This window comes from Centroberyx affinis, unplaced genomic scaffold (genome assembly GCF_046629955.1).
Source record: "Centroberyx affinis isolate AG114_WGS23_722 - 3 ecotype Tasmania unplaced genomic scaffold, CSIRO-AGI_Caff_v1 ptg000144l_1, whole genome shotgun sequence".
NCBI lineage: Eukaryota > Metazoa > Chordata > Actinopteri > Beryciformes > Berycidae > Centroberyx > Centroberyx affinis.
In genome coordinates, this window is record NW_027278842.1 from 99801 (window position 1) to 171889 (window position 72089).

Below are 72089 nucleotides of genomic sequence, written 5' to 3' on the forward strand. Positions count from 1 at the left end.
ACAAGTGATTTGAGAGTCACCTGGTTTCAATTCCCCCACCAATTCCCCTTTCCCTGACAAAACAGAGCATAAAGAATGTAATTAGGTCCCACCGAGCGGAGGATTAGAGGAAGGAGTGGATGATTACAGAGGATGTGTTGAATTACGGAGGCAGTTGCCCTTCTGAATTACAGGAAACCTGAGGTTAATGAGATTATGTAATCACATCAGCTAAGTTAGGAAGCTGCTCAGCTGAGATCGTGGCCATACATGTCAACCAACATGACTGACAGGCTCACTGACAGCTCTAATACGATTACACTGAGTATCACTGAAGAACACAGACCCACAGCCACCTACACATACTAATGGACTAAAATATGAACTCTTAATTATAGAGGGGATTCAGTTAGGGAGGCTGGATTGCGTTAAAATGATTTGATTGGTCTTGCTAGAATCCATGTTTTTTCTTCAATTATTGTGACACTAGGAGACGTTAAGTGGATGTTTATGAAGGGGAACACACCTACAAATTTAAGAATACATATTTATTATTCTTTCAATCAATACTTAAGTAACTGTCTTTACCAGAGATAATTCACTGAGAAAGATGGTTAAGATGACTGGTGGTGTTTCCCTAAAGATATAAGACATCTCATATTTTCAAAAGATGCGTGTGCGATTGCCCCGGTCTCCATGTCAATTACTGAAATGGGTCTCATATCGCTTGTACACAAACATCCTCCACACCTACCCTGCCATGACCCATAATGCACTTCTGCTATTTCCTGCCATGTCTCACTAGACATCACTCCCATTCAAAGGCTCAGAGGAGGTTGAGGGATAACTGCAGTAAGGATTCCTCACTGAGGTGTTTGTTATTTTAAGGGACAGAAGTTTAGTCACTAAAATGATAAAGTGCATCATTTTGTTTTGCTTCAAAGTGTGAACACGCTCCCAGTACTGATTTGACGATCAGTGTTTTTGGTGAAAAGGTCTGTTCTCCATTGTTATCCACACTGAGTAGGTGAGTGTCTTGGTGAGGGTCCAATATACAGTATCAGTATCATTCAGTATCATTCTTTTACAAATACATATTGTATCAGCATTTGCTATTGTATCAGTACTGATAAGATCAACACAAAATGTGAGATTTTGGCACACTGATTTAGGATTTACCGTACACTACACTTTTAAGAAGAAAAAACAATCCAACACATAATCAAAGAAAATGTTTGTCTTTTAGAAATCTGGTCAAAATTTGGAAGAAAGCGTTCCAATGACCATTTATTTTGAGTAACAACAACACTATGAAAATATATTATCTATACTGGATATTATTAATTTTCTATAGGGATATTGCCAATAACCCTGTATCATTTGGACCCAACAGCCAGTGTGAACCAGGTTTTGCAGAGCCACACACTTTCTACAGTGTGACTGCAGGCTCCATCTGGAGGATCAGGCCTCTGGACAGAAACAGGTGAGGAATCTGAAACACGGTCACCCGCCAATTCCTGCAGGTCAAATAGCCGCTGAAGCATCTGTGAGCTACTGAAGACCGCTGCTACTGAAGTTAGTGAAGTGACATGTGATTCCTTCACCTCCAAACATGACACACACACACACACAGGAGGAATGCACCAGCAACATTCAGCTGATCAAGCTGAATGAGTAAATTGACTTGATACATGATACAAGAATCATAACTATACAGAAACGTGACAGTAAAAAGTCTATACTGCATTTTAATCTCTCTCTCTCTCTCTCTCTCTCTCTCTCTCTTTCTCTCTCTCTCTCTCACACACACACACACACACACACACACAGTCAATAGTTCAATATGAAAAGCTCTTGGTTAAGCTTACTTTGCACTGTATTTCAAGAATTTCAATTTGAAACAATATCTAAAATGTATTTCATTCTCTGGTCTAAAATACACACAAAACAGATACAAACAAGCTTGCTTGCAAACAGAAACATGCATGCTCTCTCTCTCTCTCTCTCTCTCTCTCTCACACACACACACACACACACACACACATACACACAGAGCTCAGAGCTTCTGTTTTGTTTTGGATGGCCTCTCCCTCTGCTCTGTCCCTGTGACAGCAGCCATCTATTTATCCATTGCATTGTCCTCACGTCTCATTTTATGCAAGGACATTCTTGGCAAGCAAAAAGTGCAGCAGTGGAGAAAAGAGAAAGCGCTGATCTGATACTGGACTGGACTGGACTGGACTGGACTGTTTATCTGCTGGTTCAAGCACAGCATGACTGCAGATACACATGGAGAGGCGGGGCTAAAGTGGGCGAAAGACAGGAAACAAACACATGGGATACATACTTGTCCTCAGTTCACATATTCCCTTCCAAATCTTGTATTTTTAGCTCATCGGTGAACCACTTTAGCCTGTCATAATGTTAACCATGCTGTCTTTTACATATTTGGTTGCCTCAACTGTCGGTAAACAAGACTATTATCAAGTTAGTTGTACCCCCAAGTACCTAGATGGCCCAAACATACTGTATCTGCTCAACTGGATATTGCAAACAGGCCTATGAATCAAGGCATCATATGCAGTGGCAGTTTCACTTTTTGTCATCTAGGTATCCTATCACTGAGAAAACATTTGCTCAATAACATAATAGCCTGTATTTGGGCAAACAATATCACAAGTGCAGTAATTAAACAATATAAACTTCAGAACAGATACATTGTCTTTGCAGATAAGTCAATGTAGAGCTCATGTGTTCCACTGTCAGTCACATACTGATATCACTTACAACTTCAAAACAATGATGTCATGCGTATCATCAACATTGTTGGAAGAGACAGCTGACGACCCCAGATCACCTGCAGGGCTTATTGGCTTTATGCTTTCAGCCGCTGCCTGTTCAGCAGTCTGTATAGCCTACCTGCTGTTTATACAGGCAAAATAACAGCTGACCCAGCCTGAGCACCTGTTACTCTTACTGCTGCTGTTATTGTGGAAAAGGGAATATGAAAGGCCTCACTCAGGAAGATGCATTAGCTAAATTGAAGGACAAGTACCATTATCAAACACACACACCTGCATTTGACTGACAATACCATTATTTCTTAAGGGCAACTGCCCCAGTAACAGGTAACAAAGGGAGCAAAAGGTTAAAAATGTATTTTGCTACTTTCTGGCATCATGATATCCGAGCGTGATAAAAGCAACAAGAGGAAACTGATGGGAGGGTTACATTAAAATGTATTCCATCCAGTTACTAGTTACCTCGTCAAACTTGTAATCAGTAATGTTATAGATAAGTTACATAAAGAAAGTATGTCATTTATCTAATACATTAAGTACTCTGATTACTTTCAGATTACTGTGCCATATTTGAGGTATGAAGGGACTGATACAGATAAGAAAAAGTGAAAAATTACAGTTGATTGATTGAAATTGATTTCAGGTTTGCATACAAACACAAATGTTCTTCTGTGTCACATTTTATAAAGCCACAGAACAGCTGCCACTATTTACATGAAGTTTTTCACCTTCACTTCAAAAGTTTCCCCAGTTAGTAATCGTCTAATTTTTCACAAGTACCTGTAATCATAATACATTATTTTTTAGGTAATGTAATGGAATACAGTTATTCTTTTTTTAATTTAGAGTACATAACGGCGGTATAAGTACTCCGTTACCACCCAACCCGGTAGGCAATATTAAAGTTGCTGTGTTTCACTACTAATTCCACAGTGAACCTGCCAAGTGTTGGGGAGCGGTCTCGCCTCGTTTGCCACGTACTCCTGTAACACTATAGCGCTCACAGGTCAAGTGCGCCGACCCCTGACCTGAACCCTCTTTAACTCGATATCTGAGGTTTGAACCTGAGCTGCTTAACAGCACAGGCATGTTCCTTTCACCAGCACATAACCTTCAGAAAGCATCACCCACAACAGTGTGCTGTTTGTGAAAACATGCTGATAAGGGCTAGACAGAAACGCTGGAGCGGCTGGGTTGTTCAAACACACAGAGCTGGAGGCAGACAACAGCTTATGGTGCAGGGCCACAAAGGTCACAGAGGTTAAGAGTGTGAGCAGGCTGGGAGAAAGAAAATGGGAAAAAGAGCAAAGGAGAGGAGAGAGAGTGTGAGCAAAAGTGGCCAAAATGTGACTCCTGGGGATTATTCAGACCACCTCTTCGCTTGTTTTGCATAAGCTTCAAATGAGCTCATAATATCTGGGTCAGGACAGAAACACCATGCTGTTTTCCCGTCAGCGACGCGTCACCGAGGCCAAGCATCAACAATGGCACTGGCTGTTACAAAAAATACAGCAGATCACCAACAGGGGCTGGTGTAAAAGAGCTGATTTTGTACCAAGTGCCTGAAAATAGCTGACAATAACGGACAATGGGACCGATGGACTTGTGGTGAGGACATGCTTACAAATGAACTCAACCTGACTGAGTAAGCAGCAGTGTCAAACATATTAAGTAACTCTATTGGGAGCGTTCAATGAAGCGAGGGAGCTTTTGTCTCCCGAACACTGGGGAAAACATTCTCAGCCTATCCAAGTGCGTAGGATTCCTTCAGATCCCTCTCCAGGATCATTTAAATGCCTCTGCCGTCCGAAAAAACTCTTCCAAAGCGTTACCACATTTCGCCAGGCCAAAATACCTCAGACAGCCGCAGCTCCGACACAGGAGAGCTTTGAAAAAGGGCTCTCTCCTGCGCTGTGCCAGTTTCGCCAGTCTGGCTGGGTCGCCTCTCCTCAAAATGGAGGCTTCTGTCTATGTAAATGTCAGTCAGGCTGGAATAAATCCTTTTTCTCAGCGAAGATGGAGAACGTTGATAAGAGGATCAGTGTAAAAGTATTAACTCAGTCTGGAAATACCAGCCAAATTGGAATACCTGCAGGCTATGGGAGACAAATGGGGAGAGAGGAGTAATGTTTGAATAAATTAAGAAGCTTTGAGTCAGACTGGGACACAAAATCGCCCCGAACATCCAGAAGGCTGGATGGATGCCAGCTCAGAAATTGTATTACACTCAAAATTTCAGTTGAAAAAATCCACATGAAATACATAATGGCATTCAGGCCTTTGCTTTGCTTTGCAAGTTGAGCAATTTTAATCTGTGATGTCCGACTGAGCAAATCTACTGTCTGCTCAATATGTACTGGCTGTTCAATATGCGTTGTCACAGCAACGCTACGTCACACAAAGTTTCACCGCGGCTGGTTTGCCTCAAAGTCAGTGGAAAACTACATTCAAGAAATGAGAATGAGAGTATTCAGCCCACCGATTCCACCATATATCTTTGCATTTTTAATTTTGTTACACTGAAATTCAGCAGTGAGACATCTGTAAGCGAGGGAGGTGGGAGGAGGGAGGAGTAAACTTTGGTGACGTAAACACCAAATGTAAGCAAACACAAAACCACGCTGCAACCTGACAAACAGCAGAAGAAGAAGAAGAACTGATAAAACAACACAAAGGCGTGTTTCCTACAGTTTTAACCACCAGGCTTGTCTGATTCGCTGTCTGTCCTGTGATCCTCTCCAGCAGTCCCATCCCTGACTGAGGGGCAGGGCTACACTCTGCCCTGCCATATCTCTGCTGCTGTTACCGCGGCGATGCAGCAGCCGCTCTGCAGCTCCCGGCGCAGACGCATTCAGCGTGCCGCATGCAGCAGCAGCCTCCCACAAGCATCTCGCTTGCGGTAAGTGCACATGAAACACAGCATCTCAGCAGAATCGCTCCCCTCCCCTGACCCCCGGTCAAGCCCCTGTGGTCACGCCTGACACAAAAAGAGAACAAAAGCTTTTCATTCCTTTTATCCACCAAAACAAGCAGAGAACGAGGGAGGAAAGAGGATTAGAATTCCTCCGTTTAACCCAACAGCTCTGAACCCTTTGAAACTAAACTTTTTTTTTTTTAGCCCACATCCACACGATGAGGTGCACCTCGCCGGCAAGGGATTGTGGGAAAACAAGGCGGTCCTGAAAGCATTGCGATGATAGGAAGCGAGAGATAAGACAAAGCAGGAGGAGAGCAGTACCTTTGAGAGAGGTGATCTCATGCTGGATAGACCTTGCGGTGTCCATGCTCTCTCTCTCTCGCTCCGCTCCCTGAGGCTCCGACTGACGAGTCTGAGCGCTGCAAGGTCAGCTCAGCTCTGAGGCTGCAGGCTGCAGGATGACAGTTTCTCTCTGCTAACGGTAAGCTGCTTCGTTTCCCTTCTCTCTCTCTCTCTCTCTGCTGTGCTGCTGCTGCTACAGGAGTTGGCAGCTTAGCGTTTTTGTACTCTCTCTCTTTCTCTCTCTCTCTCTCTCTCCCTCTCTCTCTCTCTCTCTCGCACACAATCCCTGTCAGCAGAGAAAATTGTGAAAGAAAGAAGCACACCTCCCTCCTCTCTGCCCCTCCACCCTCCACCCTCCACCCCTCCCTGATGTTGTCCCATCTCATCCTCTTGGTGTTTCACAAGGGAGGCGCCTTAACCAATAACAGTCAGTCTCTGCCATCTCATCCAAACAGTGCGTGAGTTGGCTTCAACCAGCCAATGCAGATAGTGTGGAGGGATGACAAAAAAAAAAAATCACTGGCAAAAGAAGTACACATGCAAAGTAGAAATACCCTGATAGAATATTACTCAAGCAGAAGCATTTCATCTTGATGCACAAGCTCAAGTGTATTTTAACAGAGTTGGTCACCTTGCTGGCTCTGATTGCTTCCTCTTAAAGCTCTTGAACACTGAAAATGAATCTTTTATAATTTTACTTATATGTTTTGAGTGTAAAACTGTTTTAATCAAAATAAGAAGTAATTCCAGTGGTCAGTTGAATGTAGATGCGTATAAAGGAGGGCATTTCCTTTGAAATGTGGAAAGTAAATGTGGACGAAAATACACAAGTACAAGTTCCTCAGTAAATTAACTAAATGAATCCACAACCCATGACAAACATGCATGGTGGTTTGCTCTCTCCCCCACCTTGGATGCCAGTATCGTTTCCCCCTCAGTGACTCAGCACTATCTCCTCCTTTAACACTCTACCAGTGGAGAAGAGGAGCCTCTCCATTTTTCATGGAAGTGCTGCAGAGGGCCGAAGACCTTGGAGGGGATTTGGATGACACAGCACTTTTTTAGGAGGCCTTACACTAAACTTTGCAATCTAAACCAAATTAAACTCAAGCAAGGACACCTTCCCTAACATCAAAACATTAATTATAATTAAAGCTGCACTAGGCAAGATTTTTCTGTAAAAATACACCGGCTTATCAGACTAAACCACAAAGTGGGGCTGCAGTACAGAAGAGTGTCCCATCCCCATTAATTAAGACAGTGTAGATTCACTCATTTGTGCTGTGTGCAATTTACTGACACCTCACTAAATTGGAGCCGCCAACATGCAAAGTTGCCTAGAGCAGTAGTATCTAGTAATACTAAGTACCCATGTCACTATATCAGTCTTAATGGTTTGCATTGTTAGTGACTTTCCAGTATCAGACCCAGTTTGGAAGATGACAGTCAAGGTTATGTTGTCTTTGACTCAGCAGTCTCCTCAAGGCTCCACTGATAGGCTGGCACTGCTCTTCAGTGTGATGTGCCTGGTGTCAGCAGTACTGACAACACTGTACCGTCAAGCCTAAGTATGACAGGCAGAGGCCATGTGCATCCACAGTCAGTCTTTTACCAGCAGACACAACACACGACTTGTGTGCAGACAGAATGTGATGCTTCAAAGCTGCACTGGGCAACTTTTCCTGTTGGTGGTTTCCAATGGCAGCGAGTTTGAAAAGTTGTTTGAAAACTGAATATAATGTGTTGTCAGTAAACTGCACATAGCACGCATGTTTACCGACCCGGCCGGTCTGTGATGCTTTATACCAAAGGAAACCAAAGAGACGAGAGAGGAAAAGATCTAACGTTGGTGAGTCCAGATTTGTCTGGACGAGGCGCTGCTCACTGCTGTTTTTTTCTGGATTTCACTCTTAAGTTTCAATTTGTCACTTTCTGTGGACAGAGAAGTGTTCACACCCGACACCAGAATTTCATCTGGGCAAATAATCTGAATCTACGCCGTCTCATTTAGGAGGGATGAGGCATTTGTCTCTGTTGCAGTTGCAGATTTGGGCTGATAAGACAGGTGGATTTTTACATAAGAATCTGCCTATAGTGCATCTTTAAACAAAGAATGTTTGAGTGTCAACATTATAAAACTACTCATTACTCATTATCCTATGCTATTCTGAACAAGGCCAGAGTTAAGCTGCTCTTTTAAAAAATAAGTAGCGGTGACAGAAATAAAGGTGACTAAACAGCATGACTCAAATCTGGAACAATCACCGATTCATCAGCAGATTATACCACCAGATACTCTGCACAATACCAATTGGCATACACACACATCAAGTGAGATGACATTTATCACATTTATTTGGCAACAATATATATGAATGCATGCTTACATTTAGTGAGGACCTAAACATGTGTTCATCAGACCTGGATCAAATAGCATATTATTTGAAAGTCAATTTAATTCCATGTCTAAATTTCAGAGTATCCTGGACAACACAGATCAGCAAATCACAATATACTGACTCAACACACAAGCTGTGTCAGCAACAGGTTTATTTTTCCCAAAATGTCTATGGAGAAGATCATTTGTACCTCGGGCGATGAAACAATGTGGAATGATCATGATGGATTTGTGCCTGACCTGTCTGCTCAATATAGACATGGTGGCTGTGCAGATGTATGTGCTGGTTGGTTTGTGTTTGCCCCGTTTGTGTTTGGTACTGGTGATGTTTCACCAGATAATGATAATGCAATTTCCCAGAGTAGGATTAATAAAGTGCTACTACAACTAGTTAGTTACTTTATCTATATAGCACTTTTCAAAAGAGCCCACTGAGCAATTTTACGTTGATTAGACGTTTAAAACACGTCTAAATGGCCCTAGCCTTATAGGCTAAATTAGGTTTAAATGGGGTTGAAAAGTGAAAGTTTATTAGATGTCTATACATAGACAAAATTATCCTAGGCAATATGAGAGCTACGCATAGACGCAATGTTGAAATAACTTCTTGTGCTCAGATAATTATCTTGTAGGCTAGTCTACAGGACTTCTCTGGTGCATATTTTTGGTATTTACAGATGTTTATTCATTGTAATAATGTATTTACTGTTTGGTCTAAAATAGGTCTATACATAGCCGTAATGATCCTGGGCTATATGAGAGCTAAAGCATAGACGCGACGTTGAAAACACGTCTTTTGCTCAGTGGGAGCAGTCACAAAGTGCTTCACAGTTGAATAGTACACAGAATGGAAACAGCAAGTAAAAATACAATTTATAAACGGAAACAAACACTCAACAATAAAAGCAATATAAACACCAAAACAAAATTAAAAGACAAATAAAACCAGTAGGAATTGCAAAGCAACAAATTTATAAAAACCCCAGCCTATACAAGTGGGTTTTTAAAAGTTTATTAAAATGTGGTACCGACTCAGCTGACCTGACAGTGAGGGGGAGGCAATTCCATAGTGTTGGAGCTAAAACAAACTATAAGTTCAGAAATATAAGAGGGTGCCATGCCATGGAGGGCTTTGAATGTGATCAGGAGGATCTTGAACTGAATTCTGAAGCGTACAGGAAGCCAGTGTAAGTGGGCCAGAATGGGGGTAATATGCTCTCTTTGTTTAACTAGTACTAGTAATACTACGACATGAAAATACATGTTTCAGTATCGTCAATATGGCAATACTTTGCGATTATACATAATTAATTATACCGCCCTATGGGGACAGCTGGTCATGTGGACACATGCACTACGACCTCCAGTTCTCACAGGTTCCAGTTTCCCCCAGTAAATGGGATGGATGGCCAAAGCCACTTTGTGTTCAGGACGCATCATCCTAATTAAGTGTTCGCTGGCCAGACTACTTAAAAGCAAAGCTTTTAAAAAGCATCTGCTATGATTCAATGAATAGGTTTTAACAGTTCTCAGTATTGGAGGTCTGAAATGTTCGGCTGCTCCAAAGTGCATAGCTTTGACAGCTGCTTTCTATTATAACAGCTGAATAACTGAAATATTTCACATTGCCTGCAAACCAACTAAATACTCCAAATTATGATAATAAAATTTAGAAAGTCACTGTGTCCTGAAAAAAAAGAGCAAATCAAGGCTCCCTTGTTTGAGGCAAATCAACACATGAAACACACGTCACACTTCTGGGTCTGACCATCGACTGAGGACAAGTGACTGGGGACAGTTGAGGACATTTGTCTCAAAATCCCTTCAACTACAAACAAGGAGGACAAAGACAATGAGCCCTTAAAGGGAAATTCAAAGGAATAAAATGAATGGCTATGGCTGCACTATATGCAAATTGAAGGGCTGGTGTGGATTTTACAAAAAACAAACACAGCCTAAATGTAATCCTAAAATCCTCTCAGTGGTGACTTTTTTTTTTTTTTAGCACTTTACAAGACCCACCTGGCCAGGAATCGCATTTTCTCCTCTCACAGAGCCTTGCTGAATTCAACAGCGTGTCTCTGACCTTACACTCTTTCACACACTGATCCTTCATCCTGTATTCCTGTCCGAATGAGCCGGCCAATGAGCGGGTCAAGTGTGAGAAAAGGGAAGCAAGGGTATTCGACCAATGTAGAATATTTGTGTAACAAATCACACATCATAACACGCACACATTTTTAGACACAGGTTTGCTACATCCTACAAGATAAACAGTGAGGAAATTATTCAGAAAGACCCTGATGACTCCTTTTTCCGATCAATACACAATCAATGGATGCTTGTCAAGCTGAAGGATTGCACAGATCCTGTTCCAGCCAGCTACAGCAGCAGCAATAGATATAAAAGGGTAAGTGGGGGAGGGAGATGAGGCTTTAATGGGATGCTGAGAGGAGAAAAGTGAGGAACTGACTGTTGGAGGAGAATGGGAGATTAACAATACAAATGGTGACAGCAGGCCATCAGATATTAATGTAACAGTGGGGAGACAGTGGGGCACTTTTGGGGCAACAGACAACAAAATGAGACACAGGGTCAAAAATCTATTCAAGTATTTCCTGGCAACATAATGTTCCTATGTGATGAAAGCTGTAATACTCACTGCCCAAAAAGTTGTCCTCACTGCCTCTAGAGGACCGAAGGAACTATCATACAACTACAAGGCAACAGTAAACATGTTGTGTCCCCCGAACCACCCAACCCCCCTCTATTTCAATCAGTAACAAATATGTCACTTTGTTTTGACTTGTCATTTTAGCGCCTCCCTTGGGCCAATCAGTATAATATCAAAAATGCCAGGATGCAGTGCAGAGATGCATCATTTCCTCCAAGTTTCATCAAAATCGAATCAGGCTGAGATATCGCATGACGGACAGATGAATCAACGAAGGAACAAACAAAAGAATGAACAAACAAACAAACAGTGGTGTCTGACATATTTTGTATGACACAAACTAAGAAACAATGTAGCGCCCCCTTTCAGCCAATTGGTATAGTTTTGAAAAAGCTGTAAACGCAGTAATGAGACAAATCTTTCCCCCAAGTTTTGTCAAAATCCAATCTGGAATGTCTGAAATATCATGTGACGGACAAATGAACAAACAAACAGATGAACAAACGATTGATCAAACAAAAAAATAAATAGACAAAGACCGATCCATAGCCCTCCCACCACCACCACCCCCCTCCATTTTCATCAGGGGCGACAGCAACCTAAAACTATAGCTGAAGTTTACAGTGGGCTGTAGATCTCCAATCCAACATGCCAATTGAGGCACTAAAATACCCAAATTATATTAATATACACCAAATCCAAAGCATAAACTGTAGGCCATCAAGATTCTTTTATTCACTATAAAATATCATAGACAGACAGGAGAATGACTCCAATAAATGACTTTAATTAAATATCCATCAAAAGAAAAGGCCTAAGAGCTAACTGTGTGCACAACCAGGATGCTGGAAATCACAAGTCATGATGCGATTCAACCGCTCCAAAAGACACTTTGGGACTAATACAATTATCAAATAAGACAACTGATGCATACCATATGACTGTGGAACAAGCAAAGCGTTTTGATCTCATGACTCCAGTCCCAAAACCAGACCATTCCTGTAAGCCCAGTGCTTTGTTAGGGGGAAGCAGCGCGCCGAGCCTGAGGACAAACGTCTGGGCGTGCTGCAGAATCAGCGCTGCAGAAGAAGAGCTGTAGTAGAGCGGAGGGCTTCAGCACCGAGGAAACTGAGCCGCTGGTGATGACAGGCGGTCAACATTACACACCAACTGGCAGGACACACCTGAAACATCATCTTAGCCAGGATATCACACAGTGACAGAAGTGAGGGTACAGCACAGGTCTGCTCTAGCGGTCCTTATGGCCTTTGCGTTTAAAGGTCCCTTATTCTACACTTTCCAATGTTTGTGTGGTGTCATGCACCAAAAACACTCTCAATCCATTTTTACACGTTCATTTTCCAGCATCTCTCTGAGCCTCGCCAAGAACATGCTGTTTCTGTGCCTTTAAGGCTCATTAATATTAACGACCCCTCTGTTCTGATTGGCTAACCGTTTCAAGAGTGAAACTTGAGACACCACAGAGCCGGCAGCGACAGGCAGTGACAGGTAGGGAAAACTCTCCGGTAATAAACAATGACAACCGCTCTGAAAAAAACATTTTGTTAAACTATTATTTCTTACAAAAATGATAATGTGCAAACCTTTGTGACGCCACAAGTCCAAACAGCTCGTTTAGAGGCTCGGTTTTCTAATATGGATTGTGTGGATTTATTTGGCGGCAGGGTTCAGGTTCGGGTTAGTTAATTGCTCTAACGTCCACTAGGGGCTGGCTCCAAAAAGACTCCAAACCTGGCCCAACTCCAAGTCAATGGGACCACAACCCAACTTTGTGATCAAAATATAAAGTCAACACATTTTTTCGACAAGAGGTTATGGTCTCACATTTTAGTCGTACTTGTTCCTTTAAAGGTACAGGAGAGAAAGAGAGACTGAGACTGAGGTTCATTCCTGTACCTTGTTTTCTGTGAGTGTATGGAAATGGGTTAATCTTGCAAAACCAAAACTTGGACGACACCTTCCTTTACGAACTTACGGCCACTTGGCCTGGCCAAAACAGGATTTCCATACTGATACCAATATTTGGAAAGAAAATGACTGATACCTGACATATCTGCCATTAATGTTTTTGGTAACACTGTTCCTCACCATAATGCATCATTACATACACACTCCTCACCAAAGTCTGAATTACAAAATGCATAAAAATGCATATTAAATCAGGGATTTTGGTTGGAATTGTTCTTGTTCCCAAATGTCTGGAGTACAGTTAATATGAAAATCACTAAACTAACCATAATTTCATTTTTGTGCCTAAATCTTATCAGTGTAACAAAATACCAAAATACCATTTTTCCGAAAATACCACACAATAAATTACACACAATAAAACTTCATTATGAGATTTTTTTAGGAAGTATTTGCAAAGGCGGAGAAGTTTCAGTTCCCGTACAAAATGTCACTGCATGCAGAGTAAAACACCTGACTCCCAATCCTGATGACGAGTTGATGTTGCTGTTTCCATGCAGCTGTTCAGTAGTACGGTGTCAAAACTCAGTCTGAAACACAGCCAGTTTCTCGTGTCTCTGCCCATCGGAGGTGGAAGATCTGATCCCCCCCCCCCCCCCCCCCCCCCCCCCCCGCCTTCCCCTCCTCCCTCCTGAGATGTGGCTCTTCCCATCCTGGAGTTCAGCCAAGTCCAGACACGACATTACAACATCGGAGCCAGACTGCTCGAGGGGCCTGGGGGAGGGAGGGGGGGAGGTGATAATGTCCCGGGTGCCGTGCCTCGCCTTCTAAACTTATTAAAGTGATATCAAACTCCGAGTGCAGTTGTTGCATCCCATCTACACACACATAAACAAACAGCTGACAAACGACACGGGGAATCTTCAGTCGGCGACTAAAATAAATTGTTTGCTATTGCCTCACCAGAAATGCCTCTTATAAGACCCAAAACACCCAGAGGGTACATGCAAAAGAGTATAATTACAGACTAACGTGCGTTCCCCCTTTCTGAGGCTCTTTGAGACAGAAGACAGAGGATTTAGCACACATCCATCAGCATCGGAGGAATCCTCAGAATGTGTCACGATGAAAAATGTTTTCTGAGGCCGGCTATCCATTATCTGTGCAGCTTTGAAAGAGTGAGGTTCAGGCTGACTTTGTCTTTTGTGCAGCACTAACAAAGCTCCACTAGAGGCTGTTCTCGGGCCGCCAGGAAGGAAATTTTATTGCCAAAAGAACAACAAATCCATTCTGTGTGGGTGGTGCTACTGATAACTGTGACCTTCGAGGGAGAAGAATGGAGCAGACTGTTTTAGATCTATTTGAACTAATAATGATAATAAATCATTTTGAGCTACCCGACTGGGTGGCACTGCTCTTGTAGCTGTTGGGTGAAAATCTTGTTCCTTCAAAATGTCAACTTTTCAGGAGCTACGAAATGCAGCCTAGTTTTTAGCTTGAGGCATTTTTGAGTTTATCCAACTGGTTTTAAAAGGGTTTTATAAACGCTCAGATGGTAGAATTTTCTCAACCTATAGAAGACCATGTAATCCTTCAACTGAAATCATCAAAATTGAAGTAAACTCAATTTCAACACCTATGAGCTCATTCTCTTTCAGTTCGACAATTAGATAAAAAAGGCAAGACAAAATCAATGCAAATGTTGTTAATAAACTCTTGAATCACCTCTGCAGAAAGCGGAGGCATGGATCCACCGCTTGTAGCTAAGTGAGCACTATAGCAGCGAGCGAGAGCAGCAGAGTTGGGTTTGGACAGGAGGATCGGGCCATACCACCCAAACCCAGGACCCCTGCAGCAAAATGCAGCCATGTGCCAGCCAGCTCACTACTGACATTCCTGGCATTAGCCTGGCTTAGCATGCCAGAAACAGGGTGTTAGCACTATTGTTCCACGCCCCACGACCAGCGCTCGGCCAGGATGTCTCCGCTCCCCGACATGCAGGTCAGGCTGGGTGATGAACAAAGAGGCGAAAAGCTACAGTCAAAAACAGGGATGTGGATTCTAGCGCGGGTCAACAGCTGTTCAACCGAAGAGATTTGTTCAAAGAGGGAGATGTTTTGGAAAAGTGACACTCTTACAAAATGATTGGTTGCACAAAATTCAAACAAATGATGGCACTTTTTAAAAGATAGCAGGTAACTTAAGTCCTTGGATGACAAATTGACGATGCTTATTGAATGATTAACTTCAGGTAATGATTTAGGTTCCAGAATGGATACATGGATGGATACAGCATTTTAGAAATGAACTCTACTTTGTTCTACTGTCCGCTATGGACGCAAACTGTTCTTAGAAATGATATTTCAGTCTATTATAGTATCCACTAACAATCTTTTATTGCCCAACTGCACAGAGCACTCAGGAGGGATAAAATGACAGTTTGTATTTGACTGTATCCTGGAGACTGAAATCTCCCAGCAGCCAGACAGATTTCTCTGCCGATGACATCATCCTAGCAGGCAGATTAGAAAGACATCCCTCATGATGTCACTGCCGTCAGTCAATATCTTACCGGATGCACTGTGGACTTCATATGCCACGGGTATCTCCGAACACTGTGGGAATGTAAACACTCAGAAATTACCACAAGTTAATTGTTAATTAAACATATTGATTCCTTTGACAGTTTACACTTTAGAAAAGCAATATCTCTCACACAGGTAGAGCAACAACTAAAGCAGATGTGCATCAAACCTCACCGGCACCAGTATCCATCTGAACGCCTCATTTAAACTAGTTTTAAGTCATAAAATTTAACATTTTTTGACTCAAGTGGGAAAAAACTGCCAATGGAATAATTCTGAGATGATTCCACTTGTAGCAACAAAGCAAGTTTCATGATTTTGTGTGACAAAGTGACAAGTGACAAAATCTTAATTTAAGGAAGATCATTCCATTTGTTTCAAGATATTGTAAGTAAGATATAAGTGAAATTATGTCACGCTATTGGTAGACTTGTGCTTTAAGAAAAAAAAGTAACTTTTCAGACTCCATACAAGATTAAATCACATGGCAGTATGAATATTTCTGCAGTGTAGTTGCATGAGTAACGTCAACTAAAAAGGGAACAATCTGTTATTGACTCCCTGGGTTTGGGAAGACACTAATCCTCTATCCCATCTCAGTTACAGCAGTTTCACTCCTGTCCCACCAGCAGACTTCACTCGGGACCGTTCCACTGCTGCTTACCCACCAAGCCTTGGAATTATGAAACCAGAAACAAAAGGAATGAAACCAATTACATCTTGATATCATTTATCATCAAAGAGGCTTGTGACTCAGTTAAAGAATGTGAATCCATTTATTATTGCCAGATAAAGTGGCATGACCAATCTGTGAGCTGTGTTGGGAAATGGGTGGGAGTTACATGAAGGATTACAACAGACAGGCTCACTACATCTCAAAACCCCATACCTTTTCTGGACTTTCACCTCCTGGATGGCTTTTAAGATTTAGATGGGTGTTCAATATGATGCTTACTGATCTGTCTGGGGAATATGACTGTCTATAACTGCTAGATTGTTGTGAAATTAGTCTTCACACCAAATAACAAATCGCATGTGAAATGACAGGGAGTCTACAACTATATAAAATGTGTAACCGTGCATCAGGCCTGAACAAAAGTATTTTTCCATCCTTTTCTGGATTTTTTTGCACGATTCCCCAATTTTTAAAGCCCTAAAAATAATCAAATTCAATTCCCATACTTTTCCACACACTCTCCAGAAAAAAAACCCCAAAAATATTGTGGTCTTATGGTATGTCATGTCAAATCATTCCAAACACACCATGTGATGAAGCACACGCTGTGTTCAGTTGCACATGTGAACAGACAGAGACACAAAGCAGGTCACCTTACACAACTATGTGAAATAGCAGGAAGGTGAGAAGGGCCTGTAAATCTTCAGCGGCCCCCGGACAGTGAGACAGACCTGGGACACCTACAGGCCAAGGACTGTGGGATACAGTCTGGGTGTGAACATAATGTGGAGATTATATATGAATATGTCTTCTGCCAGTGAAGGTCATCGCTTTATCACCCTGTGGATGAAAAGTGCGATTTCTCTTCTCCAGTGTTTTAGACTAGTAGGATGGGATGAGAAGCAGTTACGATGTGTTCATGTTTACTTTGTATGGCAGCAGGCTGTGGTCTATTTCTTTTCACTTCACTTGATTAAAAATATAGATTGATATTGCAATTCACATAACAATAACACAGCCTTGTTCTCAAAGCATTTTTTCATACAATGGATGGTACAGAAAAGTATTAATGGCAATAGAATTGATCCCAGCTCTGTGTGTGTGTGTGTGTGTGTTTGTGTGTGTGTTCCTAAAGCCACACTTATTATTACATATTGTCCACATAAACGAGTACACAGACCTGATTGCTGTCATTAGAAACCCTCGTAAGTCCACTTTTAGTGATTTTTCATGATTTAACTTCATTCAAAGAATTATGTGGTTCACTCTGGATTGAGTAAATTCTACTTCTGGTCTAATTCCTTAGGCTGATGAAACCCTCTCGAAACCCCAGGAATAACCCCAAAATGCATGGCGGTCAAGCTAAAAACAAGACTGTTTTTCTTTGTTTTCATCTTGAGGTTTTCATCTATCAGCGATGATAAACTGAGTGTCAGAAGACTCTGCGACACCCAGAGGGATCGGACTCTCCCTCTGAAATGAGGCTCTGTTTTCACGCTGCATACAGACCTAATGATATTCCATTACTGAAACTTTCCTCTGAACCCACCAAGCCTGCTTCTGAGGACATGGCAGAGCGGCTAAAGAGCGGACGGATGAAAGAAAAACTGCCTCTCGACGTCACATGTCCCCACTTTCCTCAGCTGGTTCCAACAGTTACAGCCCGACTTATTGGTCTGATAAATTTTAAACTGCCACTCACTGTTGATTATCTGTCGGAAAAAATGTCTGCTTCTCACTGTGCATGTTGATGCTGATCAGATTATGTCCGCAAACGATTGACTGCTCACAACAAGCCCGCCCACAGCACACTGGAGAGGCCTTTTGATTACTATTAAGAAGGAGTCATTTCTCTTTAAGAGACTCTGTAAGGGCTTCAGACCAAACTGTACAGAGAAACAGGAATTCTCACACTAACCAAAACTGCAGAAACAAACCCTCTGATTAATGAGTTATGAGTTATCTGGACAGGTATGGACACACACACTATTGGATACTAGGGACCTGAAGAGTTCACATGCACCATTTTAAATAGAAGTGACACCTACCATTGTAAAATGACTGACAACACAACAGTACAACAATTTATTGTACATTTTACAGAATAGTAGGTAACATAAGCCTTTGGTTGACAAGATAACACTTTTACAGACTGAATCCTCTATATTTCAGATTTATTTAATGATGAACTTCAGGTCATTATTTTCTATATGCATAATCGTTACACAGAACATAAATAGAGCTGAAGAGTTTAATGCCAAAAGATTCTACATCATATATATATACACCACTGTATCATATTACATACCATAGAGAGGTTGTGCTGTCACCTTATGTTCATTTCTCAGTATTCAGCAGATGGTTACATTCTCTAAAATATTACTATTTTGTAGCTACATGGCTCAAGATAGCTAAAATTTTAAATACTGTAATATTAGACAGTCAGTTTAACTTTCTGTGTAGATGTCACTTTTTTTTTTTAAATTATTGCTACCTACAGTATCTCACATTGGGATGAAACTCTTTATACTGTTTTGACAAGTTCAGTGGATCCCAGCGAAGCGTGTTTTCACTATTAGTCACCATCACCACTGTGGTAAGAATATAAATTCTTGTACCATGGGAGAGAGTGAACACAGATTTTAAAAAGCTGTTTCCCTTCCCACAATGAGCCACAGTGTGAACAACAGGTGTACAGTAAGTCAGTGAAGTCTACTATATTACATTAGACATATTTTTCCCTGTGTAGCACCTGTAGTCCGTACAGATTAGAATACTTTGGAGCGTCTGTGTGTGTGTGTGTGTGTGTGTTTGTGGCTGCACACTACACATGCATATCTCAACGATACTATTTTTGAATTCGAGGTCATGTTGCATGAAACTGATCTGAGGCAAGTACTGGAAGTGAAGTGCGGAGGGGGGTTTCTCCACCTCAGCAGCCCCAACGCAGAACTGTGATTCACAAGACAAACTTATCTCAACCCTTTTATAAGTGAACCCTGCTGCCATTTCCACACACACATTCTGCACACTCCAAATGCTGAGGCAGAGTCTGTTATAGCGACTTGTTTTCCAGTGTGTTCGCTTATTTTAGCTGTTTAGAAAGAGGGAGTGGGGGCTGAATACCATTCAAATCCACCTTGCAGGGTGGTTTTAGTAGTGGGCCTCCACTTTACTAAGCAAATACAGAGAACTATGAGATCAGCACAGACTAAAGACCATTGTCTTTGTCTTGTGAAACCTGACACAAGTTCACCTGAAAGCTAAAATTGGAAAATAGAAATTGGAAAATTGAAATAAAGGGCAAAAAACTGTTGTGTGGTCAATTAAAGGCTAATTTATCTTCAGGCAAAGAGAAACCCAAAGTTAAAAGTCCTTTATTTGAAACAGCATTTCTAGGATATTTGGCAGTGAAAGCAGCAAACAACTTCGACAACAAAGTGTCCTCTTTACTTCATACTGGCAGATGGATCAATAAAAAATGGATGGATTTCAAATCCACCTGCTGCAGCCTGAGGAAACTCTACTCAGGAGCATCTGAGCCTGAGCCACAGTCACTGGAGTTAATGGTAGGCAGGCAGGTGTAATTGTGCTGTACTATACTACAGTGGTAACTATTAGATATTAGTTCTAAGTTCCCCCACCCTGCATCATTCCTGCCTTACTACTGCAGGATTTGATTTTCTAAGCATTTCCTCCTTGGGGTGGAGCAACAGCAAACATGTAAGAGTCTTCTATAATGGTGTGTATTGTTCGGAAAGGAGATATCCAATATTTAAAAATTGTGGTGTATGTAATGTACTCTTACAGAATGATTCATAGCATGAAAGGACACAGCATAACTTCAGTCTTTGGTTGACAAAATACTAATGATTTCGCAGATTGGATCCTTTTATATTTAAATGATGAATTTATTAAGTCTTCATTTAAAAAGAAAAATTGATGTCAAGATAATAATGAGTTTAGCTGGAATGTGCAAGGTGGAGGCATGTGGGAGTTGGAGTGAGTCGAAGTGAAGGTCAGTAGCTGCAGTCCCTGGAGCTCAGCTGGCATATTTTACTGAGCTGTACAACACTCTACACATTCACAAATAAGACAAAGAACAGTGAGGGTTAACTCAACTCACAGGTGCCATTTGAAATAAAGACAATAGAAGTTTGATGGTCATTAACATAAACTGGATTGACTAGAATAGAAAGAGGAAGATATTGATGAAAATGGAGAAGTTTATTTTGTGTATTTTGATCTGAATCTGCCCACATAAGACCCAACCTGAACTGGCCAAGCCCTACCTCTCTATTCTTTTATATCAACACAAACCCAGTCTGAACTAAGATAGATTCTTAGCATACTATTCTTCTGCTAAGATGGAAAAAGATGTTGGCACTCTAGAATAAGTGCAGTTTGGGTTCTTCTGTTGAGTTTTAAGAAGTGTTGAGAAGAAAGAAGAGCTGTTTACTATATCAGAATGTGTCCAAATCCTACTAAATATATATGTTGTCAAGTTTCTCTATCCTGACTTTTCTTTTAAATCTTCACTGTCTTCAAGACTAGTAAGATTTGAAAGAGGGCTGACTGCCCACTTTTCATTATAAGAAGTTATTGTAACCTTTCAGAGCAACATGTCATGTCACAATGACCTAAATGTAAGGATGCTTTTTTCAGTTTGCCCTCCGACCAGAATAACATGAAGACTGAGTAAAGTCCGGGGATATATTTGTACTGAGTATTTAAAGCGGAGCTGCATGTTTTACACTAATAGATCTGTGCTGTTACTATTATAACACAGAGCCAGAGCTTATCGTTCCTGTGGGAAACTTTGAATTTCACCTGTTGCAACAGTTTATGTAAATGGGACAGCTGGTACAGAAATAACAACTTGTTAAATCTGACATTATGCTGTGATCATGTCATATCAGATTTATCGTAAATATAAATGGCCGACTGGGAAAAACAGTTCACATCATCCTCCCAGCGGTAATTACAAGAATGACATGAGGGATTTTTTGCGGGATCCGATATCTCCCACTTGGTGTCATGAATTGCGGAAGTGTGTCAGCAAAAGTGGTGAGGGAATCCATCAATGTCAGCAGTCCAAGGTAATAGAAATTTAAAATATTGGTTATGATGACACTAATATAAGTAATTAATCCTACTTAAGAAAAGCGAGAAATGTCTGCTGTTCATTTATGGTGGATTTTTCGGAAATATAAATTATTTTGGATGTGAACGAGTTTGGATTTGAACGAGTTAAACACAAGAACGCTTTGAAGCTGTATAGCAACAAGTTGTCATCCTGTTCCTCAACTTCAACTAAGTCTGGTCCATTGCTACACAGAAGATACACACACACACACACACACACACATAGAAACACACTCAAGCATGGGCTTTGCAGAAGGGGCTGCTATCTCAGGAACTGAGAAGACAAACGACAGACCTGCTTTTAACTCAAAAACTTGATTTCACTCCGGTAAGAATGATTGATAAACACATACTTTTATCCTCTTCGCCTCCTTCTCTCACCCAGATATCCACAGAGACTTTCCATGCATTCTGGACGTACAATTATCTCAGCGACAATAGCATCAAGTCGAACCAGCCACCGACAATGAGAAAGAAGTAACCGGAAGTGCGATCTTGGCAGAGGGACTTGAGGTTGTGACTGGGGCATGGAACAACAGACTGGTGCCAGCGGGGCACAGTGGGAACGCTACCCACAGTGACTTGCACAGTGGGCAACCGCATGGGAAGAAAATTACTAGACGAGTGTGACTGGCTGGACGGATTCTGTTCCCAACATAACCAGGCTCATTTGTCCCTATTGATAGCCTCTTGTAATTGGAATGGAAATCGGCCCGCTGTTATGTTTTGTTTGTTGATTTGTATACTTATTCTTATCCAGGGAGGGTTTGCTGAGCATCCATTCTCATTTTTCAGCAACGTCCTGCTTTACACTGATACAGTTACACACACACACTCACACTCTCTGGGAGCTGCCCAGTACAACCACAGTCTTCTATTGTCAAAATCTGTTTCTGATAAGATGCTTTCCTCCTTGACTCCCCTGATTTTGTCGTCAAAATAAACTTAGTGCGTATCAGAAACCGACTGTTCCATGTGAAAGTGCATCATCTGAGCATCTTCCAGGCAAAAAAAAGGCCAAATTATGAAATAAGAGTGTTACAAGGACCAAACATGCAAATACCAATATACAAGGTAGGGCTGGGCGATAATTCAATATTATCGTTTATCGTCTTTCAGTAGAATCATATCGTGATGATATGAAGATATTTTAATATCGTGACACACATTTCTGCTGTCTAAATTGATGATGACAAGCAAATTTTACTTAAAAACTCTCATAAAATGAGGTATGGTAGGAATATTATTTGAATATTTCTGTTTTGTTTGACATCACTCCTAACATTACCATTCGGTTCAATGAGATGAACATTAACTTGATTATTTAACGTGATTTTGCATACATGAACCATATCGTGATATATATTGATATCGAGAAAAATCGTTATGATTATCGTGATATTGATTTCAACCATATCGTCCAGCCCTAATACAAGGTAATAATGCTGTACCATACAAGGCTATTCATTGGGTTTGTTTGATCAGTCTATCAGTCTTATTTTGAAATTTGGTCTATGCATGCTAAAGGCAGCACTGTCACTCACTGCAGGGTCATGAGGAACGACACTTGTGCAGCAGGACAAATGGTGGACTTGGGCATGAAATGGTTAGTTTCTGATAGACACTAAGTTGATTTTTATTTAACAAATCAGACTTTGGATTGGTCAATTTTACATGTATCTGTTTTGTGTGTACTCAAGGAGGAAGCCAATGTGTATAGGAACCAGTTTTGACCAGCTGCTTCTCACTGCACCGTATTTAGTCAAGATTTCCTCCAAGGATTTGCATTGATCACATTCGGACTTGAGATTCAAGTAAATGCAAATGAGTTGCAGCAACATCTTGAGGCTGTTGGGGCTTCCTGTGCCCATGCATGAACTAAATCCTCTCCTGAGCGCTCTGCTGCAATCCTCTCTCAATAGAAAATAAACACTGTCCAATCTTGCCAACCTCTACCCATCAGGTGTATGTGGCACTGTGTTGCCTTGCTATGTTGCACCATTGGCCCAGTGCCATTCAACCATGGGCCAAATGTCACACCTCTCTGTGCCCAGTGGTTCCCCTGTCTGCAGAGGAACCTGCCAGGTCAGTGCTGAGGAGAAAGCAGACCAGGCAAAACAGGACTCCCTTGTGTTTTATTGATACACAGGTCTTCCATCAGTCAACCTCCATGAAGGCCACAGCTCAGCACTCCTAACCGAGAGGCCTCCTGCATCTCAGACACACATCTTCACTTTAAACTCAAATCATCAGAGAGTAAACCTTTGTTTTGAATTTGAGAATCAGGTGACACCAGTATGCATCACTTTCCAAAGTCTCTCTCTCTCCCTGCTTTTCTTTCACTCTCTCTCTCTAATTCTCAAAGTCTGCCTCATGTACTGCTGACTTCCACTGATCCAAATAACACTGGTCTGATACTGAACTTCATGATGCACAGCACAAAGCACAAAAACATTTCACAGTCACTCCTAAATAAATATTGTACTTCCTGCTTCCCCATCGCACCGAGAGCCCTCCTGAAATAAACCACATCTGTGCCGATCAATATGGAACCAATTAATGCTGGTAAGTCAGCCAGGTTTAAAACACACACACACACACAGAAGCATGCACTCTCTCTCTCTCTCTCTCTCTCTCTCACACACACCTCCCATGCTCTCTCGCATACAGGCATGACTCTCATTTGCATGTCCTCAGCAGTGTGCAGTGAAAGTCACTGAAGGCTGAGAGAGCAGAGGGGCCGCTGTTACCTTTATACTTCTCCCTGACGTTCTCATAGGCTCGCACATAGTCCTGCTCCTCTGGCAGCCGCTGGCCTGGGTCAAACATGGGCATGGACATGGCCTGGCTGAGACTGTGGCAGGGTTAGGGCACCCTCTTCTCTCTGTGAAGCCTCGGGTCCTGTCAACTTTTCCACAGGCGTTCTGCACCCCTCTCTGCCTGCTCTCCCCTCAGTTTGTGATAAAAAACAGTGCTGGCTGTCTGTCTATCTGTCCACCTATCTGTCCCCACCTTCTTCCTCACCCACACTCACTCAGAGTATTCCCACTAAAGCAGTAGATTTCATTCCAGACCACCACCACTCCCCTCCTTTGCTTGAGAAATACCCACACACACACACATATCAGGCCCTCCTCTTAAAGGCACAGAAGCTAACACCCCACATAGATACCAGTTGAAGCAGAGCAGTGCATCACACACGCACACACACACACAGAGAGCACAGGCCAGCTCCGCCCCAGACAGAGAGACACACATGGCTACCTCGACAAAAAACAAATGACCGAGCTGCATGGGGTTATTTGAGTTCCTAGCGCTGGGGAAACTGAGACCCGGCAAGCCAAGTGGATCCCTTCCTATGCACAGCTTTAAAAAAAAAAAAAAAAAACCCAGAACACTTCATGGTTCTCCTCAGCGTCACGTCATATTCCCAAAACTACATGACGGCAGATTGTAAAGTTTGATGCCAGAGAGCCACACCTCTTCAGTGCAGGGAACAACACTGGAACATCACACAGCTCACAGTCGCACTACTACAATGTGATAAAATTATTACCACAGCAACAGGGGTTAAAACTAAAACTTAATGGAATAGATATACAATACTTCTGTTTGTACCAAATGCTACAGGTAGCTTATTCACATTAACTTATCCAAAAAGCAACACTTCGGCCAATGTAAATTGAAACTTCAATTCACACCTTCTCAATATTTTGTAGAGATTGTGAAACTCAATATGGCAAAAGATACAGTTTTTGAATTTTCATGAAAATCTACTTCCTGAATTGATTGAACAGAAAGTTACAGTAATTGACCCAAACCTGCCGTACAAAATATACAGTATCTACACAGTAGATACAGTATGAACAAAAACTTAATGAACTTCAGTGATCCTTCTCAATCTGACAGTATCCATTGAGTTTCACTTCCCTGCTCTGATTTCCCAACTGTGGGAAAGTTGGAGTGCAAAGTGAATCTGATTCACATTTACATTCATTTATATGGGCATTTAGCTGACGCTCTTATCGTAAAGCGACTAAAAATGAGTGTAAGAGTTGAAAAAGCTTCAATTCTTAGACAATCCAGAGTAAGGAGTGCAAAGGTCAGAGTCAGAGTGGTGGGACCACAGTAAATAGATAGAGTATATATTCAAAGAAACCAGTGAGCATCACAGCTGAAGCAGTGAGAGTGGTGAGACAGGATGTCAAGAAATACTGTGACAACACTTGGGTCTTCCTCCGAGGAAGTGGTGGCTGGAAGGAGAATCAGCAGTTATCTCCAACAGGAAAATCAAATTAGATCAGAGGAAATGGTTTAGTAGTGTGAAGAGGAAATGATGGCTTTCATTCCAAAACGCTGTATCCAATGTTAATAATTTTCAGTGACAATTATTTGGACTTGACAAGAGCTTTTTTGTTGTCTGAGGCGGCTGTTCAAAACTATCAAAAAGTGTTAAACTGACGAGTGTAGACTAAACACTGGCATAGTGTTGAAGAGTGTCCATTTTGCTGTGGAAAATTTTGGTCTATTTTAGTTACCTGATGTTCATTGCTCAATATTTCATAAATCACAGATGATTACATCCTTTCACAATCTTTCTGTCAGAGCGGCATCACATTTTTCAAATGGTGGATGTCTCATTTTGGAATGAAACTCAGCTTCACATGGAGGCTGTTAACAAATGGCAGAAGACAGAAGACATTAATCAGACTCAAGAGAGTGTGTGTGTACAGTATAGTGGTGGACATGGGGTGTATGTGTGGATATGTGCATGTATGTTAACATGCCATTGGGGAATGTAAACACATGTATGTAATAAGATCAGTATGCTGACAGGCTTCATTCAGCCTACAACCGGAAGAGGGTTTGTAGTGCATGGCATGAAATGTCCGAACTCTAATTGCTGCTGATCCTGGCTGCAGGACGCTTAGGGCTGACAGATCACTATGTTGCTACACCGGCTCTATGGCAGCTGTCATGGATCACTATGTTGCAACGCTGGCGCCAGGACAATTAGCGCCACGGATCACAATCTTGCTACGTTCTGAGGTTACTGGCTCTATGGGTAACAGTTACACAACGTTGAGTTATTATGGACAGGATGGCCTATATGGGAGATTAAAATGTTTGCTAGCTAGTTAACACTAACCGAGTTTTTATGAATTCAGGTTGTTATTGCTTCTCTAAAATGAATATATTAGGATTATGCTGCTTGAGGCCAGTATTCAGCTAGTAGTCTGTGCATGATATTTGTACATTTCACAAGAGAAGAGATTGCCAACAGAGCGTATCACATTTGTTTGTGTTGTGTTTGTGTGTGTGTGTGTGTGTGTGTCTGTGTGTGTGTGGGTGGGTGGGTGTGTGCATGTGTGTAAACAAAATTGCTACTCACAACCAAATTATCTCAACAACATTGATTACAGACCAAAGTCACATGTTCTTGTGCAGATTTGCACTTGTTTTGGTCTCCTAAGATAATTAAATATTCAAGACCCCACACTAACAATCTCCTCAAACATCTTGCCAGTATACCATATGGCACCATTTATTGTCCTGAAGGAAATTTAGTTTGCAACACCAGCACAGCAGCACATTCACAAGTTAACAGCATTCACAGTTAAATGATCAGTCCAGTCAGTCTAGTTATGCATCAGCACTTCACTATAAAAAGCAGCACAATTTGGCAAATCTCCTCACAACCTCGGCACATGTGTGTGTGTTATCACTTTCTCATGCTGCAGGGACTTTGTGTTTACACAGCTATCAGCAAAATGAGGAGGCATTTACCAGCATGAAACTGCAGACAGGACCTGATTGCAAAATTGCCATTAATAAATCCTTCATGTGTGGAATGTAAAAAGAACATTTCAACATTCTGAGTCACTTGAATAATCAAACACAGCGTTGCAATTTGGAGGCATCGAACCTAAGACAGCGTTTCTCAACCAGTGAGTTACGACCTATAAGTGAGTCGCAGAACCGTTCTGACAGGGATGTTTTCATGTTCCCATGGAAAAAATCCTCATTTTTTACATCAGCACCTACTCCATTTTCCTCAGAAATTCTGAGATCAATATCAATCTCCAATAAGTACATGTTTATATATAAAAGATGAACATATCTCTAAATTGAGAACGCTTTTAATTGAATCTGATCAACAGAAAAGTCACCAAAGCTCTTGGAAGTGACCGTATCCACATTAATCCTCAGATATTTTCATATAAACAGATCTTTTGGGCTTACCGTAACTGTTTGGAGAGTCACAGACGAAAAAAATACAACAAGCATACAGTAATTCTAAAGTGGATCTCTAATATTTCACAGAATAAGAACACAGAGTCACATGTTTTTTGGAGGTTTTTTTGGGGCTTTGACATGAATCCCAAAATCCAAGGAAAGGGACGCCACAGCACTGGACACACTGTTTGATTACCAGGCTTTAACAGGTGAACTTAATGGACATGGTCAAATTTTGATTTCTGAATTTCTCTCTCTCTCTCTCTCCCTCCCTCTCTGGGTGTTAAAACTGCCCACTGTTTTCTCATCGCCGGCCACCGGATGGTGTCTCTCGGACAGGACAAGTCTCACTTTTGTCTCTCTTTGTTTGCACGTCTGGCTTCGGCCCCCATGACTTAGTGCGGTGCCAACCAGCCCTCCCATAATGCATCAGTAACTGCAGGCTCTCCGCCCTGGCTGTGGCACTAATTTGTGCTCTCTTTGAAAATAAAAAAATAAAAAAAAACCATGGAGGGAGGGTCAAACAACACATCTGAGGAAGGATACAGCCTCCCCTTCACTATTCACTGATTGTTCCTGTGTATTCACTCATTTGTGTTTTATGAGACCTTGCTTAGGTTAGCAAGTTGGCAGCCTGAATACTAATTAGATAGGTTAATATATAATTTTCTAAAAGGTTTGCTTTTTTCCCATAGGCTGAACATGGGCTCTGTCCGCTGAATTAGCTTGAAGTGTTAAAAACATGCATATACTGTAAATACAATATAGTTCTGTGTAAATCTGTAAATAGACAGAAATCTGTATTATTTTCCTCAGTATGGAATCACAAGAATAATGCTTCATGGATACAGATACACTGTTAGCAGGTACACTTTGCATTGAGTGTAAGATCAGGAACTTAACCGAAAACAGAGGGATGTAGCAGCTTCTCTGACAGCTGAAGTGAGAAAGGTGCACATGTATCTCTGGATACTGTCCTCTAGTGTCCTGTGTGTATATTGCACAAACCCATCTGTCTTGGTTTGTGAGCACAACAGAAACACCTTTCCAACACAGACCAGCATCAGTATGGATGAGTTTGATCACAGAGGTAAACGCTATTCCAAAGCCCGTGAGCTGCTTTTTAACTCATTTTAAACCGGACATGTAGCACTGCTAACACTGAGTCAGACACTGGAAGCACTGAGGCAATCTGCATTAATCTGAAACACTTCCTCTTAAGTGACAGGAATAAAGCTTTGGGGAACAAACTTTGCTGTGAAATAAACACATCCAAAAAAGGGGAATCCAAAAAGAACCAAAGCACTCTGTAGTGCCTCTATTTTCTATTATGGAACAAATAAAACATTTGAATCTTTTCCCAAGCTGTTTAATGCATTTTGGATGTTTACTCAGAGGTCAAGCATGTTCTCCAAAACTTTTCTCTGGTCAACTGGACCTGAGTACCTGAGGTTCCCAAAGAGCATCTGTGTTAACACTTATGACCCAAGCAGCCACCTCTGTCTGTATGTAGCTCCTGTGAAGTATTTGAAACTTCAAATAAATAATTGATCAGGATTCAGAATATTCTGAGAAAAAGTCTGTGCACAAAGATCCATGCTGAAAGTAGTCCTGAATAATTTACCTGACTTCATTACAAGCAAAGCCTGTGATGTTTTTTTCAACTGAGAGTTCTTTGAAAACTGCACACACTTGTAAGCTGTGTCAGCACAACTAAAGACTTATTCAACCATATATTAATATATCACAATAACAAAGGCATGAAATCTCAATCCTTAAGTGTGACACACTTCTGAACACTTTACATTATAAGTTTTAAGCATATGAATTTTGCTTTTCCAGAGAAACAAGCAATAAGTGCAACAGCTGAATAAGCCTAAATTCCTAAATCACCAACATTGTAAGCAACCAATAGTGAGGAGCAAAGCCACAGCAGCCTGACAATATTTATAATAAATATTCTTGTGTCCCTATAGAACGATAATGTATGACAGGAAAGTGCTACCTAAGGATATCAAAGCCAGGGAGAACAGCTAGAAACATATCTTTAAAAAATAATTATAAAGACAAGAAGACACAAGCAATTTCAGAGCAAATAGAAGAGAAGATATGGCAATTTTCTGATCCATCCTCATCCTGTCTCACAGCCACCCCCTATTGTATGCTTGGTGAAGTCAAACACCCGTCAGCGATGTCTCTGGATAGAATTTGAATAAGGATTCACTGGTACCACAATAACATCGCCCCCCCTCCCCGACACTGTCAGGGATGAAACAGCATGAGTTATATCGCTGACTAAGAATGAATAGAAACCCCTGTAAAGAGAATATGTTTCAGTCACTTAGATCTGACCAAAACCAACTTTTATAACTACTAAAAAATGTATACCAACACTTTGGGATATCAGACCACAATATTATATGATCATGTTAACTATACCAGCACTGCTCAGCTGCTTCTGAGTTATTACCTAATCACAACCTATGGAAAAAGTAGGCCGTTGAGAACATATCCATTTCTCCAAGGACTTTCGCCTCACATGCCAGGCATAACAGGAATTGGCAAAGTGGACGACATGGCAGAGCTGAAGGGTTACGTAACAAGGCCGAGTGCAGTCCTTCAAACCTCTGACAGGCAGGAGCCAAGACAGTGACAGGAAAGACTCCCACCTTGAGGATGCAAGGTGGGGATGCAAGTTGGTCTACTGGTGTTGCATAAATATTCATGTCAAGGGGCGGGCCTTATGGTCGACCTGGGCTGAGCTCAGACCGTCTGTCCAGTCAGGAGTCAGAGCAAAAAAGATAATAAACATGCATCAAGCGAATGAGGAAAATCCTAGGGAGCCCTTACAAAAATGTCACATGTGAAAAATCCACATGTGAATTCAAAGCACATGTGCTTTTTGGACACATGTTGATTTTCATAATGTGAACATGTGAAATTTCCCATTGACACTTTCACCTGTGAATTGTCTCTATGCATGTATGTTGTATGTATGATGTCATGTGAAACAAATATTGACATATCTAATGACAGGTGAAAACAAAACGAAAACAATGAAAAAAAAGGTTCATATGTGGCAAAAATAGTTAATCTAGTTATTGATTTTTTTACATCTGTTGTTAGAATACAATGTGAGAAAAGTTGGTCACATACATATGAAAACCAACATGTGTCCAGAAAGCACATGTGCATGGAATTCACTTTGGCTTTCAAATGTGTCTTTTTCGTAATAGTTTATATATCGTGGACCGATGACCCTTCACCCTTACCTCCAAATGTAAATATGTGCGCACGGTTTATGTATGTATTTACTTGTATCAACAGATCTTAGATTTTTATACTGTAACACTCTTACTGATTTTATAATGTTGCCTTTACTCTTTTCTTGTTTTTAATTTTCTTACTTTTATCTTATCCATCTCTGTTTTTATTTCTCTCTTTTAATCATGTAAAGCACTTTGAGTTGCCCTGTGTACGAATTGCGCTATATCAATAAACTTGACCTTGACCTTGACCCTTATGAGCTACCTCTAAACAGACCTGCAAACTTCTTCTTCTTGGCTTGTAATTCCTGTCAAGCCTCCCACTTGTGTACGCTCTTTGGCCAGACTCCTGCAGGACAAGAGGCACTATGGGAGTGTGAGAGGTGAGAGGGCAGACTGTGGAGGAGGACTGCAAAGACACATCTGCCCAGAATAAATTAACCAATGAGGAGACTAGATGAGTAAATCATAAACTCTTTATACTATTAATTAAACTGCATCATTGTATTGGTTTCATTGGACAGAGGTGTGATATTTAATTTTTTTTTACATACAAATCTCACTCTTTTGTAATGGGGGATTACTGTTTTCTTGTTATTTTTTCACTAGCACTTGTTTGTTTTTCACTCTGTGTTATACTCTGTGTAGGAATTGTGAAGAGTTACAGCTATCTGGTGAATAAACATGTATGTTAGCAAGCTAGAAAATCCCAGCAACACCATTATTGACTTGTTATTTAGCGTCAGCCAACACTGAGTGTCTCTCCAACTGTCTGCAGCCTGATAACAAATGGCCCTGTCTCCATTTGTTGTGAGTTAAAGCTGCAACTCCAGCCTTGTATGTCTGTCACAAGGCTAATGAATCGGACCAGGGCCATTATGGCAGTGATCCAACTGGACAACATTAAAGCAGTCGTTATCTAATACAGCTATTCTGACCCTGGTCCTGGCATGCTGCTTATGTTTAGGAGCACTAGTCATGACAATAACAATAACAGTAAATCAAGAGAAACACATTTCAGTGAACATTTCAATAGCCAGAAATATATTTCCCAGATATCTCTTTATCTTCCCAGAAGTGTGGCCCATCAGTCATCTCTGCAGCAGTGACTAGAGACACACAATCCTGCTGTTGTTGTCTATGCAGAGACAATATCCAGTCACACAACACTGCTGCAGTCTCAGGACCCCACCCCACCAGATCAATACCACAGAGAACAAGGGAGGAGGGGGGGGGAGAAAAAGGTTGGTGTTGCTGTTTGTGGTCCGAAGAGACAATCTGAACTCAACACCACAGTACAGTAAGTGCTGAAGCAGCAAGTCACACAGTATCATCTCAGCTCTGCTTCAGTAGTCAGACAGTCACCAGGAGCTGCAGACCCAGAGACTCTCTGACGGATAGAGAGACACTCCGGCAGGTTGATACTCCCCCGAGGGAAATGAATGAGCATTATGAGAGATGTTAATAAGCTGATGACATAATGTATCCCTATTATAAATGTCAGGGTCATTATATTCTATAACAAGCAGTTTAAATTACTTAAGCATCTCTTCCAACAGCCTAAGGGTCTCTGAAGAGGTGTGTGTATTCAGTATGCTTGACATTTGTCCTTGAACTGAATGGGACCCGACCTGACCTGACCTGACCTGACCTGGGATTTTGTTCAGTTAAAATTCAGGTTCAAAAATATTGTTGAAAAATACAGCAGCTATTTGCAATCAGAAAATAATTTCTAAAAAAGTTATATCACTCAGAATTAGTTTGGAATGGGATAGGTTGGGACAAATTTAGGCTTTTTCTTTGCATGTTGATATGTTTAGCGTCTGTGTGTTTGTAGCCTGCTAGCTGACACAGTGTTTGCATGGTTGTTCTGGTTGAAAAGAAAGGATATATCAGCTGTTTGGGCTTGGGTCAAGCTAAGGTTAGAGATACTGTTGAAAATACTATAGTAATTTCTAATAAGAAAATGATTCATAAAAAGTGATATGGTTTGGAAATGGACAAGTCAAGTCATTTCAGGCTCAAGCAGGATGCACTTTGAGTTTCAGGCCTTTTCTTAGCATAATGGATTGTTAGCTAATGTGTGTTTGTAGCATGCTAACTGACATGATGGCTGCTAGTAGCATGGCTGCTCTGGCTCAAAAGAAAGGATACGAGGTCCAAAATCTATCTTACTTAAATGCAGATGAAGCATGAAAAAAAATGAATATGTATCTTATGTTTAAAAATATATCATATCATAGTATAGATATGGTAGCCGGAGTGATACACTGCAGCTCAGCTCTTCGTATAGCCTAATTGTTTGCTGATACAATTTAGCTGATACAACTGAACTGTTCAGTTGGCTGTTTCAAGCCAGCAGGATCATCTGTCCCATTAGGTTATTGATGTTGAGATCAATATAGCGAGGTATAAAATTACTGAGTCATGCTGGGAGCTAGGGATAAGGTTGAGCGTGGGTACATGGTTGTGTAGGTGATTTTAGCTGTGTTTGATGTTGAGAGTGGATGTTGGGAGGATGGGGCATTCTGGGATGCCAGAAACACCGCTGAGCCTTCTGGAGGTGTTGTGGGCAAAATTCAATGAAACATCTGTGATGCCCGCACTCCAACACACAACCCTGTAACATTTAGATTAGGCGGCTGGTGAATGGTGCTGCCTGTCTGATGGTCCTGTAGATCCATGACAGCATAGCCTGATCTCTATAGTCACCATTTGTGGGTTAGTGCATCATTCTTTTGACTTCTAAATTGGGCTTCTGTATGAATGCTCACCCTGGATTTTGACACAAAAGGACTGCAACATCAAATCCTGTGTATTGGTGAATGCTTCAGGCCTACGTGCATCCATGTGAAAACACCTGAACTTCCTACCTGCGATGCGGATGACGGCCCTCTCCGCCGCGTCCAGCACGTCTCCGGAGGCCGACTTGGAGCGCTTGATGCGGTGGTGTTTGGGCAGGTTCCAGGGCAGCGTGTCTCCCGGGGGCGGAGAGCAGCTTATCGAACTCAGATCGCAGGAGCTTTCCTCCGACGCGGCCCTGACCAGAGGCCTCCGCTTGGGCTTGTCCCTCGGCTCCTCCATGGCCTGGATGGAGAGAGAATGACAAACATGGAGTTACAGAAGCTCTCAACATAAAATAAGAGAACAGAACAGAATAGCTTTGTCCACAAAAGATAGAAAACTGTCTCTGTTACAAGTGTGTATGTTAATGCTTAAAATCAATCTATTCTCTATCAGTTCCAACTCTGCTGCCAAATATTAGTAAACAAACCACATAAAACATATTTTTCATTTAGATTTCATTCCAAAATGCTGTATATCCATTTGTATAAAATATGTTACTTGAATTCATAATTTTTTTGATGAAAAATCTAATCTGCTCTATTTGCTCTAATCTGCTTTTCATTTCCACAAAACACTACAGCAACTGATTTTCACACCTTCAACCAGAGAAGAGGAACTAGTGAAATCAGCTGCTGCAGTGCTTGATTGGAAATTTGCATATTTTTGAATCTCCATGGCACGTGGCTGAGAACCACTGCTCTAAAAGATGTTATTATTTGGTAGGCAAAGGTCTTAAAATAGCTACAGTGTTGAACATTTATCCAAAATGAGTTTTACTTTCATGTCAACAATCATGTTCTACAGTAAGAGAAAGTGTCACTTCTTTGTAAATGGTTGAAGCCCAGAGCTCAAGCTACTGTCTGATGGGATATTCTTCACCCAAAACCTGGAGCACTGTCTCTTTCAGAGCCGCCGCTGTGAGGGGCAGGGCAGGTGTTGCTGATGCACAGCGTCAGCTCCACCACGTTTACCAGCCTCCTTTTCAGCTGAGTCACCATCCAGCGCACAGGCTGCTCTCCACAGGGGCGCTGGCTGCACCGCTACAGCCGCTCTGATTGGACGGGAGCAGACAAGACCTCGGTCCCACGGGTAACTACTATAGTGCATCAGCTAAGAGTTCACATACTGGCTATGATACGACTAGAGCTTATATCTGTCTCTTTACTGGTCATGACTGTGGTGCTGTATCATTTCTTATCTCTTTTATTTCTTTACTAAACCTTTATTTAATGAGGCAGCTCAATTCAGAGAAAATCCATATTTACTGTACAATGGCAGTATGGGAAAAGGCAAAAGGCTACTTGAGGAAGAGGGAATTAAAACACAATGCACATGACATAGCACATTGCTACTCAGCCTACTTGATGTTTTCCTTCCTAGGAAACTTTCTCCTGTTATCAGTTTGATATCAGCTTATCATACCATGCAATATACACACACATGACAAACTAATAGCATTGTTTGGCATCTGAAAGTCGAGCCATAACACATATACTCTGCTGTAGTGGTTCATTGACCTATCCAGATGATAACATAGGCTTTTGCCCACCATTATCTCTGACACAGTATTAGTGTCACAGTATTGGCTGGTCAGCAACTAATACTGCTACTGAGAGACTCCCCATCCCCTCCAGGCTCACACCTATTCCTAGGATTCAGTTTGGATTCAGCCTTCCTTACACTATAAAAGAGAATAATTCAAAACTGAATGAATACTTCAGCAAAATGCATATTGAAGCAGACTTTTTTTGAAAGGTTAGAGCTCCAGAGCTCTAAGGGAATCACATTAAAAATTCAGAGGGCCGCACCACACACTGCGAACAGGGAGAGACGTCAAGATTGCCTCAAGGTACAGTCCTGCTACTGAAAGTTATCACTGACCCAGGAATCCTTGTTCCATCTATGCTGTAGTCAGTAAGGCTGCAAACTGTAAGTCTGAGGCAGTTTGTGAATTAATCATTAGGAATACTGTACTGCATGCAGTGGTGCTAGCAGTACTCAGTAGATAGATGCACATACAGCATCAAAGGCAACCACTGCTTTGACTGAAACAAATAGCAGAGTCCTCGATGGAGAGATGGGAGTACACACAGTAAACATCTCTAATCACTTCCATCATAATGTCACTAAATAAGCTATTACTATTCTGAGTGGCATTGCTTTCCTGTTTGGCCTGCAGCCAAGCAAGCTGAAAGCATCAGGATAGTCTGTACAGTTACCAAGCAACAAGAGGGGCATTAAAGAGCATGCTCCTGAAACTCTCAGGACTTCAGAGGAACGAAGAAGAAAAGTAAGTACAGACAGCTGATGTTAAAGCCCCCCACCCCCCACCCCCACCACCATCTGTGTGACAAGTGATGGGCTTCTTTAGGTCTGGATCTGCTCTTCATCAGCTGTTTACAGATCAAGCTGTCAAGACTTTAAACACACCCGTCCAGGCGCGACCTTGCCGACACACTCCTATGTGATGCTGCCATCACCTGACCTGGGATCAGCTCAGTCCGCTGCACCTGCTGTTTGACAGGTGGATTAACAAGAGTATGATGATGACAAGGCAAGGTGATAATGCCAGCATCCTGACTGTATCGGCACCTCAAATTATTTCTAATCTGCAGGTTTGTGGAATAATAAAATCGTGTCATTATCCGCATCGGTGCTGCGGCAAGACTGAAACACAAAAATACGATCCGCATCCCCGGTTTACTCACGCCAGAAAATCCCCGAATGATCGCTGTTTTTCTATCCCGGGTAAACAGTTTTAAAATCCGTGTCTTGCGGTGGGCAATGTCGGCGGACTCGTCCCACTCAGATCCGCTGAAAGTTAGAGAGCCATCAGCCGCAGCGCAACTCGCGCCTGCGTCCTGCGGTATCCCGGGTTTGGGACCCGGACTGAACCAGACTGGAAGACAAATCCGCTCTCTCTGCAGCTCAGACCGGAGCTGCTGCCTGTCTGTCTGCGGGCATAGCTACCTTCCTGTTACAACGGCACGGCCAGATTTGTTGCTAAATGGCAAACAGGCAGGCACGCAGGAGGATGAAGATGAGAGCAGAGATCTGATTGCATGCTCGGGGCGCATGTGAAAACTGAGCTCAGATCAGATTTATTGCAGCGTGTAAGGCAGGGTTTCATTACACATTAGGTCACAATTAAGCGCATGTTTGATTACATTTGAGAAGTATTGTTGTTAGATTGTTGTTAGATTGTGATTTAAGGTAGAGCTACAAATCTGAGTGTGGGGAGATGACAGTGTTGAAAGGGAAACCTATAATTATCTAAAGATCTTTAACTGAATGAAACGTTTCTCAGATTAAACTGTCCCTTGTGTCCAGGGCCCCCCAGGGGGTCCCTGGACCCCACCTTGCGAACCCAACCCTTGCCTCGCTCTTCACACCTTGAGGAGTTTGTTGCAGACATCGAGATGGTTACAGAGGCCTGCTCACTTCTGCTGAGCTCAGCATCTGTCTGGCATGTGGAAACAGATGGTCTGCTGCTGTGATAACATACACTCTTAAAAAGCATTTATCATTTCATTATCACATCTTCAGGACAACACACATCTGTGTTACTTTTCAAAAACAAGCTACAACAACATATCATGAGCTATTACAGTTAAATATTTAAAAAGATAGAAAGTGCATAACAGTTTTGCCAGCTGGTTTGTCAAATATTCGATGCTCAATATCTCAGAAATGCACTCCACCCAGACAGAGCATTTTGATTACAGTGATTATGATTCTGACAGACAAAACAAAACATACCAATAAAAATTCAAGCATTCCCAAGTAACTATGGCCGTTAGTGACTGTTAATGCCAATATTCAACACATTGCTATGTGACTGCTAACCTCTGCCTGCACTCTGCACTTTTATAGGACAAATATGCAAATGCACAACTGTTAATCTGGTAATTTGTCCTGTCATGTGATGTGTTAGTTCTATGTCTTGTTTTTAATGTTTGTTTTTCCTTTTAATTTCATCCTTTAAATTGCCCCATGTGGGATAACATTGTATTGAATTGAAAATTACATAATGAAGATACGTGGCCCACAACATGCTTGTTTTTGTCGCCCTACTACATTAGTCTCCCACTTGTAGAATGGACCTATGAGCAAGGAGAGGAGAGGTGGGGGGGGGGGGGGGTGCTGGCTCTCTCCAGCTCTGTGCCCACCCTTGTATTCATAAACTGTGCGTGCCATCAGTGCTGAATGCCAGTTTCTGTGCCAGCTTTGTCCCCATTGTGCTGAAGGCTCATTCACATCAACCAACATCGTCAACCAGGAGCTCGGAGAAGAGCGAAGGATGCTCCAGGAAAGACTAACGCCAAGGATTCAAAGACACGAAACACTGCAGATGTGAAACCTCTGCTCATCCTGGTTGTGATCCATCCAACTGGAGACTCCATCATAAGGAAGAGCCAGTTCACACATGTTACAACATAGCTACTAATCTAGAAACAAATGTCTTGATATATAGAGATTGATTGATTGGACATTTATTTAAACCTCAGAAACAAAACACTGAAGGAAGCCCCTTAGTTTCAATGGTGCTGAGAAACAACAACAACAACAGCAGCAGTAACAAAAGAAAACATTTGTTAAAAACATGTACATATAGAATTGACTTTGTATTACGTTTCACAGCAAAATCGTCAGTGGTAATTTAACTCTGTGAGTGTAAAAATCAATTATATGCCAGTGTTTGTATAAGTCTATATCCATCAGAGTTTATTTAACATTAACGTTTTGGTCAGCTGCCCCAGAGCCAGATCAGCTCTAAGTGTGGACAAACAACTTGCAAACTCCAAATAAATGCCACTGAAAAATTAACAGTGGGATATGTGTTGTGTTGCTATCAGGAGGACTGCAGGTGTTGGACTAACAGAATGGGACAGCTGCAGCCTAAAGGTGAGAGAAGTGGACTTAGATAGTCCAACACAGCCAAACTGTCAGTGTTAATTGAACTGTGAGAGTGTAAAAATCAACACTATGCCAGTGCTTATATAAGCCCACATCCATCATAATGAAAGTGAATGAAATACTTGTCAAATTAAACTATCCCCCATGTTTTCTGGGGACAACCTCAAACCCTCTCCAGGCTCTGTGTGTGCTGCAAAATCATCAGTTTTAATTTTACTCGAGAGTCTAAAAGTCAGCTCACATCAGAGTTAATTTAACACTTCGAGTTAGTTTTGAACAGCCGCCCCAGAGCCAAATCATCAACACTTATGAACACTGGGAGATTTGCTGCATATTTTCTGTTGGGCTCCCAGGTACGACTGTGTGTAACTGCATGATTATTAAGTATGGTATTGTTGAAAAAGAGCGTGCGTTCAAGTCTGTCAAATCCTTCAAAAAGATCCAAACACCAACTCATGAAACTAAGTGGAGAAACGGTCCTGAAGTGCCAGGAAATGAGGCCTTCCATGACACACAGCGGAGAAATATTCCTCACCTTTTGTGCGGTTTCTGCAGTCACAGTTTCCACCCCGGCTTTCGGCGTCCGTCTTTTCCTTTTCCTCGCTGCAGGAGCCGGTGGTTCCTGTCCAGAGGGCACACGCTCCTCCGCCACCGCCACCGCCACCGCTTCCTCCAGCTGGACGCAAGCAGCTTGTTTCTCTTTGGGCTTTTTCTTGCGCTGTAAATGACATGGTAGCTTCAGTCATTTCACCTAAATCAGTACTCATACAATCATAGAAGAGTTTTCCCTAGAATTGAACAGGTGGGGCGGGTCATCTTGCTTTAAAAACGCCTAAAAGAATCCTGTTAGTCTCGGTTTCAGTGGAGGATTTTAGTGTCACATGATGGTCTAAATGCTGTTTCAGAGGCTTTTCCACCACAAGGCTAAAGTTTTAGGGGAAAAACACTCAATCACAGTAGTATTGACATAATCCCACCATCCAGTGTTGACCGAGGTTCTGTTTTCGTACCCGAGTCACATGAAGGTTCATTTCTAAAAGTTTGCTCAGAGGGAAGGCTTCTCCCTAATTGTAGATCTCACCATTGGAAAAAAACACTCTTTTGATATTTGGCATGCTGTGACTGGGCCGGACAAAGACATGCTTATTCAGAGGCCATTGATTGTGATTAGTGCTGTCAGGTAAACAAACGGGGTTTTGTTTTTCACGCTGTTTTCCCTGAATTGAAATTCCCTGAAGACGAGTATAGCCACGACATCAGATGGAAGTTTTGCTCCAAAGCGGGATATCCTCTCTCGGAAATTATCCATAATAAAGAATTAATACAAATTGTGGAACTTTTGAAAGGAAGTAACCTAAGTTCTTAGCTGACAAAATGATAAATGCTCTTACAGTATGGCTCCTTGATATTTTTAGATGTTAAATGACAAACTTCTGGCAATGATTTTAGTCCACAATGTTTCAAAAGCAACTTGGAAACTCATTATTCTCATTAGCATAGTAGATGTTGTATTTTATTAACAAACTATATTTGATTGACAAACAACACAAAGCAAATTATTATTATTCCTTCAGAACAGGATTCTTCATATATATTTATAGTGGCTGTTTTTGTAAGTCAACTCTTTCTCTCAGCAGGCAGGTGGGTTGAACTGTCAATCATACAGCCATTAGACCCAATGAGACCAGAATTTAAGAGATCAATATTTTGAATTGAATGATCGTATCATCCATCATATGCTATAACATATGCTATAACGTACACTCAACGGAGTGTATGAGTTTCATTGTCAAAAACTAAACAAGGCTGTCATTCATTCATTCAGTTGTGGAAAAACACAGGCAATCATAATGAAATCATTCACATCTGATACTGTGAAATATAGGAATGTGAGGTCATTCAGCTGAGGAATTCAGTAATGGCAAAAACCCATTCATCACTCTACTGTAAACTCTGAACCTCCAGCAGAGTCAGGTCATGATCAGCACCGATAGAGGAATTTTAATGGATCCTCTGCTTCTAACTGACTGTTGATGATGTTATTTTCTGTAGTAATTAAGCAAGTGGGAGTTGGTATTTACTCTAAGAGCTCCCCCAACCTTCACCATTGGCCCTGAAGTACTTTCTCTATGCTCTGAGCCTCTGCTGATAGTTAGCATTAGCCACAAGAAGACCCATAGTTCTCCAAGACTGTAAAACAATTGCATACATTCATTCACCACTGCTTATTATGATTTCAACACAAAAGCCTTTTTCAGCACAGAGGTTGAAAGATAACCGACGGTCCCTGCGTTACGGGGGTGGATGGATGTGTGCAGCTCTGTTCTCCAGAGAGAGAGGCAGAGAGAGAGAGAGAGAGAAAGAGGAGAGAGAGAGAGAGAGAGAGGAGACCCAGCTTGGCTCGTCTCTCAGTCCTCCCACTTGGTGCAGGAGAAGGAAGTGAAGCCTCGTTGGCCCGTCGCTGCCACACGGACAAAGACTCTCGCTTCATGGCCAGGGCTGGATCCGTCTCACAGAGCCTCTCCCGCTTATCACACACAATGGCTGCATAGTGCCCCTCGACTCTATAACAACACTCACTGGCTGTGCCAAAACACATTGTGCGAGGCCAGGACAGTGATAGATAGAGTACAACATGAGCTCACTTGTAGTATACTTAGTAATGGAATTGACACTAGATAATGCTGCGGCTGCTGAGAGGTTGTATTGTATTACACAGACTGCGTGGGAATGATATAAACCATTTCCTCTAGTGATGGGACGAAAAGGGAGAACTTTCATTTTGGAGACCCAAGCTGGAGACGGTCCTTCAGAGAGACCTGCTGTACAGATACTGTGCTCATGCTAACCACCCAGTTCTTCTTCTGTTTATTCCAAACAAAGCGCTGTTGCTCTTGCCAGAGACACATCAATGTAAAACACATCACTTCCTGCACGCCAGAGGATTTTTCCCATGTAAGAGCTACCACACACCGGGTGTTTAGAGCAGCAAATGTAAAAGCTTTCATGAACTGTTTAAAGGTTGAATCACTGCTGTGTCATACCAGTTGGTGATGCAGAGGTGCAAAATGGACATTTACTGATATGAACATGTCGCAGATTAATACTTTCAGTTAATAGGGTTTTTGAAGAATAAATTCACACATTGGGGACATTCTCAAAGCTTGACTATGATTTGCAGACAGTCTGAGCCCGACCGATTTAATTAAACGCTGCTAACCTGCTTTTATGGAGCCATTCCAGAAGATTCAAATGCTACACAGCCGGTTTACTGAAAGCCACAGAATTTAGCTCTTGCTTAGGAAGAAGTGCCACTCAAGACCAAATCCACTAGTGATTTGTTGATCCAATCTCAATCTGCCTGTAAAAATGAATGGACTTCTTAGATTTAGCTGCTCAAATAAATCGACTTAATTAACAACTTTGATCAAATATCTTTATTGACATAGGAACATTTTAATTGTGGTGTAAAAGTGTGGTCCCTTTAATGTGTGAAGGCATTACTAGTTTACTTTGTGTCAGAAGTTTTCAGATAGAGCCATGTGAGTATCTTGATTTCATAACGTCTTAATCATAATAGTCCTGAATGATAGTGCTTTGAACAGTTCAATAATTACGAACTCGTCAGACTGGCTGGGTTTGTGTTGTTTATCATCTTATCAGTTGGCCCACTGGATGAAGACCGGAAAATGTGCAAGTGAACAGAGACCTCTGAAGTCTGAACGAGGCACTGCAAGCTGCTACACAGAGAAACAGTTATGTAACGTTGATAAAAGTAGATTTTACTCTTCTAAAACAGCACCACGGTTACCCGGGATGAGAATTTAAGGCATAACATTTGATAGCATTTACCTCTTAAGAAGTTGCACATAACAGAGTCTATCTTATGTGATTGATTTACTCACCTGACTTGAAGCTTTTGATTTGGAATGCTTCACCATAACTGTATGGAAACAAACATTATTTTAGAAGCTGGGAAATAGTTTGACGCCCCCCACATCTCCCAAATACAAAATGTGCCACAACAGCTAAAAGTACAGTATAAGCACGTCATGTTATATCATCAATGCAACTGTTTGTTCATCAGCAGCACTGATTTAACAGTCATTGAACTGCACAACAGATGACATAGTCAGAGGGGTCCTGAGTCACTGTACACTGCCACCATCCACATGCTGCAAGTATTGACATGCAGGTTACAACTCCTGCCTCACTGTAGCGAGGCAGGAGTTGTTGAACCATGACATCACATTATGTCAAATTTAGAGTGGACTGTGGAACAACAGTAAAATGTAGTTCCACATTCTTATTCAGATGGGAAAGTATGCCTGTGAAGGTTTAGAGCAGAATCCTAAAAATACCCGTGTTTTATTGCACCGTAGAGTATGAAAGCCCCATTGTATCCTTTCAGATAGTTAAAAGTACATTTAAACAGCAAATCGGACCAGCTCCAACCACAAACTGCAGGCGGAGCCAACAAGAGCTGGCAATTTCTGGAAAATGTGGAAATGGCAGTCTTGGCAATGAAACCCTAACATTTTACAATTACCGGACTTGGAGGGAAAAAAAAACTGAATGTTCCTCCCAGTGAAGCCGAGAAAGACTTGAAGCTAAACCTTCACAGTTAGCTGCATCAGTCCGGTTGTTGTAAGCCTATCGCAGGCCTCCAGAGCTGCACGGGGAGGGAATCGAGGGCCCACCTACCTGCCAGGTATCTCTCCATGGAGGGAGAGGAGCTGTGGTTCCTGGTGTAGCAGCAGAAGAAGAAGAGCCAGACCAGGAGGGTGGCCAGGACCAGGACCAAGACCCAGAGAAGCCGGGCCGCAGCCGGGTTAGTGAGGGCCCAGGCTGTCAGGGTGTCCATGCTGGAGTCTGCTTGTCACCAGTAGAGCCTTGCTGTCTGTCAGTCTGCTTCCCCGTGTGTGCCTGCAGCATGAATGGGATCCTGCGGGCCGGTTTGGGTCTTCTCAGGCCAGCCTCAGAGCCTGCAACAGCAGGAAGACGCAGCAGCAACAGCAACGGCAGCCACAGATGGGTACCAGCTGTTCCAGAAGGAGCCCTCAGACCTCAGCCCACGTCAGCTCTGTGTGTGTGTGTGTGTGTGTGTGTGTGCCTGTGTGTGTGTATATGTGTGTTGTAATTTACTGAGTCCTGGAAAAGTGAGTGTGAGTGTATGTGTGTGTGTGTGCATAAGGAAAACAGCTCGGAGGAGGAGGAGTGGCTAGGAGTTACAGCAAATGGAATAACCGTCGGCCACTCCCAAGGTGAATATCTGGAGGAATCCTTGTACAGGCATACACACACACACACACACACACACACACACACACACACATAAAAGCATGTAATGGTAAGGGGTGACTCAGAAATGCACCTGGGGCACTTTCCCCTCTCTACTTGAACACCTGTCAGCAGTAATTTGTGCATTGAGAGAGGTGCCGGCATCTCCAAGCAGACAGACAACTGCAGATCGTCTGAAAGGTATTTGTGGAGGAGCTGCCTGTCATTCCTTTAAAATTAGTCTATTTTAACCCTTTTTAATTACCCAGGTTAGTCCCATTGAGAGCAAGGATCTCGTTTTAACACCAAACAGCAGCCACACAGTTAGTTGCAGACAAAATTACAATAAACACATTTTATAGACAGTCTAAAAAAAAAAGTGATTTAAAAAAGTGAGATAGAGCATGTTATACTGGAACAAACCTGCCCATCCAACTGGTTTTAAGTAAATCCTGTGCCTTAAGGTTGAATGCTACTATAATAATGTGTAACTACTTAATGTAGACTGGTTTCACCAGCACTTTTAAACCAGTCAAATATTTACTTATACTGATATGGAGTTGGCAGTGTGCAGTCTATGTCACAAATAAGTCGATATTCACAAATAAGGTGTGGTTGACAAAGAATTGATGGCTCCAGCATAAACCTTAACTGACATGGTTACAATGCATAATGCTACACACTCAAGCACTCAAGCATTTATACTGAGCAAAAAATATGAATGCAACATGTAGTTTTGGTCCCATGTGTCATTAGCTGAACTAACATACCCCATCCACGAAACGTTTATTTTTCTCAAAACGTGTGCACAATTATTGTTTATATAGTGTAACTAAATCTGTGAAATTGTTGCATGTTGCGTTTATATATTTTTTTCAGTATACTTGAAAGTGGCCCAAGTAACTGATGCACATCCTGTCTCCTGTGACTCACTGTCCCAATGCTTTCCGTCCCATTTGGTTTCCATACCAACGGCAGTATGACATTTCCAAGTTCTTCCCAAAAGTGGCTGTCTGGCTGCAGCCCAGGAGAACCAAATTAAGTTTGTCTACTCTCAGAATGTTATTTAGTTTCATCTATTTATCGACTTGCATCTTTATGTCCTTGCTTTTACAATGGACCTACACAGATTAAATTTATGCTCAGTGGTAGAAACTGCAGTGTGGTAAAACTGACAGGAATGTTGGCTTGTAAAACACTACAGCTTTCTGCAGGGAGGGGAGAAACATAAAGTCAATAGTGCCATCTAGTGGTGAATTAATAGAAAAGTTTCAAATTGGATACAGCAAGGAAACAGGTGAAAGTATGCTTTATTTTACTGTTGATATGTGACATTTGTGGTTGGATGTTTAATCTCACAGACTGAATCAGTAATTAAAATTCACACTTTAACCTCAGACATAAATTAATGTGATCACAGCAGAAATAATGTTAAAACTATAAAACCAAAATACAAAGAGGTTATGGTTAGAAAATAGTGTCCACTTAATGTAAAAGTCCTATTTCATCTGTGAGAAACATCACCCATGGACATGAGTGACAGTGACCTCGTCAAGAGCAACAAGCCTAGCTGTCTCCTCTTGGTAGGAGTTTGCCATTCAGAAGTAAAGCGGCAGTTCAATGAGAATGGCGGCTAAACAAATAAATGAATGAATCCGATATAAAGTCTCAATAACTCCCCAAGAGCCGTGTTCATCCTCTTCATCCTGATCTGTCGTTTAGCAGAATTAATTGACTCCCCAGATTGTTGGCTGGGTGAAGCAGAGTTGACTGACTCCCCAGCTTGGTGTCTGGGGGAAGCAGAATTGATTGACTCCCCAGCTTGGTGTCTGGGGGAAAAGGAAACAAGCAAAACAACAGAAGAGCCATTAGAGCATCTTGGCTCAAAATACATTATAAAAAGGCAACAAAAGAAGAGTTTTGTTCCAAAATTAGATATCCAACAACTGAAAACATTTGCCAGCCGCTCTTACAAAATGATTGATGGGACAAAAATGCAAATTATGGCACCTTTTAAAGATAGTAAGTACCTAAAATCTCTCTCTCTCTGATAAAATGATGGATGCTTCTGTATTTCAGGGATGTTGAACGATTCAACTTTAGGTCATGAATTTTCCCCCAGAATGGAATGCGGTGTTTTGAAGACAAACTCCTTAAATAATTTTGCTCTCGTGTTACTTAACAATTATTGTTATCATCAAAGTGGGAAGATGAATGAACGTGAATCATCTGAAAAAGAGTATTTTCCCTCAACTCCATCAGAGGGCAGCATCACAAAGGAGAGTGTTAAACGTCTACTGTATATGACAGGTGACCGGGCGGAGTGAGGATGATGGGACACACTGTAAAAATGTCTTTTCTACATTTTAATACTGCAAATCAGTGCAAACATGAAAAATGGCCCCTTTAGATCCAGTGTTATTCAAAGACCTTTGCATATTTGTATAAATTGATATGATACCAGAAAAATGCCTAAATTTATCAATGAATTAACAGTTACATGAAAAAAAAACACTGAAAACAAATATAATAAACTCATAACATCTTGGTTCACTAAAATCCTACTGATTGAACTAATCTGCTATTAATCTGTTGTTAGTTGATGTCGATAGTTGTTCATAAAGGGCTCTGATTCTGAAAAGGTCATCCGAGTGATAATCTTTTTCTCGACTCATCAATTGATTGAACAACAAGCAGGCCGATGACGTTGTACATAACAAATGTTTATATCCTCATTCTGAAAAAGCCCGCCCCAAACAGCCAATATTGCCTAAAGGTGATAAGTTTGCATCCCTGTGCGATGTTTCGGGCTCGGCGTACCTCGTTCTGGACCTGCTTCTTCTCAAAGTTTATCATCAACAACAGGCTGCGGAAGGAGAGGCTCTTGGTCTTCTCGATCACCTGCTGGTACGGCGACACCGCGTTGTTGCCCATCACCACGTGACCCTAAAGGATAAATTCAAAAGACGTTTATTTATTTGAAAAGTAGTTCACCACTGGCTTAAATCCTGACAGGCTTGGATGTGCGTGAAGGACTGAGTGTTGAGGCTAAAGTGTGCTACAGCTGCAGCCACATTTTATTTTCCTTTAGACTTTCAAATTGAACATAGTTATTTACATGGTGTTTTAAATATGTTTCACAACCATTAGGCTCATGGAAACTGTTAAAAGCAATACCATTTATTAATGCCACATTTATTCCTGAAAAATGTGAAGATAGGTGATTTTCTGTCCTGTCCTGTCTGACAGCAACAAAATCAACAAACAGCAACATTACTATCCAAATGAGTAGTCAAAGTGATGTGGCTTGGCTGTGTATGCTAGGCTGAGCGATTTGAAGCTCATCTTACTGAAGGTGGATCTCAGTGAAGTGAATGCAGAGTCTCACCAGTTTAGAGTCGATCTTAGCGTCAAGTCTAGCGTTACGGATGAGGTTGACGATCCACCTCTCCGCCTCCTCAGGCGTCATGTTGAGCTTGTCTGCCAGCATGCTGAGAGAAGAGAGGGAAGGAGGGAGGAAAGGAGGGAGAGGAGGGGAGGGGAGGGCAATTCAGTTAAGTAAATATCCTCAGGAAGAAACTAAAGTCTGCAAAACTACCCTTTTCACAGTTCACTGATTAGTACTTGAAAAACTGGGAGGGCATAAATAACATCTAAAATTGGGGAGCATTGGGAAGTAATATTGCTCCGGAACATGAACTGTGCAGGTCTAGAAGTTCAAAAAAAAAAAAAAATCAATTCATCACTTTTACTCATCTTCTAAAGCAATTGTGCCTCCACACAAAAAAAAACATAAAGACAATATGCACAATGGCTCCTTTCAAGGCCGCTGTACCTGATGCTGATACACTGATGAATACGACAAAAGGTTTCGAAGATGAAGAGACGGGCGTTCTCGATGAAGTCCTCAAGACAAGCAACCAGAAAGAAGTCATTCACAAGAACCTGGAGGGTTAAAAAAAAAAAGACAAAATTGTCGGTTTTATTCACCAAACCAGCATTCACATTCACATCAGGAGGTACAGAGAAAATCATAGAAAATCACAGTAAATAGTTCTTGTAGCTCTGTACTAGCATGGAGCGCATTTCCCTCATACATATGTAATAATAAAATCATTCAATATCAGAGTTATGAGTGTGTGGCTATAATTTTAAATCGTATGAATCAGAATGGTTTTATTGGCATGACAAGTATACTTGTGTTGCCAAAGCACTGGATATTAATAAGACGTTACAAATCACACAAGGTTTGCAGGCACCTCATCAGTTTGGGTGTTTTCTCCAGTCTTTCTGGCTGCATTTCCGACCATATTTTTAACACCTTAAACCATAAAAAGGTCAAGTTAAACGCTATCTAACCTCACAATTGATTATCTTCATACTGCCTTGTATTTGTTTCCGAATGGGGGTTTTGTCATCCAGGAGGCATCATAATCACCATGATATATTAAACATCAGAAAATATGTTTTTTTTCCCTCATTAACATGCAAATTTATGCAGCAAGGTGCTCCAAAGCCTAATCAGGTCGTCTGCTCTACAGGGGGAACCTGTCGTGTAAGTACAAAGTTTCTATCACGTTTTGTTCTTGTGTTCACAAGAATGTGTCTACACACACACGACATAATGTCCCACATACATAAAAAACATCATGATGATGCTAATGCACACAGCTATAAATTTGGAATGTATAATTGTAGAGTGATATGTATATTCTATATTCCATAATATGTTTTGCACGGTCTCTGTCAATATGTACTGTAATACTAAAACATGTTAATATGTCACCCGGGCAAATCCCTGTTCTGTCTGACTTGGTGATTCAAGTAATTGTGATTGTGCTGATGCTAAAGAAGACCATGGGACCAGACTATCACCTGACATGAACCATGGAAGCTATCACCAGACACGAGCCCAATTAAGTATTTGTGGGAGATTATCAAATGACGTCTGTGTCTGCGTTTTCCACAGCAGCGATCACAGAGAAACATCAAATGGGATGTTTGGCCACCTCAAATCTCCAGAACAGCTTAAATTTGTGAATACATTAGTGTCTGGAATTTCAAAAAGCGATGAGGTGCCATTATTCCACAAGGAGGTTTTATTGTACAAGAAATCCAATCATTGAATGCTTTGCAGTGGTAAACACAGCCTAAGGTGCCGTGATAAAATCACACATAAATACTCAATTAGTTTAATAGCTTTCATAGCTTGTCATCAAGACAGTCCAGGCTCATTGCTGACATCATTACCATGCTTTTCAAACTATATAATGAACAGTTTTCCTTTTTAATTAGAGGACTTTTATTCTAGGAAACAGTGTTCCAGAAGGGAAAAAAAAGATAAAGTTAAGTAAGAATCTTTGTTTGTTTCAATTAAAATAATTTCAATCTCTAGGGGAAAGATGAACAAAAACCCTGTAAATAAATCCTGTAAATAAATCACCCCTGACCATTAAGAGTCAACAAAGCCTTTGACTATGGAATGACTTAATGAACTATGTTCATGCTTCCATTATTATGCTCACAATCAGTGTGACAGGATTGTTGATTGTTGTGCCTTGACAAGCACTGCATAATTTATACACGAAGGGTAAAAGCCAATTGATGAGTGCATGGAGTATGTGCAAAGTGGTCCCAGAGCACAACTACAAAACTGCAGTCAAGGGTTTCTAAAGAGAAGGCAACCGAGCCCCAAATCTGACAGCTGTTCCGCTTTGAAAATCAAACTGAATAAAAGTAAGAGCCAGCAAATCAGGGCAGACATGGATTTGCTCAGGCTGAATAGCTGCTAAGTTAAATGCCTAGGACTCAGGAGATCAGAGCACCATAGCTAAGGGAAGCTTCATATTACCCCTCAGTCCCAGGAGAGGCAAACTTTTATGGGCCGATTTAGGCCTATGCGCCATGACAAACACACACTGTCAGGCGGGCAGAGTGAAGTAGAAAACTTTTGGAGTTACTCTTACCGACTCACACTCCCTCAGTTTCTTCTGGGCGCCGTCGAAGTCAAAGTTCACATAGAGACATTCCACAAACTCTGTGATCGGGTCCTTGTATGTGTATGACTCCTGGGGAAGTGAGAGAGCAACCATTATTCAAGGTCTGACTAATTCCTTAAGACACTTAACATGAGGATTATTTCGCCAGCATTTATTAATCTTACCTGTTGAATGACTTTAACCAAGTCCTTGAGCACTTGCCTGCGTTTGCGTACGTCTTTGTTAGTGATGACTGCAGTTGTAAGGTAGCGCAGGATGTGTGGGCACATTGTTTGGATCGCATTCAGGTACCTGGGAAATACACAAAGGCAGCATACAGTCGCATCATCATTAGTTGCCATCACAACGGCCTTTGGATACCATCTGTCCTTCTTCAAAAGAAAGGGAGTGCATTTTCCACACACACAAGCTGTGCTGAACTTGTTTTCATGCAATTAAATACTGTTTAATTTGCTACAAACCCTTTAATTTTTTTGCACGTCAAACCCCTTAAATTTATGCACCACAACTTCCAAATAAACAGAACTCAGGATACATTCAGGAAAAAAGAAAAGACATAAAACTAACAATACAGCAGCAGGGTGTCCATACAACAGCCTTATGTCCTTGAGCGAGACACTGAACGCCTAACTATTCACTCATTGGAAGAGGCTCTGGATGAGAGTGTCCTCTAAAGGCCTAGAGCTGAACATATAAAATGTCAACGTAAAGCCCTCAGTGTATTGAAAAAAATCACTTACTGAGGCTGGTAGAGGAAGAGCTCGATGATGTTGTCCCTGCCTTTAGGATGGTTGAAGAACACAAACAGAGACCAGTGGATGAGCCACGTTCTCTGCTGGAGAGACTGGAGAGGGGAGCTCACCGACTGACAGGGCAGAGGAAGGAAAGGGTGATACAAAAGAGAAAAAAAAGGGATGAAGATGAAAAGGGTGTTATAAAATGTAGTAGGCAATGCTTTTCAGAAAATAATACCTATGATAACTACACAGACAAAAGTTCAGGGAGTGCTTTCATGCACAATTGTAGACAAATGTCCAAAGGAGTGGGTTCATGCGAGACCAGTACTCTTTAACCATCATGGTTAGAATTTAATTTTAAAAACAGGCATACCAAGGCTCTGGTTTTGCCAATAAAACTCATTTATTTGGGCAAATGACCTAAATATTGCACTCCATATAGGGCTTCATCTGGGTCCCTCAATAAAAGGCAATTTTATTTGATTTTACTCAAGATGCCTTGGTACTGGTACTGACTTTTCCTCAATTGAGTTTCAATCTCATTGCCATGTGATTTCTTACCTTCCAGCTAAAAAGGACTGTTAGAGGATGTTTTCTGGTGACTAAGTCTATTAGTTGTATCAGAAAATTGTGACTGTGTGAGTTTCAGTACAATATTGTTGGATCCATCTTCTCACTTTCCCGTATATCACTACTGTAAACCTACCAAATACTGTTGTGATTACATCTGTAAATAAACCTGCAAAATATAAAATACAAGCTTATTGGATAAGTATTTATCCCTTACATTGTTATCAATAGTCTCCCTTAGTCGAGTCAGGTCCTCCATGGCCGCCTCCCAGTTCTGCATCAGGATCTCAGAGGCCAGCTTCCCCCACAAAGAGCTCAAGGCATTTCTGTCTGTTGAGGGAACCTGAGACAAGAGTAACAAATGGAGTCTTTGTCTTAATTAGAAGACAATGAGCAAAAGTGACAGTGCACAGTTGAAGAACAGACTATTCAATTCAATGTGGCTTGTATAGAGCTTGCTGTAATATTCTAATGTGAGTAGTTACTCTTACCAGCACACGGAAAAAGTAGAGGTACTCTGCAGCTCCAGAGTAGTTACCACACTCATACTGGAACTTGGCATATCTGTACAGCGTGTCCAGGTACTCTTGCCGAAACTAAGAAATGAGAAACAAGAGCATAAGGAATTCAAATAACTAAGAAGCACATGCAACAAGGGTAAAAAAAACAAAAACAGAAACCAGCTAAATGCTGGTGAAGTTTGTTAGTGACTGGGAGTTTTGCCTATTTTACCTGCAGTTTGGCTGATAAGGGTCAGTTATAAAAGGCTAGGTTAAATATAAACAGTTATAATGAAAGTGGATGTTAGAGGTCTACAGCCTAAGAGTGTATTCACACTAATCCACCTTTTTTCACACGGTCAGCGCCTTTTTTTACATTAGAGTTAATGGACAGTGGCTGCTGTGAGAAGGTGCTGTATCAGGCATGTTTTTAGGAGCACAGTTGCGAAAAGTCTAGATTTAATAGGAGTGCACATGAGGTGGACTGCTTTTTTGTGAACTGACTAATTACAAGGAATGAATTGGCAATTTACTGACAGTTTGCGACAACAAACACAACTAGAATGAAAATGGAAAGTACCAGTAGAGATGTTGTTAGTCATTGTTGCTTTCAACACAAAGAGTCAGTAAGAAGCACATTGGCCGTGTTCAGGAGTGAGAGTTGGACAATAATAGTGTTTGCCCAAAGTGGCAGTTGGTTGTTATGGAAACAAAATGCACATCCAGCAACCTGCCATTTCAGATTAAAATGCAGTGAAGGCAGCGCTTTTTCGACAAGAAGTGGAATAGTGTGAGTGCATCCTAACACGGCACAACTTACGTTGTGTTTCTCCGACAGATAGTCGAACAGCATCCGCCCATCTCTGAGGAAAAACAAAACACATGGATACAGTGATGTAAAGTCAGTCAGATGAGCCTTTAATAGTCACCTACTTTCACAACTGTCAATGAACATCAGTGTATGACAGAATGAACAAAGCATGTGAGAAAGATGTGTTGATCTGACCTGGTGGACTGCATCTGCCTCATCGTCTCTGGGTCTTCAAACATCTTAACAATCGGCTCCGTCTCCGACTGCAGCTGCTTCAGCTGGGCCACCACTGTGGTTCTCTTCTCCCTCAAGGCTGAGAGTGGAAATTTTCTCTCATTAATATACTGCTGTTGCATGAGTGGTAGTAAAGTCTAAGTTAAGGGAAAAACAGATTTCCCTAATGGTCAACAACAGTAGTACCTTTATGTTTAGGAAGCTGGATGGAAAATTAATCACAGCTAACAGCAAAATTCTGGTAAATTGTTCATCATTACAGCAAGGTACATCTACTCTTCCTCGATGGATTCCCATTCTGTTCTAAAAAATCTTGCTTGGATTTCACTGTGGCTACAAGATGGAAAGGCTAGTTTGTGTGACACAATCACATATCTATTAAACACACACAGGCTGTTATCAGGTGTGTAAGCCTTCTTACAGTGTGGGATTTCCTTGTCTGGATACAGGTTTTTGTACACATCCATGGCGAAATCCACCATGTTTGTCTCGCTGAGGAGATCCAGCTTTCCCTGAAGAAGTTCCTTTTCATTGTAGATCTGTTAGAGTTAAAGAAAAGGGAAAGTTTCAAGATATTTAGGTACCGTTTGAACATACTACAGGAGTACATATGCACGTTTACTCGCCCAATACAGTCAGTTAAAAGAGGCTACAGGATGAGACGCTGGACAACATCAACTAGACAGATTGAAGCCCTGGAAAAATACATAATTGTCAGTAATCTTTCGGATTCGCCGTCGGGTATTAATTACATAATTATAGTTAAGCTAGCTACACCATAACTATAGATTGTTAACGTTAACTGAACTTAGCAGTAGCTATTTACTCCCAAACTAGGTAACGTCACTGCTAGCTAGCGAGCTCGGCCCTGGCGGATCAACGCTAAAGTCGTGTTCTCAGGTATTAAAGTCCACTGATAAACAGCGAAATAATATTTTGGCATTATACAATGCTAACAACGTTGTACCTCTTTCACAGATAGGAACTCCAACAGAGGAAAGACCAAATGCCGGTCCAGAAAATGTGCTATCTTAGTTGTCAAATCGTAGTCCGCCATGTTTGCAGGCTTCAAAAACGAACTTTATTAACAAACCAAGCGCAGACACAACAGAGAGGCACGGTCATCTGGCACTGCACTGCCTGTGTTGCATGGAGGGGGTTTGGTTAGCTCGTAGCGCTACATCACTGTACTGTATATCTGACTGAAGCTGCACAAGCTGCTGAGTGATGCCCACAAACCAAGGTTCAGACAGATACATTTACATTAGAAAATAAGGACATTTGACGGGCTTATAGAAAAGCACACATGATTAGGTAACTAAAGTCCATCTGGAAAACAGTAGGTTGGCCTGATGGCTTCCAGAAATTTTGCCAATGCAAAGGACTGTAATTGTAGCTAATTGTGTAACCATCTACCACAACCATCTATTCTAAAAATGTCCCTTGTCATAAATTAAAAGAAAAGAAAATAATTGAATCAACCAGCCACTGTGGTCATTGATTAAATGAAAAGCCTTTGCTGATCCAGTGCTGGCCACTCTTCTTTTCTCATTTATTAGATTGGGAAATGTTTTTGGGAGCCTGCAACATTATAAAATGAAAACAAAATACCTCTGAAAATGTCACTGTGCCCGTGTAAGTACTTCAGCCTTATAAATGTACAATTGGTTTTAGAGCTCAGGCAGTGGATTAGTTCAGATTATTACATTATTTCCCGCTGTAGCTATTTCAAGAGCTACAGACAGACAAGAGCATGATGCACCCAAAATGTGGCACAAATTCACTCAAACATGCTGTAGATGGATAGATAGACAGACAGACAGGCACCAGAAGATTGATAACTATTGAACATGCTGTTCTTCTACACATTTCAGTTCATTTCATTTATATTTTATACCTGTTTTATGTGCACATATAATGAAAACATTGCATTTGTTAATATGAATCTTCTGCTGGAAATGACAGGCAAGTCAAGCATAATGGTAAAACTGACTTTTTTTTTTTTTCCCCTGACTGGTGGCAGTCAAGTTGTTGGCATGCCATCGCACATCAAATAAAAGTACTGGTCCTTCATGCCATACTGGAGATCCGATGACACAGCACAAACATCTCTCCACATCAATATGAAGAAATGTCTGGAACGACCCTTCACAGTTTGAAAAATGGCTTCTGAAAATGCTGAAGTAAGGTATTAATGTCTCAAACCGACCAAAACTATTTTAGGTCAAACATATTGGACACAAGGGAACTCTTAACACTTCTGACATGTGGCCGACCCGGCTGAGTGTCTGGCTGTTTTCTTGTCCTCCTCCAGGTTGGAAGTTTATTCAGGCAGGTAACAGATCAGAGAGGCAGCATGCTGAACTTTGACAGCATCAGTCACTGAGAGGGAAAAAGCAAAAGCTCAGCTTGCCGGTGATATATTACCGTTTGAATCCAGCACTTTATCACTGAGGTGTGACCAAGTCAGCTTTGCTCGAGTCCCAAGTCAGTCTCAAGTCTTGAGGCACAAGTCTCAAGTCGATTCTAAAGAGAAAGTCTAAATGTAGAACACCAAGTCAAGTCAGAGCAAATCAAGAGTCCAGTATCAATGTAATATCTTAAAGAAAACTAAATATCTAGGACTTTTCAATGCAATGTGGTTTTAATAGGATAAAAACTTGGTAAGAGCATCATGAGTTTGATTTCTATAATCAGTTTCAGCTTCAATAAATTCAATCATTCCATACAAATTCAGAAAACAGAATTTAAATTCAGTCGTCTGCTGGAACAAATCTCATCACTTTCAATCTGAGTCATTTACACAAACACAAGATCTTTTGTCATGACTTTAGAAACCTTTTCAAGTCATCAAAGTACAGGTCAAATTCAAGTCCCAAGTCACCAGAACCCAAGTCAAGTCAAGTCTAAATATTCTCTTCATGCATCAAGTCAAGTCTCAGGTAATTAAAACAGTGACTCAAGTCCCCGCCTCTGCTGATCACGCTTTGTTCGTATCCAGATCCAGGCTGATGGTAGAAGCCTGGATCACTCTTGCCTCTCTCTGCCTCATCTGTTTTATCATGTCATTGCCCAAGGTTTCTTCCATGGTTTTTTTCCCATATAAGGATTTATTGTAAGCTTTTCTTTGTATGTTTTGAGGGTTTAAGCCTGGTTTCTGGGTAGGTTAGGCCATGTAGAATAGGCAGGCTGGCTATGTCTTGCAAAAATTTGCTATTGTGTGTCTTATGCTTTCTTCTGCTTCCTTGGGTCTGTCTTGTATAAGTATAATAAGTTGAATAAATATACTTGAATTTGAACTTGAACTGGAAGGAGGAATGAAGCTACAGTGCCACTCAACACTGTTGCTGGGACAGCTGAGGAGCACACAGGTCCACAGCTGTATCAAGTAGTCATGGCTTAAGAAGGGCATCAGCAGGACAGAAGAGAGCAGGGCAGGTTTTGCTACTGAGCAGAGGTGGGATGTGACAAAGTAAAAATACTTCATTACTGTACTTAAGTAGGATCTTCAAGTATCTGTACTTTACTCAAGTTTTTCTTTCACTGAAGTCTTTTTACTTTTACTCACTACATTTCAAAAGAAAAATCTGTACTTTCTACTCACTACATTTTCAAAACAGACTCGTTACTTTCGGGAAATCATCAACTGATTTTCTAAAAAAAAAAAATATTTTCAGCATCAGACGGCTTCCATCCCGGAAGCAGCTGATCAAGAGCCAGATGTGATTGGCTGCTTGTTCAGCAAAGCGACACCAAAAATTAGGGAAAGGGAGAGAGAGAGAAGCAACAGGAAGAAGAGAGAAGCAACAAGAGAGAATTAACATTAGTGAATTCAGCTGTTAGGGTTCGGGTTCGTGATTTGAGCTGCAGACTCTTTCTCTTCTGGGATTCAGAGGAACGCTTTTTTAGAGAACGACTTTTACTTTTATACTTTAAGTAAATTTAAGTCCACATACTTTTATACTTTGACTTGAGTAAAGGATTTGAAATGGTGCTTCAACTTCTACCAGAGTATATTTTTAAATGAGTATTTGCACTTTTACTTGAGTAGGGAATTTGTGTACTTCTACCACCTCTGCTACTGAAGGAAGTCTCTCTGCAGGCTCCTCAAACATCTTCAGAAACTCGGTGGCAAACTCTGGGGATGAATAAGAGTCCACCTGTCCTCACTCTGGAGAGGGAAGCCGGGGCAGCAGAGGAAGCCTTCTGCCCCGTGTGTGCCAGACCAACAGAAGCACAACACCACAAGGCTCGTAGGAGTCGAGGGGGACAGTTTCCTCCGCCGCCTGGCCGGGACAACGGAGGCCGGAGCCGGGCTCGTTAGGGCCGATCGATGGTGACGATACTGAAGGTGTTGTGGACCTTGTCGTCCTCTCCGTCTTCCTTCAGCTCCCTCACAGCTTCCTGCTCAGCGACTCTCATTCTGAGAAGTCAGCATGAAGGAGAACAGAAATTGCCTTTAAGCTTTATGGAAATGATTAATTGTTCTGTACTGTGTTTATGACTGCTTATGTGAAAAAATACTTGCGCCTGACAGCCAATAAATGACAGTTTTCTTGCCAGTTCAGCGAGGCTGTTCCCCTCCACCAGAAGCTCATTTAAATACCCTGAAATAAAGCACAAACATAGATTAGGCCTACCTTTCCTTCCAAAGAACAACTCTCTCCTTGATAATTAGTTAGTATCTATGAAAAGAAAGGTGGTGATGGTGTAGATGAGGCCAAGCTGTACTCCCAGGAACAGGATCATCACCTTTTTCTGTAAAAAAACAAAAAAAAAAAAAACAGCTGAGAACTCACTGCCTAGCCCAAGCTAATGTTTGATCTGTGATCTTTTCAGTATTCCAGCAATCTTGCAGGATGTGCTGCAACTCTTAAGTCCAAAGTTGGTTAGTTAATAGTGTGCTAGAACAGTGATTCTCAAGCTTTTTCATATCAAGGACCCTAATTTAGTCCACATTAGAGCCACAGACCCCCATTTGATGAGATTTTGTCTCTCGAACTCAAATCTGAGAATATTTTTATTGTCAGATATGATTTTGTCCAGAATCCCATGACTATCTGTATTGCAGGTAGAGAGATAACAGAGAAACTATGATCAAAACAGTCATTCTTCTACATTCTCTAATTGTGTTAACTTCTTGTAAATGAAATGATTAATTTTTATCAATTCATCAATTTGCTGGGGACCCCCTGGAACCCCCTCAAGGACCCCTGGTGGTCCCGGACACGTTGAGAACTTTGGCTCCGCCCCTTGAGGTTTTACTCAACCAACGAGATTGTATTAAATGTTTGCATAGCTAAACTCATGCACACGCAACACACATGCATGCACACACATACACAAGCGTACAAGCATGCAAACACACACACACACACACACACACCAACAACAGTGTCCCAGACTGTGGCTGTGCTGGACAGCTCCTGGGTGTGAATGTGTGCGTGCCTTTACGAGTTAAATAAAAAGTACGTCAAGGAACTGATAAATAGGTTGTCTTGTGTAGCTGTTAAAAAAAAAAAACTGCCCTCTCATCACTTTCCGGTTCTCTGTGGGTTTTTTTTCTCAGAGGCCGCAGTTGAGCGTCGACATTTTCATCAGTTTCTGGATACGCGTGTCGGCAATGAATTCCCACATGAAATCACCATGAAAGAGCTTACTCACACCTGAAAACCCAGCCTGGATTATATGTCGTTCTCTCTTGCACACATCCCCATCTCTCTCTCTCTCTCTCTCTCTCTCCATCTCCATCTCCCTCTCTTCCTCTCTCTCCATCCTCCGGGCCAGTGACATCACAGGACACATCCAGGACTCAATCTCGGGGGCTGGCTGCCTTCCACAACTTCTTTTATAGGAACAAGAGCCAGCTGGATGTGAAGAGCTCCAGTGAAGAAAGCCAAGGACATAATAAAACACAAGGGACAAAAAAAAAAAAAAAAAAAAAAGAAACCGTACACCTTGATGAATTACTGATAAAGAATAATGGTTCTATGGAAGAAAAAAAAAATTTAATACACGCACACGATGTGATCACTAAACTTCAATGTCTCTGCTGTGCTTTTACGTATTGATCACAGCGCAAGTGTCAGAACAAATGAGAGCTAATGAATTTTCATGCTGTGACTATAAAACTGTGGCAGTAAATTTCTATGAGGAGGAACATAACAGTCTTTCCCGAGGCGACTCTCCCTCCCCTGAAAGTCAACTTCACATTCAGTTTCCAAAGGCGTCATTATTATAATCTGCTGAATGATATTTCTTTACTCGTCTATCCGCAGAAACAAGACTAGCGATGATTGTGGCTGCGTGGCTTGTTAGGCGGACTGGCAGTGCTGCGGTCGCCAGGCAACAGTGGCAAGACATTTTCTCACACTGCCCAGTCCCATATTAAAGCCTGTCCATAACCTAGGACCATTATATTCTGTAGCCTAGGTGTGTTTATGCTGTGTGTGTGTGTGTGTGTGTGTGTGTGTGTGTGTGTGTAAACCAGGGCCTACAGGACACAGAATTGGAATTTCAGGAAGTTGAATTTAATTAAATTAATTTAATTCTTTTTGTTTGTTTTTTTTCTTACCACATATCTGAGATTACACATAGGTGTTATATATTATCACTACTGAATATCACAAAATGTTAAAGTTACCTTTCAGGCGGTATTTGATGCGTAACATGTAATTGTAATACATACATTATGATTGTTTGATTAGTTAGAATTTTGTTATGTTTAGCAAGTCAAGACACGCTGGAGTTTCATTCAATTCAGTTATTTTATTTAATTCAATTCCATGTCATTCCAATTGAATTCTAATTCTGTTTCCATAGAGCTGGCTGACATTCTGATTCCAATTCCAACTCTTGGAATTGGAATTGGAATTCATGTATTCTCCATTCAATTCATGAATGACCCCAACACTGATGTAAATTTGGTTATTTGGTCAGTATCTTTGAACAGGGTGCTGCAGCCTTACTCTAAGTAATCGTATGGCAAGACTGTTAGTCCCTCCAGTTTTTTCTCTGGCCTTTCACTGTAGAGAGAGAATCTACCTAGGATGTAAATGATCAGTTGCAGTCCATCTTGCAAAATTGACCTCAAAGACACTGAGTATTGAGAACAGACTATTTGATTTTACCTGCCAGCGTTTGCATCATGGACTGTTTGATGTCCTCCAAACTGGAATGCAGCCTAATGCATGATGTAAGGCAAAAAAATAAAAAGTAAGTCTAGACACTGGCTGAACTCACTTCTCTGGATGAGATGCTGTCTGTCAGCTAATTCAACTGTACACTTTTGAACTCGTCTTGAATTTGGTAGAGAATCTGTCTCTCATGCTGTCAAGCGCGGGACTCGGGGGTTTGAGTCTGGGTACAGGCTGCAGTCTTTCTCCAGCCTGAATAACACATGGCCGTGCCATTTTGTGCACATAAACAAAAATAATTTTAGCTATAATATCTCAAGTGTCACATTGATTGGAACCTTACCTCTCTGAACAAGCTCACCAGGCGGGCGGGACGGAGAGTAACTAAACACTTTCCCCAGTAGATCTTCTCCTCAGAGCAAATTATTGTGCAATTTTAAACCTGCTCAAAGTACAGCAAAGCTAAAAAGGAGCAGAAGTTCATCTATGTTTGTGTGTCTTCTTTGTCTACGATGTGTGTGTATTAGGTATGTACACACGGTTGTATGTGTGTGCATTCATGTGTTAAAGGTGCTATGTGTAACATTTTAAACATCAATATATCATTGTCCAATTAATTGTGATACCTTGGTATAATTAACGTAAAAAAAAAAATAAGACTATGGTCAAGGCAGTTGGAAGCCTCTCTCTCACACCAGTGCTAGTGTTTCTCAAAATTAAGACCACATTTCCCATAAACCCTGCTGTTAATTATACTAATGTCTCAAAATGAATGTGGTAGTGATAATGTATGTATGTATCAGTATCTGTTTATGTGTGTAGCCTATGTGTTGATGTATGTATGTATGACTGTATGTGTATGAAATGGAAAACATCAAACTTTAGTGACTAAGGCTCAGTGTATTGCTTGGCTGCTTCACTCAGCCACAGGCAGAAGTTATCACCAGCAGAGTGCAGGAGACAGAACGAGCACAACCAGGATCGCCTGTGGTGTGAGAGAGAAAGTGTGTGTGTGTGTGTGTGTTAGAGAGAGAGAGAGAGAGAGAGAGAGAGGTGGAGTGATGAAAAAGAATACATACATAAAAAATAGAGGGGAAGGAATGAAGAAGCGAACAAAAATGAAACTTTTGTGTCTCATTGAGTCACCGTCACAGATTTACAGCAAAACGGCAATGTTCAGATTAATCTACATTTACAATAACTGACACAATAAAATAGCCCAGTAACACATATAAATACACACAAAAATCTACAAATTGTGTGTGTTTGTGCATAAGCATGTGTTAATGAGTGTGTGTATGTGAGGGTGGAAAAAGACAAAGTTGCATTGGAACAAAAAAAATGCATTAAAAAGGTGATCGTAATATTTTTAATGGCAAGAATTCAAATCACATTATCGGTTTACTCCGAGTATTTACTTCAAGTATAGACTTAAAACCAAAAAAAGCAGAGCTCTCTCTCATGTTGCTGGGAACGGTGTTGGAAACGTGGGCGGCTTGTGCTCGTACCCAGCAGATCTGAACAACAGCACACAGTCACCTCCACTGTCTTCCTCAGAGAAGCTTGTGTGGAAAACTGAAGGACAGATGAGGCAATTGAACCTAAAGTGAAGGAAGACTCAGCTGACATGCTATTCTCTGCTTTAGGGCGAGGCTTTTTGCCCTCACTGATTTAGGAAGAATGAATGAAGTGAGCAAACTGTGAAGTGAGAGTGCATGTACTGTCAGTTACCTTTACAGTCGAGCAGGTGAGGGGGAACCATGTGCTTCAGGAGTGGGAAAACGAGTTCTCAGTGCTTTAATCCCAGATCAGCAGAGGAGGGGAATGGCCCGCACCAACCTGACTACCACCAACACACACACACACACACACACACACACACACACACACACACACACACGCACGACTCATGACCCAATTAAACTTGTGCTATCCCTTCCAAGATGTGTCTATGTGAAGTTAAGGCGCTATTAACCTGAATGGGTCTGTGCGTACTAGGTAATCCAATAGAAAAAAAAGGGGGGAAAAACTCATATTAAAGACTTGTAGCCTTGACTGTGCGATAGAACTATAGTCACAGAGAGTGCCTCCTTTACAAATAATGTGTCTATAAAGTGGGAGCACGGTTAATGATTTGCTTGATGACAATGTTGTGCTTACAAATCTAATATGTCTGAAACTAGCATTGCTGCATTTCTAATATCTGTCTCTCTCACAGTTGTGCTGCCAGGTCTGCTACTTACTCCTACAAGAGTAGAATATGGTGGATGTAGCCTGAGGTGCAGAGTGTTTTATACTGTACACCAGAATGGAAATTATTCCTGCATCAGGTTCTGGATGCATGCACAAAATATCAACTCAGTGTGTAGAACATTAGACTAATATTGGAGAATAATTGGGTGTTTTTCTTAATAAAGACAATTCTACGGAAGCCAAGAACGGCCGTGCTTGTAATTATTTTTTTAATGCCGTTATCTCGAAATCACGAGTTAATTATTTAATTATCTCGAGATAACAAAGCTTGTTTTCTCGAGATGACAGGTTAATTTATCTCGTTATCTCGAGAAAACAAAAGGCCGATTTCTCGAGATAACGAGATAATTTATCACAAGAAAACGACTTTTGTTTTCTCGAGATCATGGGATAATTATGGAGAACTCGAAAATGAGTGTCTGGTTCATTTGATCGCACTTGATTTCAGCCTTCAAGATCACTGTCATGACTGTCGGGGAGGATTCATAACTGAACAGGAAGTCAAGGCATAAATGTGTAGTTTTGTTTGCTGCAGTTACGTCATTAGAGCAGACAATCAGTTGCTACAGTTGTTAAGACACCGTCTATGCATCCTGGCATGGCACTTCTGATCTCTGATAAACATTATAAGTAATAAGAGGAAACAACATTTTGTTTTCTCGTGATAACAGGTTGATTATCTCGTTATCTCGAGATAACAAAGCTCGTTTTCTCAAGATCACAAGATAATTAACTGGTGATCTCGAGATAACGGCATTAAAAAAAAAAATTGCAAGCACGGCTTCACGGTTTTCGGCTTCCATACAATTCAATTCAATTCAAAATAACTGTGTTTGTGTAAAAGCGTCAGTGCATACACAACACATATCCAGACAAACACAGAGTAGACAACATACAAGTGCAGCTTAAAACAGTTAAGCCGCCATAGGGTTAAGTGTGCTTAACAATGTCCATAGATAAATAGTAATAAATAAGATCAAGCACCCAAGCTAGCTCAGGCATTAATGAGTCTAATGGAAGTAGGCACAAAGCTCGACATGGCCCGCTTGGTCTTGAGTGGGAGTGATCTGTATCTGCGGCCTGAGGGTAGGTGGCTGTATTGGTTGTGTAGTGTGTGTGTGTGTGTGTGTGTGTGTGATATCCGAGGCTATTTGTAGTCCTTTCATTTTAAACCGTCTGCTGTAGATGCTGCTTAGTGGTTCTTGGTCCAGTCCAATGATTTTGCTGCTCATTCTGATGATTTTGTTGAGAGGATTACGGTGGATGTTACTCAAAGCACCAAACCAGGCTGTTATGTTGAAGGTGACGATGGATTCAATGAAGCACCTGTAGAAAGCTAGTAGAACTGATCGGTGGACCTGGAGTTTACAGAGTTTACTCAGAAAGAAGAGGCGTTGCTGACATTTGGAGAAGATGATTTCACTGTTAGGTTTGAAGGCGAGTTTGTGGTCAATTGTGGTGCTGAGGTATTTGTATGCCTACGCTCTCTAGGTATATAGGCTCATATTATTGCAGGGTAGTGCTGGTTTTTACTTGTTTCTGTTTTTTGTCAATTGCACCTCAATTTACATAGGTTTCTACTCCGAGTGTGCATTCTTGCTTAAGGCTCCACACTGTAACTTCAAGGTTGCAATGTGTAGATAGGAGCGCATGCATTTTAAGACCCAAATCAAACACCAGCGCCTAATGAAGGTCTGAATGGCGCTTTTAGTGAATTTGGGCCTTGGCTTCTTAATGTAATGGCTTACTCGTCGTGCTTTAAGCCCTCAGTCTCTCTCTAATATTAACCTTTCACTCAGATTTTCTGAAGTCTCATGCCCTGCTGAGATCTTTAGATTTATCCTCCAGCATAAATAAAAAACATCTAAACCACACAAACAGCTTCAGATTCATTATTAAGAATTTGAAGATGGTCCAGTGCATCCCTTGTGTTTCATTTCCCAAGTATAGTAAACAGTTTTTACAGATATAGGCAATTTTTTCCCCATCATAAACATCTATATGCACATTACATGTGAAAGGGAAGAGACAGGCACAACTGCGTCACCATTTATAGGGCAGATTTTGTAAACAATGCAATGAAAAGACCAAAATAACCAACTACAAATTAAGCCTTCACAAGGAATTTATATTTCTCTGTCTGAATATGGCCCGAGGGAGGAGCCAACAAATCAAAATAAAGCTTGTTGACATCTCTGCAATAAACAAACAACTCTGCTAATTATTCCGATAACCTTGACAGAAATCATCCTATATGGAATATGCAGCAGGGGAATGAATTGTGACTGGGCTGATATTATATACATATGTACTAATATGTAATATACATTTTGCAATTACGCTGCAAGACGAAGCACATCAGAGGGAAGAGGACGTGATCATCTGCATTACAAGGGATTCAGAGGCAGAAACCTGGGACAGAGGAAGGTCTGTGAAGTTCCCTGCTCAGTATGCATGCTCATTATTTTCTGTGGCGTTTATAGGAGGAGAAAGAGAGAAAATGTAGTGTTGTTAAGCACACATGTTTTTACGTCACTTGCTGTCTGTCTGTACATGATGTAGGATCACTAGAATCAGCTTGTTTTGATGAGGTTTGAATGACAGGTGGCATAATGCACCTAGAGAACATGTGGGGTTTGGGCATACAAGCTGGAACGACAACAAAGAGCTGCTTTTTTCTGGATTTGCAGCCTGGAGCGCTTCATCAAGGCCTCTGTTCAAAAGACACAATAACTGAGGCACAACTCTTCATTAAATCAGACCCTGCCTCAGTTTCTGCCTCTGCTTATATATAAGACATTATAATGAGCTGAATGTGAATATATTCAAAGATGGGCAGTGTTTAAATTAAATGTATGGAAATATGTGTTTACTTTTACTCATTTACTTAATTAGTTTGTGTATTTTGTAATTTGTATTTGGCTGAAGTTAAAGAAAAAGATGCAATTTGTATCAAGATACTTTTGGAAGGAATATTTTTTATATTTCAAAATACAAAATACAGCACTTTATAAAATAGATCAGATTTCTGTCAAATAAAATAAGTGCTATCAAATCCAGACTTTGCACACTTTGTTTTGGCGGCAGCTCAGTGATGGACATGTTGTCAAGACAAGTCAGTGACAAGCTCATGACTCACTTGACCTATCCTGAGCCTGCAGATCTGCACAGCTCAGTAAATGTCTCGATGTAAGCCTGTCTGTCTATCTGCCTGTCAGGTGAAAAACATGCAAATATTACTGCAATTTGTATTTCAAGCACTGCACACTGGGCTAAAGTCAACTGAGCATGACATTAGAGGATGAAGAAAACAATAAAAACAAGGTGTGCCGCTAGTGAGGGAGGGTCGACCCCAAACGAGTCGATTCTTCAACTGCAACAAGTGAGGGTCGACTTATTTGTGTTGTTTGTGCGTATGTAATAGCTAATTGGTCAAGAGACAGGCCAGAAAAGGCAACGGCTAAAGTCCCTCAAGAAAGAATTACCTCAGCTTAGCATTTTGGGTGCAACCTGCTGCTATCTGGAAGCAGCTAGCTAGCTAGTTAGCATGTTTAGCCCCAATTTGGTTTAGTCAGAAGCCGCGGGAGAGCAGCATCTCTTAACAGGAACAGTTTGTTTTACAATATACAACACATTCCACACAGACAAGTTATTTATATATTTAATTAAATACATTTCTTGATATCAGTATTTTGTAATTTATTCGAAATTTGAAACATTTTGATTGAGTGTTTTTTGCCCGTCTGTGAACAAATTAACCCTTGCAGCTGCTGTACCAAGCAGTAGGTGCAACCAATTATAAATGCCTTCCAGTAGCCTATTAAATTTGATTTGATGCATGTTTAGCTCCCTGTAAATGCCTCTTCTCTGGTGGGAGGAGGGGTGCAGTCGATGTTTAATAGCAGACTCCACAGCACCAGGGCAAAAAGTATAGACTTCTCGGTAATTGTACCTAGCTGCAGGACATGAAAAGAAAAGCTCAGTACTTTCTAGAATTCTTCAGTCAGGAATATAAGACTATTGATTCTGATAGACCGGCACAAACAGAATAAAAGCAATCAATGGTTATGAAAAAAAGCCTCTTACAGTGGTTGATGCTAAGAGATTGCACTCAATTGATTCACTCCAAATAAAGGCTGCGACTGTCTGTAAACCCTCCAAGGCTTTTGTCTCTGTCTGTTACTAAGCGAGTCTCCACTGAGTCACACTCTGCTGCCGGGGGGGACGCAGTCAAACTCTCCTGAAGATTTAGCCTCAGTCTTATAAGGACAACTCCAATTGAATTAGTATTCTGTAGAAAGCTCTTATGTCCTCGCCCAGGTATCTGCACAGACATGGGAGCCCGGCACGCAGAGTAAATTGCAGCATAAATCAGAGGCAAGGTAAGCAAAACTGTCCTGCTGTGAGATTAATTCTACCCCACCCCACCCACCTCACCCCCGAAGTGCTGAATTACCCATTCACTAGAATTACAGATTGAGATAGATGCTTGCATATGCTTGAGTGTCCCATGTTGATGAATCTGTATTTCCAGTCAGTGTATATCTGAGACTGAGTGATCCACTCTGCGACAGCTTAAAGTAAGTCTTGAGATTTAAGAAAGTGAGGAAATGGGAAAGGCCCTGGCATAAACATGACATACTATATCCAACTTTACACATTAACATCCCACTTCTTGTATCCAGAACAATCCTATCAACCTGATTCATGCTGTAAAAGCCTCTTCCACCCTGCCAGTCCCACCGGTGGTCCATTAATACAGATGCATGTTGCGCTGCCAAGCTGTGTTCAAACCTACAGAACTTTATTTTAAATTGTAGTCAAGATCCCAAGGTTTCTAAAGATACCAATATGCCATGTTGAATTACATGGAAATGCATAGAAAATGATGCACAAGACATCTAGATGGTGCAGCCATAAAAAAAAAATGGCATGTTGGGTTTGAATATTTCACTCAATATGAGCAGCTATAGCTTCAACGAAAGGAGCAGATACAGAATATGTATGATACAATATGTAAAAATCATTTTTTTCTTTCTTTTGAAGCTACTTGAGAGGAATTTTAAGGGGGTTCAATCAGTTATTTTCAGTGATATTTGGTACTTTGGTAAAACAATTACACGTTTTATTATGTGTACCTCCATATTCATGAACTTTTCACCACAGAATCCCTGAAGATCTGTGGTCATTCAAAGCGTTTGAGCATTTCTGGCTTTCTTTTCTGACTCTCCTCTCAAAAACCAGTCAAACATACAAACAAAATCAGCACCTACATCTAGCTATTAGTCACAGCTTGTTTACTTGCTTTGAATGCACAAGTCTGATCAGTAGGTTTGGATGTGCACAGCATAAGGACGTTTGTACCAAGTTCTCTATAATTTATGACCCTGTTCCTAAAATCACAGCTATTATCAGGCTCTACATCTCTGTGGTTTATGTATGTAGAAGAATGATAGTTACAACGGGGATTCAGATGAATGCAACTGAGTCAGAATTATAGTCTGAACACTGTTGGTGGCTGCAGATCCCCAGGACAGCTGATGATGGTGATTTCCATGAACTTTTTTTTTTATATATATATATATTTACCTTTTTTCAACCAGGTAGCCCTACTGAGATTTTTCTCAAGAGAAGATGTCTGCGGTATGCATAAAAGCGCTAAAGATGAAAATGCTGTGCTACAGCGAAAAACTGCTGTAAGCAGTTGGTTCAGCATTCCAGGGATCGGTACTGTAGAAATTATGTTTGATCTCAACAGACTGGAGGTCTGCAGAGAAAGTGTTTTCTATCTCTCTCTTGAGTTTTTTTGTAAAAGAGAATTTTCTACAGCAGGCATATTGCGACAGCGGCTGACACGTCTGCTCAAATGAGTTGTGCGGCTCAAAGCCCCTTTATACCATGTATAATACAGGGAATGTGTACAAGTTTTCACACACACCATGACAGCCACCACACTGGGGAAAAAAACAGAAAAAGCATCTTTAACTCCCTTACAAGTAGAGCCTCAGTGTGGCACACAGGCATTTCTCCGTAGCAACAGGCTGACCCCGTTTCTATGGTTATGGTGTCCTTTCTGTATTTCTCCCAGGACAGCGATGGCGAAAAAAGGGACAGGAGTATGTGGGCGCTGTTCAACCTACAGCAGGTGGTTCACTTAATCACCACAAACAAATGAATAACATGATAGCAGCAGTCAATAGATGCGCCTGGAGAGCAGGATCAGTGAAAGCCGGCACCTACAGCGCAGTCGACGTTTCCCCTCAGCGGTATAAACCGAGTTTAAGGTTATATCAAGTTCAGCAAAGACGATTCAGCGCTTAAACTGAACCGATCTGTGAACACCTTCAGATAGTTGACTTTTCTCCACCCCAGTGTACCAAGTTAAGATGCAGCCTACAGGTATCTCTGCCTCAACAAATATGTTTCAGCTCTGAAAGCCTCCTGGCAGAGAGCATGAAAGGGAATGGGAATTCTGTTTTTTTTTAAAATAAAATGTCAGCTTGTGCTGGATTCAGTTTAAAACCTCTGAGCTGAATGAATAAAGCTGACGAATGATGTGGAGGGTAATTTTATTTCCAAGTTGTTCCTCTACTTCTCCCTCTTTCTTAGCCAAAGCTCTCTTTAGTCACTTCTTTCTTGGAGCTGTGACTGAGTCTGCCTGCTGTTGCTATGCAACAATCTGAGTAACGAGAATCATTATTGAATAAGTCATTAACTTGAGGCTATAGTTCAAGAGAGGCATTTCAAACCTGGAGACATGATCTTATTCCTAATTTATCAAGCCAACAGAACAAAGTAGTTAAGATTGTGCGATAAGATATTAAACCAGAGCAGCATTTTGTTGGTTTCATGATTCTAGCAGATAGGATTGCAGGTTTTTTTTTTTGCTGTCTGCTGTTTCTCTCCAGGTTGGTTTTCTGTCCGCCGATGATGAGCGGTTATGACAGCGGATGATAAGTGGTTGTCAGACGCTGATGTAAAGCGTCGCCGCGATGCTTTTCCACTTCCTGGTCCCCGGTGTCTGCGGCCACACCCCGCCTCCTGACCCCCAGTGACCCTCGCAGCAATCCAATTCCATTTCCTGCTGCCAGCTGCCCTGAATGATTACTCTGACTAACTCCATTCATGGGAAGAGGGGGGGGGGGACTGCAGGCTAAGAGTGTGTATGTGTATGTGTGTGTGTGCTGTCTGTCTGTGAGAGAGCCAGTTGAGTGACTGTGAGTGTGTGTGTGTGTGTGTGTGTGTCTGTCCGTCTGTGTCTCTGCTGCGTGTTTCTGTGAGAGAACAAATTGAGTGACTGTGTGTGTGAGCCAGGCGACTGACGCTGTGTGTGTGTGTGTGTGTGTGTGTGTGTGTGTGTGTGTGTGTGCGCATGGGATTTTGTTTGGTGCTTTGGCGGTGTGTGTGTGGGTGTGAGTGTGTCATTTTTTATTACAAGTTTGATTTTGTGTCTGGGAGAGTCCCCTGGCAAAACAAACACAGACACCAATTAAGCTGCTGCAGTGTCCCAGCCCCTTTACATGACTAATAATCCCTGTAGAAGAACAGGCCGCTTTAACCCTTTTCATCCACACCTTCACTTCCATTAAAGGGGAAAATCTCACCTTGAAAAACAGGTGATGTACATTGTATTTCTGGGCCTGTTTTGTAGTTTTGGTGGTGCATTTTTTGGACCGAACATAGACAATGTGACGTCATGTTGAGATATTTCCAGCAATTATAATGGAGTTTGATAGCTGAAAAATGTTCAACTATCTAAAACATCAACGATAAATGTAAAGTTTTGGTGTCAGTCCCTCAGAATCAAAGAGCAAGAGCTTCTTCGACAATCACACAGGGAGAAATCCATCATAGAAGAGGAAGAGAGACCAATTTCTCCACCAACAGCAGACTCAATAGACCAGAATGCAATGCAGCCATGAAACATATTTCCTTTTGATTAACTCCAGCTTTTTCACAACTGGAAAAAGCTCTCTTGCTCTTACGATGCTATCGCTATGGTTCTTGCGTCTTCTCTCTCCACCTCCAGGCACCGAGTGCAACAAGTTCACACCCGTTCTCTGGCGGGGGGGGGGGGGGGGGGGGGGTTGTCAAAAGGCATTCTGGGAAATGTAGGAAATCACTAACTGAAGTAGAGGCAGACGAGGCAGGCTGAGGGAATGTGGGTACAACAAAAGAATAAATTACAACACTTCGTCACACAATAACTCATGTGTATCCGAGGAAGACGCACAGCAGCTCTTCCCTCTCCTCTCTCTCTCTCAAGATGTAAACCATCATTCCATATCATTAGCAACCCATCAAATGAGGACAGACCGACACGAGAAGCCCACTTAATATTTCATTAGGAGGTCAGTTAATTCCACATATTTAATTACAGTTACGAGGTAAGAGTGAGCGAAGGTCACACGGAGGATAATGTGATCCTGCTGGCGGTAAGCACTTCCAGTCACAGAAGCTGCACAGCGCAGCGCTCTGCACAGCCTAAGCAGGGGATACAATTGTTCATTCACAGCATCTCCTGTGTGAGGAGGCAAGCCGCCGCCTCCCTCTCTGAAACCCCATGTACAGTAGAACCTCACTCCAATATGTCAGTCGGAACGAGTTGTTGTTTTTTTTTTGGGGGGGGGGTAAGCAACAGAAACAGTCTTGACTTTTGAAAATCCTCTGTTTTTTTCCACTGATTAGGATGATTTTCAGCCCTCCCTCAGGCAATTAAGTAACAGCAATTACCAGGAGAGCTTTTCCCCAGGGTGTTTGTTGATTTTCTCTCTCTCTCTTTCCCTCGCTCTCTCCCTCTCTCTCTCTCTCTCTCTCTCCCTCCCTCTCTCCTCTGTGTATGTGTGTGCTTTTGAACATCTGCTGTCAAACCCCGAGTGTATTTGACATAAACTGAGCGTCCCCGACGTCGGTGCTCAACCACAAAATCTAATTAACCCTCCTGTGTTATTATCCCGCTATTTGCAGAGACACATTTCAAACAAATCCGAGCATATACAAGTATTACTTCAGCAAGTCACAATTATATTCAACAGAATTTTTCTTTGGAGTTCAACATTGATCATGCAAATGTTGTTTCAGCCAGCTCCTCACTGCTTTCATCAGTTACTCTCCTTAACAATTCACTGGAGTGAGTGTTGGTTTGACAAGATGGTAAATCCTAATGCAGCACAACAGATCTTTACAATGAAGCCACGCCTGGTTCCTTTTCTGTTTTATAGGGCCTTCAACATACAAGTCTCAACTGGCATGTAAACAGATGAATTCACTGAAGTAGCAGCAGTGCCAGCATCATTATAAGCAGTGATGTAGTGGTGAATAAAAAGGGAAATAAACTCCAGTGGGTGATCATCTTAAGGCAAACAACCACCAGCTTAAACAAAATAAATATATTTTCATATATTTCCATGATGTGGCCTATGTTATGAACTTATAAAGACTGATATCAACCTAAAAAGTTGCCTAAACTATCCTGCAAATAAAAAAGCAAGTTCTCCTCCACTACATCCCTGATTATAGGACAGCATTGGCAGGATTTGCAGAGGACTTTTCTGAGTCTTTCTGCATCTCATGTCCATAAATTCAACTGAGCACTTCTAAATCCTCATCAGCCGCTGACAAATGTGAGGAGGATCCCCGAGTCGGGCTGGAGCCTGCTCTTAAATTGATTGAGCCATATAACTTGGCTGCGTGTTTGGAATAGGCAAAGGCTCTCCTCCGGATCATCTCCCCCTTCCACATGGAGATCATGAGCAGGGTGGAGAGCAGCACGCCCCCGAGGGTGAGGAGGCACAGTCCCGCTATAACGCACCGGTCCAGATGGGCCCCCACCCTCGCCTTCTCCCGCTCCAGCTTC

At 41.5% G+C, this 72089-nt stretch overlaps 2 protein-coding genes across 2 annotated transcripts in view; both read right to left on the reverse strand.

Moving 5' to 3' along the window:
* Positions 1–45293: 45293 nt before the first annotated feature.
* LOC139654549 (eukaryotic translation initiation factor 3 subunit E-B-like) lies at positions 45294–53924 on the reverse strand. The gene is made up of 13 exons (XM_071531659.1): positions 53812–53924; positions 53266–53383; positions 52806–52923; positions 52620–52662; positions 51791–51895; positions 51517–51642; positions 50733–50857; positions 50157–50283; positions 49960–50061; positions 47829–47938; positions 47382–47484; positions 46814–46939; positions 45294–45822 (listed from the first exon to the last, which is right to left on the reverse strand). The coding sequence occupies exons 1-13, from the start codon at positions 53899–53901 to the stop codon at positions 45721–45723; spliced, it is 1395 nt and encodes a 464-aa protein (XP_071387760.1). The 5' UTR covers positions 53902–53924; the 3' UTR covers positions 45294–45720.
* Positions 53925–71815: 17891 nt separating this feature from the next.
* Positions 71816–72089, reverse strand: part of LOC139654558 (transmembrane protein 74-like) — an 819-nt gene continuing 545 nt past the window's right edge. The window contains exon 1 of the mRNA XM_071531670.1: positions 71816–72089. This exon is cut by the window's right edge and continues 545 nt beyond it. Coding sequence (XP_071387771.1) covers positions 71816–72089 — 274 coding nt within the window.

Excerpts from the sequence above, each read along its gene's own strand:
- LOC139654549 (XM_071531659.1), bottom strand. The coding sequence starts at position 53,901 with ATGGCGGACTACGATTTGACAACTAAGATAGCACATTTTCTGGACCGG. Across the intron at positions 52,924-53,265 it reads AGACAAGGAAATCCCACACT|CCTTGAGGGAGAAGAGAACC; the intron begins GTAAGAAGGCTT and ends TTCCACTCTCAG. Across the intron at positions 51,896-52,619 it reads ATCTGTCGGAGAAACACAAC|TTTCGGCAAGAGTACCTGGA; the intron begins GTAAGTTGTGCC and ends CTCATTTCTTAG.